The sequence below is a fragment of the Petaurus breviceps genome, unplaced genomic scaffold (assembly GCF_028583685.1).
Source record: "Petaurus breviceps papuanus isolate PSGF00001 unplaced genomic scaffold, PetGlider_PUasm1.0 90145, whole genome shotgun sequence".
Taxonomy (NCBI): domain Eukaryota; kingdom Metazoa; phylum Chordata; class Mammalia; order Diprotodontia; family Petauridae; genus Petaurus; species Petaurus breviceps.
The window spans coordinates 816,921-889,009 of record NW_027187185.1 but is presented as its reverse complement, the minus strand read 5'-3'; positions in this window follow the sequence as shown (position 1 = coordinate 889,009).

Below are 72,089 nucleotides of genomic sequence, written 5' to 3'. Positions count from 1 at the left end.
TTTCATTTATTTGACAGATTTTTAAAAAAATATATTATTTCATTGATATATATATATATATATATATGTATATGTATGTACCTTTCATCACATCCTTTTCTGAATATATTCCTTCTTTCTTGGCTTCTTAGTCTCACTCATTTCACATATCCCAAATCTCATCAGCAGAACTTCTCTTGTATATGTCCCCTTGTTTAGCTCAAATAGGCTGCTACTCTAGGTCAGACCCTTATTAATTTTCTTTTAAAAAAGATTATTTAGGGGGTGGCTAGGTGGAACAGTGAATAGAGCACCAGCCCCGGATTCAAAAGGACATGAGTTCAAATTTGGCCTCAGACGCTTAACACAAAACTAGCTGTGTGACCTTGGGCAAGTCACTTAACCTCAATTGCCCTACCTTCCCCCCTCCAAAAAGCAAAAAAAAAAAAAAAAAATTATTTAGCATTTTTTCCCCAGTTACATGTAAAAACATTTTTAACATTTGTTTTTAAAACTTTGAGATCCAAATTCTCTCCCTTCTACTCTCTCCGCCACTGAGAGGGTAAGAAATTTGATATAGGTTTTATATATATATATATATATATATATATATATATGTATATATATATACATATCTATATATGTAGTTATACAAAACATTTCTATATTAGTCATGTAGCGAAAGAAAACATAGATAAAAACCCTCAAGAAAAATAAAAGAAGAAAAAGTATGCTTTAATATGTATTCAGATATCACCAGTTATTTCTGTGGGGATAGATTCCATTTTTCATTATAAGTCCTTCAAAATTGTCTTGGATCATTGTACTGCTAAGAATAAGCAAGTTATTCACAGCTAATCATCTTACAATATTGCTATTACTTTGTAGACAGTACATTTCACTTTGCATCAGTTCATGTAAGCCTTTTCAGGTTTTTCTGAGGGCATCCTGCTCATTATTTCTTATAGCACAATAGTATGTCCCCCAGTTCCCAATTCTTTGCCACTAGAAAAGAGGGGCCAATAAATATTTTTGCACATATGGGTCCTTATAAACTTTAAAAAAAAATCTCTTTTGGGATACAGGTCTAGTAATGGCTCTGCTAGGTCAGAGGGTATGCATGGTTTAATAGCCCTTGGGTATAGTTACAAATTTCTCTACAGAATGATTGAAACAATTCAGAAATCCACCAATAGCACATTAATGTCTCATTTTTTCCTACATCCCCTCCACCATTAGTCATTTTCTTTTCTGTCCTATTAGCCAATCTAAAAGATATGAAGCAGTACCTCAGAACTGTTTTAATTTGCATCTCTACAATCAATAGTGAATTAAAACATTTTTATATGACTATACATAAGCTTTGATCACTCATCTGAAAACCGTTCATATCTTTTGATCATTTATCAATTGTGGAATGGCTTTTATTTTTATAACTTTGACTCAGTTCTCTATATGTTTGAAAAATGAGTCCTTTAGAGAAAAATTGCTTCAAAATTTTTTTCACAATTACTACTGGGAACTATTTTCCTCTATTCTATTTCCCACCTTCTCCATTTATTCTATTCTCTTTCTCCTTTTACCCTGTCCCTTCTCAAAAGTGTTTTACTTTTGTTTACCACCTCCCCCAATCTACCCTCCCTTCTATCATGCACTCCTTTCTCTTATCCCCTTCCCTCCTACTTTCTTTTTTTTTAAGCAATCGGGGTTAAGTAACTTTTTCAAGGTTACACGGCCAGTTATTTCTGGGTGCGGTGCTGAGTATCTGAGCCTAGATTTGATCCAGGTCATCCCGACACTGGAGCCAGTGCTTTTACTCGCTGAGCCACCTGGCTGCCCCTCCCTCCTACTTTCGTATAGGGTAAGATAGATTTCTATAGTCAATTGAGTGTGTATGTTTGAACCAACTCTGATGAGAGTAAGGGTCATTCAGTCCCCCTCCCCTCTCTTCCCCTTAATTCTAAAAGTTTTTTCTCGCCTCTTTTATGTGAGATAATTTAGCCCATTTTATATCTCCCTTTCCTTTCCTTTCCTCCCAGTACATTTCTCTATCATTCCTTAATTTTTTTTTAGATATCATCCCTTCATATTCAGCTCACACATGTGCCCTCTGTTTAAATATATTCTTTCTAACTGACCGAATAATGAGAAAATTCTTATTAATTACAAATATCATCTTCCCATGTAGGAATATAAACAGTTTAATCTTATCAAGTCCCTTATTATTTCCCTTATTGTTTACCTTTTATGCATCTTCTGAGTCTTGTATTTGAAAAAAAAATTCTATTCAGCTCTGGTCTTTTCATCAAGAATGCTTAAAAGTCCTTTATGTCATTGAATTTCCAATTTTTCCTCTGAAGGATTATACTCAGTTTTACTGATTCTTGATTTTAATCCTAACTCCTTTGCCCTCCAGAATATCATATTCCAAGCCCTCAGGCCCTTTAATGTAGAAACTGCTAAGTTTTATGTTATCCTGGTTGTTGCTGACTCCACAATACTTGAATTGTTTCTTTCTCACTGCTTGCAATATTCTCTCCTTGACCTGAGAGCACTGGAGTTTGCTTATAATATTCCTGAGAGTTTTCATTTTGTGATCTCTTTCAGTAGATTCTTTCAATTTCCAATTTACCCTCGGGATATAGAATATTTAAGCAGTTTTCCTTGATAATTTCTTGAAAGATGATGTATAGCCCACAGGTTGCAGCACCAACTGAAAAGGGAGAGCGCAGAATTAATGAATAATCATGGACCAGGTGGAGATTGCATTCATGCGTTTATTGCATGCTAAGCAAATCTCAAATAATCATCTGAGGGTTAGGGTTTATATACTGTTGCTGAAGCACTTGCATCATACTTTCTCATGGGTAACTTCAGGTAGTTTGTTACATGAGGCACCTAACTTGCAACTTTGCAGGAGGCTACTCCCCTGGGACACTTCCCTACATGTCACTACTTTATCTATAATCACTCAAGCAGCCAGGGTTCCAGGAACCACCAAAATGTTCCAAGCCTCCCTTCCAGGGAGGGAACATTAGCAGGGGGTGGTGAGTCAACCTTCTGAGATATTTTGGCCCAGGAGTGTGGGAACAAGGCTCAAGGGGGCCCTTGGCCTAGATTCGTGCCCATGGCAGACCCCTCAGCTAACCCTGATTGTTGTGGCTTTCAGGAAGTCCAACAATTTTAAAATTACTTCTCTTGGATCTATTTTCCAGGTCAGTCACTTTTCCAATGAGATATTTCATTTTGTCTTCTATTTTTTTCATTCTTTTGATATTGTTTTATTGTTTCTTGATTTCTCATAAAGTCATTAGTTTCCATTTACTTAGTTCTAATTTTTAAGGAATTCTTTTCTTCAGTGAGCTCTTAGACCTCATTTTGCATCTGGTTAACTCTACTTTTTAAAGACATTCTCCCCATTGCCTTTTTGTATCTCTTTGATTATTTGGCCTAGTCTGTTGTTTTTTTTTTTTTTTATATTTTAAACTTAAACACCAGAACACAAATAGAGAATAAGGAAAAAAAATCATAAACTTAAATATTGGAACTTAAATACAGAATTAGAAAGAAGTATAAGCATGTCATGTCCATAGCAGAACATAAGAGAGGATTCAAGATATGTAACAATAAATGTTCATTTCAAGAAAGGCTATATGATAAATAATACATGTGTTGATAATTGTTCATCTTTTCTTTGCTTCCTTGTGAGTTTTCTTTTGTTCTCTGTGGTGTACATTTATTACTTCCCCACCCCCAGAAGGCAACAATAAAGTTTATATATGTTTCTCTATAGCTATAAATATATGCATACACATATATACATACATAGACGTATACATTCCCAAACCTATTCTACTCCTGATCTTTGCTTTTATGTCTATGCATATATCTTGTTTCCTATGCCTCCTACCTCCTCTACTTTACTTTTACTCACTACCTTGCCCTCCTATGACTTACCTACCCCCATCCAAGGATCTCTCCCCTATCTTTCCATTCCCATTATGTATTCCCTCTTATTATGTATTCCTGATGAAAGTAGGTTACCAGAACTACCAGCCCTCCTCTCCCATCTAATTCCTATGTATTGATTCTTCCCCTTCTAACCTCATTTGTATAAAATAATTACTCTTTTAAGCTGTTCCTAAATGGCTTTGGTTTATAAATTCATATCATGCCCAGGTATAAATAAGAATCTTACACATAAATTTTACATGTACAAATAGTAAACAGTGTGTCCTTTTGGATCCCTTATAATCATCTTTGTCATGTACCTTATATTTATATTGATTCTTGTATGTTGAATTGTCTATTAAGTTCAGTTTTTTAAATAAAGCCTTGAAAATCTGAGAGTTTATCAAATGTCCATTTTTTTTTCATTCAGGATAATAGTTGACTTTGCAGGGTTTGGTATTTTGGGCTGGAGCCCCAGGACTTTTGCTCTTCATTATGTTGTATTCAAAGACCTGCAATTCTTCAATGTTTCTTCTGCTAGTTCTTGTATAATTCTAATCGTGGCACCATCATATTTAAATTGTTTTAATCTTGATGCTTTTAATATTTTTTTCCTTGAGCTGGGGATTTCTGAATTTGACTATGATATCCCTATGAGTTTTCCTCATAGGATCTCTTAAGTAGTGATTGATGGATTTTTTTCCTTGTATTATTGTATCAAGATTCTCTTTTTTAAGGGGCGGCTGGGTGGTACAGTGAATAGAGCACTGACCCTGGAGTCAGGATGACCTGAGTTCAAATCCAACCTCAGACACTTGACATACTTACTAGCCACGTGACTTTGGGCAAGTCACTCAACCCCAATTGCCCTCCAAAAAGCAAAAAAAAAAAAGGATTCTTTTTGATTATAACTTTCACTTAGTCCAATTATTTTTATATTTTCTCTCCTTGATCTCTTCTCCAAATCTGTTGTTCTTCTTATACGATGTTTCAATTTCTCTTCTATGTTTTCATTATTCATATTTTGTTTAATCATTTCTTGATTTTTTATAATTTCACTGGCTTCACTTTGCCCTATTCTAATTTTCAAGGTCATTTTCTTCCTTAAGATTTTGGATCTCCTTTTCTAGTTGGTTGACTTTCCTTTCATACCCTTCTTGTTTTTCTTGGATTATTCTTATTTTCTTTTTTAGTTTTTCCTCCATCTCTGTCATTTGATTTTTAATGTATTTTTAAAGGTCTTTAATAAATTTTTTTGGGCAGGTGACCATTTGACATTACTTTTTGGGGGTTTCTTTACTTCAATTTCCTCCTCTAAAGATGAATCACTGTCATCTCTATTCCCATAAGAGCTTTCTATAGTTGTATTCTTTCTCCTTTTCTTGTACATTTTCTCTTTTGGTTGTGATAGCATAGTTATTTGGAGTCACCTCTAGCCCTGGGTTGTGGGAAATGGTGCTTCTTGCCCCAGATCTTCAGTTCTTCCCTCTAACCTGAAACCCAAGCCAAACCTTCAGCCTCCTGTAAGTGCCCACAACCAAGGGCTTTCTGCCCCACTGCTTCTGCACTCATTGGGTGTGTGCTGGCTCCTTCTCACCCCACAGTTCCAGGGAGACTGCAGAGGCAGAGGGGAACTGCAGCACAGCTGGGTCTGGCATTCCTGGTCAGCAGAGGTTTGACCTACTCTGCCATCTTCCCAGAATCCTCTCCCCTAGTCTTTTTAAATGTGATATTTTCTTCCATTATTTTCTTCATTTTTCTTTTTGTGTCTTCTTTACCAAGCTGTTGACTTGTTTTTCATGATTTTCCAGTGTCACTCTCATTTTTCTTCCTAATTTTTCCTCTACCTCCCTTACTTGATTTTCAAATCCCTTTTTGATTTCTTCCATGACCTGAGACAAATTCACATTTTTCTTGGAGGCTTTGGATATAGGCGCTTTGACTTTGTTATTTTTTTCTAAGTGTGTGTTTGATCTTCCTTGTCACCATAGTAACTTCCTACAGGTCAGAATTTTTTCTGTTGTTTGTGCATTATCCCAGCCCATTTCTTGACTTTTAACTCTTTGTTAAAGTAGGGCTCTTCTCCCAGGGTGAAGGGTGCACTGTTCTAAGCTTCAGAGGTTTTGTGCAGCCGTTTTCAGAGATGCTTCTAGGAATCTGTAGGTTTTCAGTTCTTCTGAGGTGGTTATGATCTAAGGAGAGGTTTGTTTACTGCTCTCCTGGACTATGGCAAACACTCTTTTCTGGCCTGTAACTGTGGCAAGGGTCCCTGCTCTACTGCATCCAGGAAGCTCTAGTGTGCTAATGTACCTCCATGCCTTAGGACTGCCACCCAAAACTGTAACCTGAATTGAGTATGGACAAAGCAAAAGAGTCCTGCCTCAATGTTAGCAAGGAGATCCCTGTAATCTCCTTCTTATGGTTGCTCGATTCCCTTACCATCTGTGGGCTTAGAGCTCCAGAAGTAGCTGCTATCTGCAAATTCAGTCACTCTCAAGTCATGTTGGGGCTGGGTCTATGCTGGCCTAGCCACCACTGAACTGTTCTTCCCTCTCACTTAGGTGCTATAGACCTTTCCTGCTGACCTAAGTTGACTTTGACTGAAAAATTACTTCACTCCATCTTTTTGTGGATTCTGCTGCTCCAGGAAATGTTTTATGACATTATTTAAAGGTGTTCAAAGGGTTTGGGGGAGAGTTCAGGCAAATTGCTGCCTTTCCTCAGCCATCTTGTCCTCAGTATCCCCTCATTAACTTTCTTGGACTGTTGCAATCATTTCTTAATTATTCTCCCTTCTTCAAATCTCTTTTTACTCTAATTCATCCACCACACAGTTTTCCAAGTTATTTTCCCAAAGCATAGCTCTTATTATGTTATTCTCTTTCTCCACCTTAATCAATACATTTCAGTTACTTCTTGTTATTTCTTTTTTGTTTGTTTTTTTGCCTTTTTGGAGGGCAATTGGGGTTCAGTGACTTGCACAAGGTCACATAGCTAGTTTTTGTGTTAAGTGTCTGAGGCCAGAGTTGAACTTAGGTCCTACTGACTCCAGGGCTGGTGCTCTATTCACTGCACCACCTAGCCGCCCGGACTTCTTGTTATTTCTAACATTAAATATCCACTCCTCTGTTTGTCATTTAAAGCTTTTTTCACAACCCAGTACCTAACAACCTGTGCAATTTTCTCAAATAGTACTCTCCTTCATTCATTCAACCATCTAGTCAAAAAGGCCTCCATACTATTCTTTAGAAATAAGATCTTACCCATTCATTTTAACTAGCTGTTTCTCGTACTTGGAATACTCTTACTCTCACACCTCATTTCTGCCTCTTTAGAGTTCTTACTTTCCTTCAGGAATCAGCTCAAACATTCTCTTCCACAGGAGGCATCTCTTGGTTCTCCTCACTGCTAGTACCTCCTTTTTGAGGTTGCTTCATATCTGCTTTGTGTCTTACAGAAACCTCTGTATGTGAAATTTTTCTCTCATGCCATATTGGAAACTCCTTGAGAGTAGAGAGTATTTCACTTTTATCTTTTTTATCCTTATCACTTAGCACAATGCTTGAATACCTACTGAATGTTTCTTAATTGGCTGTCTGATTACTCTAATCCTTTGCTGCATTTTCATAGGAGCAAAGGAAAATGTGAAGAATGAATCTGTTCTCAGTGCCAAGTGACTCAAGAAATAGCTAATTTGCTTTAAAAAAGTGTAGGAGATGCGTGTGTGTTGTGTTTTGTATGTATTGCCCGTTTAGGTTATATATGTCCATATCCACGTGAATCCACCCATTGAGGCTCACGGGGAGGCATAAATAGATATCTCTAGAATTTTTTCCATCCACCTTTCACCATGGAAGACTTTGATTTGTACCAGGAGAGCAGAAGATGTAGTCCACAAGACTAGCCATTCTGCTTTCCTCATAGAGAGGGTATTGACATAGGTTTACATTTTTCTGACCCTACCCCTATATTATTAGTCTAAGAAAAATACTTTTTTTAGGGTTAAGTTGTACTTCTGATTACTATCAATAATTAAATGGGAAAGGAGTGCCCTGAGCTATATATCCAAAGCTTGACTCCCTTCCCACCAAATGCCAGCTATATAGAGACCAAACACAATGAATAGTCAATAAAAACATTTTCCCTTCTGATTTTTTAGAATTCAGAGAAGTTATACAGATGAGCATATACAAGACAATATGCAGAATGAATGAGCTCTCCAACTAGGAGTAAGATATCTTAGCTCTGCTAAGAGACTTTCAGATCTCTCTCAAGGGGACATAGCCTGAAGCCCTGAGTCCAGATGTTGTAAACATAATGGAGACATGATCATGGATTTCTTTCAAATTGTTTTTTCTCTGTAAAGTCACTGTGCCACACTATTATATTAATGCCAGGCTAAAAAAATGCTTTTTTGCCACAAATACTCTCCATATCTGATATTTTGTTTCTGGTTACATTTTTTTGGTGCAGAAAAGTTTTTATTTTGATAGTTAAGCTTTCCCATTTCTATTTTAATAGAAAAATTATTCTTTCACTATAACTGAGCTAAGTACATTGTTCCATTTTCTTCTATCCTTTCTAATTCCTTTAAGAAAATGTTTAAATGTCATATGGATGGAATTAACCAAAGTGTATTATGGAAAAGGAATATCAAAATATACTTCCTACCAAACTACTAACCAATTTTCCAAGCTATTTCTTAAACAATAAATCTCTTACTTATTTTTCTACTTTTTAAACACCACTCTGTGATACTGTTTTGATAATTTTTTAATGTTGAACCAACTTTGATATTTAGTATGAATTCTTCTTGATTACGATGGACAATTTAATAACATTTCTATATTTGGTCAGCAAATATATTATATTTTGTATTAATCTTAATCAGGGGCAGTTCTCTATACTTTTATTTTTTAATATTGTCTTTGCCAAGAGAGCTAGACTGGGAGTCAGGGAAGATCTAATTTAAATTCTTCCTTAGATACTTACTATCTGTTTTGTCCTGGGCAAATAATTTAATCTCTCAGTCCCACAATTTAGTCACTTGAAAAAATCAGAAATGGCAATAATGGACTTGTCTTGACACATTAGAAATGTAAATTTTATTTCTTTTATCAATCTCATATTATTTTTTGCTTAAAATGTTACATTTTAATAATTATGTTCCCTGATAAATTATAGTCAGGATTTCTCTGTGTAGGGGTTTTATGTATTCTGCCTATTTGCATACCACCATCTGATCTTCTTTATCTTGAAATATTTCTCTATTAAAGTCTTCAAATATAAAGTTGTGATCTTTTCTTTCCTCAGTGGATCATAGATTTGGAAGGCATCCATTACTTGGCTCTAATTTTACAAATGAGAAAATGGAGATCAAGAAAGGAGGAATTGGCAAGATGGTGGAATAGAAGCATGACCTCCAAGCAGCTCTGGCTTCCACCTTCCCCAATCAATGTAAAAAGGGGACTCTGAACAAACTTTGGAGCTACAGAACCCACAAAATTACACAGAGAAGCTAACCTCCCACTGAGGAGAGGCCAGCAGGCCGGCAGGAATTGGCCAGCACAGCACTCTGAGAGTGGAGCTCAGGGCCACGTGAGCAGGAGGTTTTAGCCCCAGGGCAGATCTGACCAGCCACTCGCTGGAGGGACTCCAGATCAGCAGCAGCTGTGGCCATTTCCAGAATTATCAACACATAGATGTGAAGGACAAAGTGAGAGGTCAGTGCAGTCTGGACTTTGGACCCAGGAAGAGGGAGTACTTTGGTTTTTGCCCCTGGGGCTAGAAGCCCCTGAGCTGCCAGCACAGCCAGCCAGCACCACGTGGCAGCTTCAACTCCTGGCCTGCAGTGTGTAGGGGGACCAAGCAGCCAGCCTGAGGGGTATTAGCTCTTGCTTTAACCTGCTTGGATCTGGATTGCAGTCTAGGGTGGAGGTCCTGGGGCATGTGTCCAGCTTGCCAGAGCATGTGGAGGCCTCAGAGAGGGCACCCATCTAATACCTCCAGCAGCTGAGAAAACCCCAGAGTTTGGGATGAAAGCTTCCCTGTCTGGTCGCAGAGTCCTATTGTGGCAAAAAGCCCAGGGGTCAAGTGACTGAGGGGCAACATGACCAGGCAAAGAAAACAAAGCAGACAGAAGATTCCAACATTAGACTCCTATTTTGGCGACAAAAAGGAACAAAACATGGAACAGGAGGAAGACAGTGAAGTTAGAACTGCTGCACCAAAAGCTTCAAAGGAAAATACGAGCTGGTTACAGGCCATAGAGGACCTTAAGAAGCAGATAAGAGAAGTGGAGGAAAAATTGGGAAGAGAAATGAGAACGATGCAAGAAAATTATGAAATGAGAGTCAACAGCCTGACTGAGGAAAATAACACCTTAAAAAACAGATGAACTCAAATGGCAAAAGAGGCTCAAAAAGGCAATGAGGAGAAGAATGTCTTAAAAAGTCGAATTTGCCAGATGGAAAAAGAATCTCAAAAGCTCAATGAGGAGAATCATTGCTTCAGAATTAGATTGGAGCAAATGGAAGCTAATGACTTTATGAGAAATCAAGATACTGGGGGCGGCCAGGTAGCACAGTGAGTAAGAGCACCGGCTCCAGTGTTGGAATGACCTGGAGATCGAATCCCAGGCTCAGACACTTAGCACCCACCCAGAAACCCCTGGCCGTGTAACCTTGAGCAAGTTACTTAAACCCAATTGCTTTAAAAAAAAAAAAAGAAATCAAAATACTGTTAAACAGATCGAAATAAATGAAAGAATAGATAGCAATGTGAAATATCTCATGGGAAAAACCACTGATCTGGAAAATAGATCCAGGAGAGATAATTTAAAAATCATTGGACTACCTGAAAGCCATGATCAAAGTAAGAACCTAGAAATCATCCTCCAGGAAGGTCTCAAAGAAAACTGCCCTGATGTTTTAGAACCAGAGGGCAAAATAGAGGTTGAAAGAATCCACTGATCACCTCCTGTAAAAGATCCCCAAAAGAAAACTCCTAGGAATATTACAGCCAGGTTCAGGCTATTCCCAGATTAAGGAGAAAATATTACAAGCAGCCAGGAAGAAACAATTTGAATATTGTGGAAACACAATCAGGATAACCCAGGATCTGGCAAGCTTCTACACTGAGGGATCGAAGGGCTTGGAATATGATGTTCCAGAGGTCAAAGGAGCTGGGATTAAAACCAAGAATCACCTACCCAGAAAAACTGAGTATCATGTTTCAGGGGAAAATATGGTTATTCAGTGGAATAGAGGACTTTCAAGCATTCTTGATGAAAAAACCAGAGTTGAATAAAAAATTTGACATTCAGATACAAGAAGCAAGAGAAGGTAAACAGGGAAAAGAAATCATAAGGAACTTATCAAAGTTGAACTATTAACATTCCTACATTGAAAAATAATAATTGTAGCTGATGAAACTTTTCTCAGTATGAAAATAGTTGAAGGGAATAGAAATATATATATATATATATAATGTCTATATATGAGGAAATATGGGCATATTAGTACATATGTGAATATATATTGTTTATGTTTATAGGTATCCATAGATGGAGGGCACAGCACCAATTTAATGGGAAGGGATAATACTTAAAAGGTGAAATTAAGAGGTAAGAGAGGAATATAATGAGAGGAGACGGGGAGAGACAGAATGGGGTAAACTATCTCATATAGAAGAGGCAAGGGAAAATGGTTACAATGGAGGGGAAGAATAGGAAGGCAAAAGGGAATAGGTCAACCTTTTCCCATTGAATTTGGCTTTGTGAGGTAATGAAATACACACTAAATAGGGTATCTCATCCTACAGGAGAGTAGGGGCAAAGGGGATGAGAGGGAAGGCAGTCTGAGGGGGGGATGGGGATTTTGAAGCACCCACTTTTGAAAAGGAACAGGATCAAAGTAGAGAATAGAACAAGTGGGAGTTGGGATAGGAGGGAGGGAAATATAGTCAGTCTTTTACAATATATCTACTATGTTATTATTTTGCATTAGCCACACATGTACAACCTATACTGAACTGCTTATCTTCCCAGTAAGGTGGGTGACAAGGGAGGAAGGAAATGAATCTGGAAATTAGTTTAAAATCAAATGTTTATGTATATATATATATATATATATATATATATTCTGTTGTTAATACTATTTTATATGTTATTGGGAAATAAGATATACAGGTGCTGGGGCATAGAGATCCACCATGTCCTACTGGAAAAGTTGAAAGGGGTATGGGAAAAAATGTGGGAGAGAGCAGATTGGAGGAGGGGACATCCAGTTGGACTGCTATTTTGGGGTGGTTGGTAGGGGAAAAATGGGGAGAAAATTTGTAACTCAAAATCTTGCAGAAATGAATGATGTAAATCAGAAGTTAATAAAGCATTTGAAAAATGAAAAAAAAAAGAATGGAGAAATTGCTCGTCACACAGTTATGAATCCACACCCTGTTTTAAATCTAGTGTTGTTCTCATTGCACTATACTTTCTCCTGATAAGCTGAATCCCATCACAGAAAATGTTCTTAAGAACAACAAAATTTGAAGCCCACATAATGATCCATATACCTCAACTATTGTTTGAGTCAAAATAATAATATGGGCCATCTTTTGGGAAGGAGTCATTATACTACAACCTCCTTGACTCTTCTTCTAGTATAACCTGTAAACTAAGAATAGTTTCATCATTTTTAAATATGTAAAATTATTCTTAGTTCACAGACCATACAAATGCAGGCTATAACTTTGATCCTTTCACCATAGCATGCCAACCCCTTTTATAGTTTGCCACATTTAGATTTGATTTAACTTAATGGTACCAGAATTAGACCAGTCATTCAGCTTGCTCTTAAAATTTATCCCTCTCTGGACTCCACTGTAATTCATGAGCAGAATATTGCTATTGTCTACAAAACTAGGCAGGTATACCATTTTGCCAACTGGTTTATTGTGAACAACTAGTAAGGGTAGACACTGAAACCCTGAAAATTCCTTTCTTTCTGTTTTTTTTTTTGGGGGGGGGCGGTTTGGTATTTTCATGGATCCCAATTAGCCTAATGTTTGTAACTTCTTACATTGTCTTCCAATTTGTTACTATGTCCTGATTGTCCATTAGACATTCTTTCAATTGGATTTGATTAAAAAATATCTATTGATCTTGGCTCCATTTAATTTATTCTGTTATTTGCTTCTTTTTTAAAGTCCTTTATGTCATTTTGCAATTTCCCTAATTATTCTTTCATTTTTTTCTTGTGTGTTTTGCTTTTTTTATATTGAATTATAGTCTTCCTTCAATTCCTTTAATATATTTTCTAATTTAATTTATTTTTGGTCCTTTTTTCTCTCCTACCATTGTTGCTTCAAATTGCATTTTTAAAGGAATTTTGTCCCAAGAGTATTTACATTACAGAAAACATATATACATATAGGTGTGTATCTTTAAAACAATACTAAGATGACATTGCTAGAAGACATGAGTGGTCCTACAGTGCCAGAGCTATGAACTGTCCTACTATATATACCTAATTCATATATTTTTTGTGCATATGTGCTCTTCCGCATGTTACTGACCATATGTATTCTACATATTTCTACCTTTTTATGTACTTTTCACAACTCACAGAATTGTGAAAATCAAGAGATGACAGATATAAAGTGCTGGTAAATTTTAAAGCACCATATAAATGCTAGCTACCCTCCTCTTCCTCATCATTCATACCAATGGAGTGCACACATTTTTGAGAGAGTGTGCCCCAATATTCTATGAAACTCAATCTGAGGAAAGGTCTCTACCCAGATGGGTGCAGAGTTCATTCATCAGCCCTTTCTTTCTATCAGTAGGTTCATAATGCCATATTACCCCACTCTAAGTTTGGCTGCTGACAATTCAAATCCTAGCCTGGGGGTGTGTTTTATGTTTTTAAGGAAAGGGACTCCAAATGGGCTCTGTTTGGGTCAGGATGAACAGTTCTTTGGATATTCTTGGAAAGAACATGATGACAGCAAGTTGGTAATTATTGTAACAATCACACTTTAATAAGGCACAGAGAGTACAGAGGGAGATGGCATAGGGTTGGAGCAGGTAGTTGGGTGGGAGAAGGAGGCAGATAGCATAGGAAATAGACATGGAGCCAGGGAGAACACAATAAGTCACTTCTAAAAATGCAGATCAAAATGCAGAGCATTCAGTATTGACCTGTAGCAGATAGAAAAACACTTGAGGTGTAGGGTTTTGAGGTCTTATTCTGAAAAGGTTCTATTGGGAATGGGGATGGATTAAGTCTTATCTGCATTATTTTAGAGTTCTCTCATTACCATAATGCTTTTCTGGTTTTATTGCATATCTGGTGCTTATCTGTAGGTTATACATTAAGGGCAGTTTTACTGTGGTCTAGATGTCTTTTATTAACTTAGTACATAGTCTTTGGGATGTGACCTTGATTAATTTATTAGGCAATTATTACTTTTTTTTTGGAAGTGATATTTATTTCATTAATTTATTTATTTTAGTTTTCAACATTCATTTCCACAAGATTTTGAGTTCCAAATTTCCTCCCCATCTTCCTCTTCCCCAACCCAAGATGGCATGCATTCTGATTACCCCTTTCCCCAGTCTGCCCTCCATCACCCCAACCCCTCTTTTCCCTTCTCCCTCACTTTCTTGTAGGGCAAAATAGATTTCTATCTCCCATTGCCTGTACATCTTATTTCCAAGTTGCATATAAATATAAACAATTTTTAACATTTGTTTTTAACACATTGAGTCCCAATATTCTCTCTTTTCTTCCCTCCCCACACACCCTCATTGAGAAGGCAATCAATTCAATATAGGTTATACATGTATAGTTATGCAAAAGACTGCCATAATAGTAAATTTGTGAAAGACTAACTATATTTCCCTCCATCCTGTCCTATCTCCCATTTATTCTATTCTCTCCTTTGACCCTGTCCCTTTTCAAAAGTGTTTGCTTCCAACTACCCCCTCCCCCAATTTCCCCTCCCTTCTATCATTCCTCAGCTTTTATCCCCTTTCCCCTGCTTTCCTGTAGCATAAGATACCCAATTGAATATGTATGTTCTTCCCTCCTTAAGCCAAATCCTATGAGAGTAAGGATCACTCATTCCCTCTCACCTCCCCCCTCTTCCTCTCCATTGTAAGAGCTGTTTTTCCTTGCCTCATTTGTGTGAGATAATTTACCTTATTCTATCTCTCCCTTTCTCCTTCTCCCAATATATTCTTCTCTCGCCCCATGATTTTATTTTTAGACTTTTTTATTTTTTAAATTTATTTTTTAGATATCATTCCTTCATATTCAACTCACCCTGTGCCATATATATATACACACACACATGTGTATTTATTGTGTGCATGTATGTATATGTGTGTGTGCACACATGTATATATTTCCTCCAACTAACTACTCTAATACTGAGAAAAGTCTCATGAGTTACAAATATAATCTTTCCATGTAGAAATGTAAACAGTTCAACTTTAATAAGTCCTTTATGATTTCTCTTTCCTGTCAGACTTTTCATGCTTCTCTTAATTCTTGTATTTGAAAGTCAAAATTTCTATTCAGCCCAGGTCTTTTCATCAAAATGTGTAAAAGTTCACTTTTATCGAATGTCCGTTTTTGTCTTTTGAAATATTATACTCAGTTTTGCTGGGTAGGTGATTCTTGGCTTTAATTCTAGCTCCTATGAGCTCTAGAATCTAGAATAAAATCTTCTTATCCCTTGATGTAGGGGCTGCTAGATCTTGTGTTATCCTTATTGTGTTTCCACAATAGGGGAATTGTTTCTTTCTGGCTGCTCACAATATTTTGTCCTTGACCTGGGAACTCTGGAATTTGGCTACAATATTCCTAGGAGTTTTCCTTTTGGGATTGCTTTCAAGAGGCAATTGGTGGATTCTTTCAATTTTATTTTATCCTCTGGTTCTAGAATATCAGGGCAGTTTTCCTTGACAATTTCTTGAAAAATGATGTCTGGGCTCTTTTTTTTTTGATCATGGCTTTCAGGTAGTCCAGTAATTTTTTTTTTAAAGCAATTGGGGTTAAGTAACTTGCTCAAGGTTACACAGCCAGTTATTTCTGGGTGTGGTGCTGAGTATCTGAGCCTGGATTTGATCCAGGTCATCCCGACACTGGAGCCGGTGCTCTTACTCACTGAGCTACCTGGCCACCCCTAAGCAATTGGGGTTAAGTAACTTGCTCAAGGTTACATGGCCAGGTGTTTCTTGGTGGGTGCTAAGTGTCTGAGCCTGGGATTTGATCTCCAGGTCCTCTCAACACTGGAGCCAGTGCTCTTACTCGCTGTGCTACCTGGCCGCCCCTAGTCCAGTAATTTTTAAATGATTTCACCTGGATCTATTTCCCAGGTCAGTGGTTTTTCCAGTGAGATATTTCATATTGTCTTCTACTTTTTCATCCTTTTGATTCTGTTTTATAATTTCTTGATTTCTCATAAAGTCATTAGCTTCCATTTACTCCATTCTAATTTTTAAGCAAATATTTTATTCAGCGAGCTTTTAAAACTCCTTTTCCATTTGGTCAATTCTGCTTTTTAAGTTATTCTCATTTTTTATCTCTTTTGCTATTTGGGTTAGTCTATTTTTAAGACGTTATTTTCTTTATCATTTTTTTTATCTCCTTTAGTAAGCTGTGGACTTGTTTTCATGATTTTCTTGCATCACTCTCATTTCCCTTCTCAATTTTTCCTCTACTTTTCTTACTTGATTTCTAAATCCTTTTTGAGCTCTTCCATGGCCTGTGACCAATTCATCTTTTTTTTTGGAGGCTTTTGATGTAGGAGCTTTGACTTTGATGTCTTCTTTTGGTTGTATGCTTTGATCTTCTTTGTCACCAAAGTAAATTTCTGTAGTCTGGGGTTTTTATGCTGTTTGCTCATTTTCACAGTCACATACTTGACCTCCTAACTCTTTGTTAAGATTGCTTCCAGTGTTTGGGTGTCCTGTCCCAAACTTCAGGGGTTTGTGCAGCTGTTTTCAGAGATGCTTCTTGGGGTCTATAAATTTTCAGTTCTTCCAAAGTGGTGTGATCAAAGGAGAGGTGTTTACTCCTTTCCTGGCCTGGTGCTCTGGATCTGTGAGTGACCACAAGCACTCTTTTCTGCCTTGGAACTGTGAGGAGGATTCCCTCTCCACAGAAGCCACAAGCTCTGCTACACCACCACTTAGTACTGTGACCCAGATCCAAGCAGAACAAAGCAAGAGAATCCTGCCTCGGTGCCAGCAAAGAGATTCTTGCAATTGCCCTCTGAACAACTGCTCTATCACCACGCTGTCTGTGGGCTGTGAGTTCCAGAAGCAGCTGCTGTGACCACCTTCATCACCCTGGGGCTGGACCATGCCCCTCCTCTCTTACCCAGGTTCATCAGAATTTTCCCACTGACCTCTGTTGTCTTTGGCATTTGTGGGCTGAAAAGTCGGGGAAACCACCACAGCTGCCAGTGATTCATAACCCTGAGGCCTACTCCAGCCCCATCTGTGGTGGCTCTGTCCATGCTGGACTTTGCTCTGCTCCCAGCCCAGGGTGATAGACCCTTCATGTTGATATTTCAGGCTCTCTTGGGCTGGAGATATGTTTCACTGTCATTTTGGGGATTTTGTAGCTCTAGATTTTGTTTACAATTTTTTTTTACAGTTATTTGGAGGGGTCCTTGCTTTTACTCTGTCACCTTGGCTCTACCCACCATTAGGCAGTTTTGGCAAGTTGCTTCTATGTTTCTCCTTATACTTGTAGGGTTTATTTCTTAATTATTGTTATCTTACTCTGGCTACTTACATACTATATTAACAAATGGAGTGGTCTTGGGGACTACAGCAAGATACAATTTCAACAGACCCTAGTTCACCATGAGGTTTTATTGCTACTTTTAATGGTTGTGACAGTTCATTAAATGACTTTGCCTTGCAATATATGCATATATATATTTCATATATATGTATGTATTTTACAATAAAGTAGGATATTGTAAACACTATATCCTAGTATACATGTATACAAACACACATATACACAATACACACATATACTAGTATGTATACTAGTATATATATAGTGAATACTATGGACATATATGTATGTGTATTTATGTATATATCTCTATGTGTGTACATATACACATATGTAGAGGATGTCAAATCTAAGCAATTAGAGCTTTTGCCTTTAGACTTTCCTCAATGCTTTCAGAAATGGTTCTGAGTGGTACTTTCAGCTCCATACCCTCCTTAGATGTCAGTTGCAGCAAAAGGAAAGGAAGGGACAGGGATGCTGAAGAAGCAGGATGCTTCTTTGAGTCCCTATGTCTGACTTTTTTTTCTTCAGTAGGGATAAGGAAGATAGAGTCAAACTGAGGAATACCTACTGCTTTGGAACCTTGCTTGGAGAGATCATTAAAGATCATAATTATTAACCCATAAAATTATACAAAGAAAAATTTTAAGAATCAAAAGAGGAGAAAAAAAGCTACATTAAAACCCTGACTAATAGCATTTTTGGATTTTCAAAAACAACAAAGGAGAATGGTGAGTAAAATATATAAAAGTTTTAAACAAAGTAGAATTGGCCCTCACAAGCACATACCTGAAAATAGGATTGCATAGTCAGAAAATAGTTATTTCCTTCAAAGACAAAACGACCTGAAAAGATTTATCAACAAAAATCCACAGCTAAAGAGGTCCATACAAATAGTAAAGAGGTAGATCTAAATTGATGGAATGATTTCTCAAGAGAAAAAATATGCCTTAATCCTGATAGTACAGTTTAGGCATACAGCTTCAGGACTCCCTAGCCTTTAGTAATGCAGCAGGGACAGAGTGGGAAAGGGATTAGGGAAAGGGTTAGGAACTTCAGAGACTCCTGGATTCTGGTCAAGAAGTGGGAAACTTATCTCATGTTTATAATGTGTGCATCACCAGGCAGGGTTATTTCTGTTGTTAATATTTTTCATGTAATGGTGGATATTTTGATATATTAGCAGGAGACAGCTTGTAGGAAGAGAACCTTTAAGACATTGCTTTTCTGGGGTGGCTAGGTGAATAGAGCACCGGCCGTGGAGTCAGGAGGACCTGAGTTCAAGTCTGGCCTCAGACACAACACAAAAACTATCCCTGTGACCTTGGTCAAGTCACTTAACCCCAATTGCCCTACCTTCCCCCCTTCAAAAAAAAGCCAAAAACAAACAAAAAAAGGGACATTGCTTTTCTTTACCAGTTTACTATAAATAACTATAGTGATTAGGGATCAATGAATGGAGTTTGAGGCAAAGTCTATTCATAGAGAAAGAGGGCATATTTCAACTTATGATCATAAAATATAAACAGAGTACTCTGCTGGATCAAGCCAAAGTACACAAGTTCCCTTATCCAAAGATGGTATCTGGAAGGAGGAGGGAAAAGCAGTCACAGTCCAAGTAAGCACACATGGAGTCAGGGACAATATCCGATGAAGGGGAATAGTTGATGTTGGCAAGATGATGGTATGCCTCAATCGACTCCTTTGAGTTAGCTGCTAGGCATCACAGGAGATAAAGTTGGACTTAGGAGTCAGGAAGACCTGAGTTCTAATGCTATCTCAGATATTCACTCGCTGTGGGACCCTGGACAAGTCATATAACCTTTCTGTTCCCCCTATAACTTAAGAGGTTGGACTGTACTTCTCAGATCCCATGTAGCTAATTTACGACCCTATGTTTGAGGCAGAACTTTTTTTTTAAATCATTGGCAGCATTCTCTTAGGCTTCACCCCCTTTCCCTCCACCCCTCCTACTTTCACCTTGTTGAATTAGCATTGTGGCTTTCCCAGATGATCTCCATTACCACTGTTCAAAAGGGTGCTCCCAAGATTCTGAAGACAATTCTGAAAGAGTTTTGAGCAAAGAGTGAAACTTTTGAGTAAATTTTCAAGGTGCCTTCTTTGAAGGATGTTTAAGTTCTAATATGTTTATTTTAAACTTACAGTCTACCAATTTCATAGGGTTATTGCAAGCCTTGAAGTGCTAAATAAAGGTGAGCTATTATTAGTACTTAGAGTCACAGCTCACATTTCTTCTGTATCCCCTATAACACCTGGCACACTAATGGATGATTAATAAATACTTGCCAACTTGACTTGATTTAACTTGACTTATCCTTCATATGAATCCAAATAGCAGCAGTATCATGTGTGAAACCAGGGAAACCACTGAGAGAGTGGGGAACAGATGTCTAGCCATTGTTGCCTTTTCCCCCTTGCTTCTTTTCCATAGACTGGTACTCTGCCTTGGGCAAGGTGGCTATTTTCTTTAATTCAGGTTTCAAGAGACCATGATGATATGATGCCTGGGGCATAGTGAACCCAGTCACACACTCCAGCCTGTCTTTTTAATAGGGTCATAAAAAATACAGCAAAGTAATTGAGCCCATCATTTGAATAGTTAATTGTGAAACCATATATAAAGACAAATAGGGAATTTATTTTCAGAGCTATGATCAATACACACACATATGTATTTGCATGGTAGTCAGGCAATCAATAAATATTTATTAAGTACTTACTACTTAAGTGGTAAGTGGTAGTGAAGTGGTCCAGTGGATAGAGTTCCAGGACTGGAGTCAGAAGACTCATCTTCATGAGTTCAAATCTGGCCTCAGACACTTACTAGCTGTGTGATCCTGGACGATCACTTAACCCTGCTTGTCTCAGTTCCTCATTTATAAAATGAGCTGGATAAGGAAATGGCAAACCATTCTAGTATCTCTGCCAAGAAAACCCTAAATGGAGTCACAAGGAATCTGAAACAACTGAATAACAACAGCAACATGTTTGGTGCTAGAGATACAGAGAAAGGCAAAAGATGGTCCCTACTTTAAAGGGACTCAGTCTAATGGGGGAGACAGTATGAAAAGCAGCCGTGTACAGACAAGATATGTGCAGATTAAATTGGAGCAAATCATTAGGTTCGAGCTTTAAGGGGGATCGAGAAAGGCTTCTTGTAAAACATGGGAGTTTAGCTTTGAAGTGAAGTAAACCAGAGAAACCAGAAGGCAGAAATGAGGAGGGAAAATATTCCAGTAATATGGGACAGGTTGTGATAATGTCAGAGATAGATCATCCAGTGTGAGGCACAGTAAGGAGGTGACTATCTCTGGATCAGAGTTAGGTAGTATAATGTAGGGAGGAATAAGGTGTAAAAGACTGGAAATGTAGAAGGAGGGAAACAGGTCATGAAGGACTTTGAAAGGCAGAGGGTTTATATTTAATGCTGAAGGCGATAGTGAGACATTGGAATTTATTGAAAGTCCAGGGTAAGCTTTTCAAAACATACTTCAAGGAAAGCAGTATGAAACTCTGCCTTCATAAAAAAAAAAATTAAAGACAAAGCCATCAAAGGGTGAACTCTTCTAGAGTGATACCTTCTATGTGGAGGCTTTCCTGATCCTTCCAGCTACTATAACTCTTCCCTTCTCAAAAACAAACAAAAATCACACATATTATCTTTATTTTGTATATATTTTATATACTTATTTGTGTATATATTGAATATATAGTAGATGTATACTATGTGTATGTGTGTGCATATGTGTGTTTATGTAAGTATGTATGCATACTTACATATGGTTTCATATGGATGAAACTATGGTTTCATTCAGGTTGACTCTTTCAATGGATTTATTCAATGTCACTTAGGATCATACAATGACAGATTTAGAGACTAGGTAGTCCAATATTCATATTTTTTGTAGATGAGGAACTGAGCCTTAGACAAATTGATTTACCTCAGGTCACATAGATAGGAAGTAGAAGAGGTGAGCTTTGAACCAAAGTTCCCTGAATTCAAATGTAGGCTTTTTATTTTCTTCAGCTGCTCCTTCAACTACTATTTCTCTTTTTAGTTACATAGAGAAAATGGATCAACCCATGTCAGCCAAAATGTAATATTGATGGATCAAATTACCTTCCCTACCCTTGATAGCTTTCTTTAGTGTTTTGTAGATTATACATTACATTAGATTGTAAACTCCTTAATGGCAAACTCCATCTTGTCTTTCTTTTTCATATTTATTTCCCCAGCATTTTGCACAGTGTCTAGCACATAACAGGTGCGTAAGAAATGTTTGACTATTGATTGACTCTCAGTCACCATTCTAATTACAGTATTAAAATGTGATATAGGGATATCCTCAGGGTCTTCTGATATGTATTTCCATTTTCACTTACATGAAATACTCTGAGTTTTCTGAGTTCCTTTGTCTATTTTTAATTTCAAAAATAATTTTTAATGCATTTAAAAAAATTTCCCCCTCTCTTCCATCTCAAGCTATTTGGTGCCATGTCTTAATACTATCTATGTACTGGTCTGTAATAGCTCTTCTATCTCATTCAGATTTATTGCTTCTGATCTGCAGTGGATTGGCAAACCAGGTTGACAAGAGTGTTACAAATAATATGAAAAATAACAATAAAAGTTTGGAGGGATGAGCATGAGGTTGTCTCCTCTGAGTGTAAGAAATTCACTTATGGATTTTGGGATGTGAATTGTAGCTACCCAGAAATTGTGTGTTTTTTTTCCTCCTTCCTAGTTTTTGGGTCCATCCCAATAGATAAAGTTATTGGATAGCTGAACTCTAGACAAGTGAATTGTCAGCTCTCAAAGAAATATAGGACACCATTCCTGCTTAGAAGTAGCTTATAAATTATCTGAAAAACAATGTTACTAAGGAGAAAAAAAAGAATGTTTCCAGCTGTGACCTGAGAATGTAAATAAACTAACACCTGAAACACAAGGAAAAAATTACAAAAAATGCAAGACAAAGAAATATCTTAAGGCAGTAATAATAAATTGACAAATGAGGGATATGTGTTCATAGCAGGAAGAGATTACTATTGATCAGAGTGGTTTAAGAATTGTACTGGTTCTTGACAGAATGGTAAGATTTAAAGAACTTTATTTCTGATGTTAGACAACAACTTGTTCAAATTCTACCTTTGATGTTTATTACGTGTGTGCTTTTGGGAAAGTCATTTAACCTCTTTGGGGCTCTATTTCTTTATCTGCAAAATGGAGGGGTTGGTTTAGATAGCTTTTTGACATCCTTTCTGATCTATTTCTGTGAGCTTAGGGGATATTTGTATAGGTGCAAATAGACCTATGTGCCTCAGTAACCTTTGGTAGTCAATGCATTCCAAATTAATGCAGTAAAAGAAGGAAGATATTTTAGCTGGGAGAATCAGGGTGAATGAAGCTACAGAAAAATTAAATAGATCGGTTTTCCTAGAACAGAATGGAATGCCAGGGAAGAATGGAAGATAGAACTAGAATGAGTTTTACTTTTACTAAAGACTTGTCTTAAAGAAAAAGGAAACAGTCTACTCTGCATCATTTATATTGTAGGATGGCTTCTCCCATTGTCTTCTAGATAGAGCTACTTTATTGTTGACTTCTGTAGGTTTCCTCCATCTTTTTCTCACCTTTTATTTCTAGCTTGACATTAATTGACTTTAATGAAACACTCAGAGCTTTTGAGCTTACAGAATTTATTTACACAGGGCATAAACCAGAAAGCTGTCAGTCTGTTGGAGTCTTCTCCCTTTACCCCTACCTGCAGGCTCATTATAACCTAAATTTTACATCAGTTTCTTTTTTGCTGGGCTAAAATTAGATCCATTTTAATTAGGTCAATGGTACTATAATGAGAGCAACCCATTTTAATTTCCAGGACTGTTTAATGATTTTGTCTTATGGAAATATTTCAATAATTGACTATTTACATCTCATTTAAACTCATTGGGTTTTTTGCCTTCTCTCAGTGGAGGATTTGGAAGATGCTATCTTTACTCACAAAGTAAATGTCACAAATTAAGCACCTATTAACTCATAAAAATGACCAGATAATTTTATGACTAAAAACAGAATTACTTATTCATAAATTCAATATTCTTTTCTCATCCTAACGTTTCCTGCTGATATGGCCAGAATGTTAAGCTTTCCTGCTCTTAACTGCAGAAGCACATGCTGACATGACCTGGTCCTTTAGTTGTTGTATCATATTCTTGGCCTCTCAGCCTTACAACACTTTTTCATCATATGCTATACAAGGTAAACAGAATTCCCTTGAGGAAACTGAAGTGTAAATTCCCTATTAGGCCTCTTTCTTTCTGTAACTTTCTGCTTTTCAAGGTAGGCTGTAGGGTAACAACTCCCATGACTACCATCACCATTCATGGAGGGCTAATCCTAAAGATCCTTTAGAATAAAGAAATCCAGGATTATAATTTTTAGGCACAAAAGCATTTTTAGAACCGTCCATATTTCTCTTAAAACTATTTTCCATCACTTTAATTCTTTTATGTCAAGACGTCAAGATCTGTCTTTGTCTATCATAGCTTGCATTATTTTTTTTTACCTTTTATGAGCTGCATGTGTATTCTTGTGTACATGGAAGGCATAGTTGGCACCCATCTAGGGAAAGGCATAACAACAAAATCTCTTAAAACTTGCTAATCCTAGCTCTATGTTCCTGTTCTGAGTGCCTTCCTATTGAAAAAAGAATGCCAGAATGGATCTGGAGTCTGACAATGTAAATTTGAATGCTTATTCTGTTACTTACCACCTATGCAACTTGGGACAAGTCACTAAATTTCTTGGGGCCTAGTTTCCTTGGTAAAATGAAAAAGTTGGACTAAGTTGGACTAAACCATTCAGAGCTGGTCCTTTCTACTTCTAAATTCTCTGATACTTATGTCCTTCGACATAATCACCAGACCCAGATTTAGTATAACCCTTTTTAGTTATTGTTTGTCAATGTATGAAGCTTCTCTGCTGATATAATGGACAAAGACAAATTTCTCTTTTTCTTTTTAGGGGACTGATTTTCTACAGATGATGAGTCTTGCATCTATCCACTTGGATCCTATCGATCTATTCCTTCCCCCCCCCCCCGGCAGGCGCCTAAAAGGGTAGGGACAGAGTAATCTTTAGAATCTCTAAAAACTTGCAAATCTTTCTTTTGTGACAGAGAATGAACTCCAGACACTAGCAATGTTAGGCAATAAAAGTCAAAGACCATGCTAGGAGGGACACTGGCAAATAGGAATCAGCTGAAGTAAAATAAGGGTTGTCAAGACATACTGTATGGATTGTATTTTATACATTGTTTCACTTGTCTATGAAAATAGTAATATTGACCCACTCTCAGTGAGTTATGCTTTGTGGGTACTTTCTACAGAAGTGCAGATGGATTTACCCTTTCATAAAAGTTTCATTGCTCTCTATTAGTCAACACTATCCTATAATTGGTCTAGGTGTGTTAAAAAGAAAGAAGTTTCAAACAGATATTGATGTAGGGCTACAGTCAATTTAAGTCAACTCAACAAACCTTGCCTAGTTAGACAAATTAACTGCTTTTTATATTTTGCTACTATTAAAGGCTCATTTTAAATATCTTTCTCTTAAAACTCTGATTCATTTAATATGTTGTTCTTCAGTCATTTCACTTATGTCTGACTGTTTGTGATTACATTTGTGGTTTTCTTGGCAAAGATAATGGAATGGTTTGTCTTTCCTTCTCCAGCTCATTTTATAGATGAGGAAATTGAGGGAAATAGGAATAAATGTCTTACCCAGGGTCACATAGCTAGTAAGTGTCTGAGGTCAAATTTGAACTCAGGAATATGAGACTTCTTGATTCCAGGCCTGGGTCTCCATCCATTGTGTCACCTAGCTGCCCCTCCTTTAATATAACAGCTAGTTAATTCTGTTGGACCTACTAAGCTAATGAGATAGAACCTTGCATTTGAATTTCATCAGGGGACAGCTAGTTTTTTTTTCTTTTCTATAGTTGTAAATTGAGTCCCTGCCTTCACTTAACTGTCTCGCAAATGTAGATACCTTTGGATGGAATGTATTATGAAATACTTTTATTACAATAACTATGTAAAGAAATACATATTTTATTCAGATCATTTCACAGATGAGTACAACAAGGCCTTGAGATGTTAAGTGACCTCCTCTAGGTCAGAACAAACTATTAGAAGCAAAGGCTTAGAGCACTGAGGAGAGGTACAGACTTCTTCATAGAAATAAGAATTAAGAATATTGCTGTAGACTATTTAAAATAACTAGATAGTATAAGTTTGGAATATTGCTCTGGTATAGGAAACAATGAGTTGGTGGACTTAGAAAAACAGGGAAAGACTTGGACTTATGAGGAAAGATGTTATCCACCCTCAGAGAAACAGAGGGCAAACAAGTATAGCAAGGTCTTACTTACATAGATGCATGCACTTATATATATATATATATATATATATATATATATATATATATATGTATGGATACACACATGTATATAGGAGAATTATCATAGATATCTAAATATATGCATGAGTATATTATGTATGTATATATGTTTGTATGCATATGTATATATGTGTGTATACACACATATACAAATATATATCCACTCTTAATTGTAGTCATCTTGGGGGACATTGGGAGGGAGGAAGGAAGGAGGAAAAAGAGAACAAGTAAAAAGTATAGAGCAGAGAACAAAAGAAGACTTACATAGAAGCAAAGAAAGATGGACAGCTCTAAACACAATGTATAGTATTTATTATATGGCTTCCTTGAGATGGAAATTTATTATTATATAAGCTGAATCCTCTCACGTCCTTTTGTACATATGGCAATGCTTTTTTTTTTCTTTTCTTCTTTTCTATTTAAGTTTTGGTATTTAAATTTACAACATGTTTCCTTTTCTTTTTTTATTGTATATTTTAGTTTTTAAGTTTAAAATAAATAAAAAAGGAACAAAGAACAGGAAACAAAAAGTTGACGAGAGCACTTAATGACAGAAGGTTGGGAAAAGAGAAAAAATAAAATAAATACAAAGAATTCTGAGAAATTGAAAGGAGAAGGAGAGGACCAACACAAGGAGCCAGAGGAGTGCTGTCCTGAGAAGTGGGGTAAACCATGAAAAGTGCAGTGTCATAGAGCCCTAGGAAGGGGAGACTACAAAAGGCCGAAGGGCGCTCAGACTCGCACAAAGCCCAAGATGAGTAAATAAAAAGTGTCATTGGTTTTGCTGATTTGGGACTTGAAGAGAGCTCTTTCAGTAAAATTCTGTGACTTGAAACTAAATTAGTTCAGATAGAAGGGCTGGGTGGGAAAGTAGATAGAGTCAGGGTAAACTCTTCTTTCTAAAAGTTTGAGAGCAAAAAGGAGAAAGACGGGCAGTAAAATCAAGGAAAGAGCTTTGTTTTTATTTTTAGACTAGGGAGACCAGAACATGTTTGTAGGATGAGGATAAGGAAAGGGAGAGATTAAAGATTCAGGAAAGAATGGAAGTGACTGATGGTACAAAGTCATAAAGATAACAAGAGGAGAAGAGATCCAGTGTACAAGTGGCGGGGTTAGCTTTTGCAAGAATGATCAGCATTTGGGGCGAATGGGTAGCATAGTGAATAGAGCACTGGGCCTGGATTCAGGAAAATCTGATTTCAAATCTGGCCACAGACACTTAACACAAAAACTAGCTGTGTGACCTTGGGCAAGTCACTTAACCCCAATTGCCCCTCCAAAAAAAGCAAAAAACAAAAAAGAATGATCACGATGGACACTGGTAGAAAGAAGTGAGGACATTAAGTTTTAGAGGAAAGAAAGTTCAAGCAAAGAAATTCAAGAACTTTGCCTCAGATACTCTCAATCTTCTCAACAAAATAGAGAGTGAAACTGAAAAAAAAAAAAAAAGCTTTGATAATTTCTCCCATGAGACCAAAAGAGTAGGAAGAGAGACTAGGTCATTATCTGAGATTTCAGAGAGCAAAAGAAGAGCTTATGTTACTCTCTAGTTCTGGGGACTACTGCTACCTATTTTGGAAAGTGAAAGAAATGGAAGTAGTAACATCTCCCAGTTTTGATTGGTTCATTACTAGCATACTGAGACCCCTCCCCAAGGAGTCCTTTCCCTGCAATTATAACAAATTGAAACCCATCCATCTGCCAATGCTCTTTGGAAATATACTACATGTTTAGACTGTATAGTGGGACTTGGGAAATGAATATATTGAATGTCAGAATCGTGTCACTAATACCCATACTTTTATCCGATAAAGAGTCTATTCATCCAGAAAAAAGCAACTTAAAGTAGGTAATTTATATTTTAACATTTTCTTTTGATCTGTCACTTGCTCTTTCTCTTTAGAGCTAAATGGTTTCAGCATACACATGGGAAGACTGGAAAGAGGAGGAAGTCTTACTTTTTAATTAGAGCAAATGTGCTAAATGGATATAAAGTAATTTGAATACAGTAGAGACCTCTTAAATCTATATCAATAAATCTATGGCTTCAACAGGTCTATCCCTATAGCAAAGATTTAGCTAAGGTTGGGCCTGAAGTGCGGCAATAAAATGAATTTGTTACTAATGCCATCATGTGTTTCAGTAATTCATTATTAAGAATTTCCTCAGTTTATAGGCATCTCTTAATGTAATGTTAATAATTTAAGATTCTTCAGATTTGAGAAGATAATTGGTGGTCATGGAGGCAGAACTATAGTTAGGAATGCATTGCCTGGGTAGTTTTCATATACAGAACATTTAATATGAACCACTTCAGTGTGTGGTTGAGGTTAATGAAAAAGAAAGGTCATCATGGGAGTTGAGAAACTTGAGGTTCCAGGGGGGAAAAGGCTTTCAAAGGGGATACTAGTTAGGTCATAGACAGAGTATTAACTAGGTCCTCAAGGCATTAGGGAATAGGGAAAGTGATTCAGAGTTCCATAGATGACAGCAACAAGTACCTGGAGAGGATGGAATGAATTTTAAAGGAGTAGAGGTGATTCCTAAGTGAGATGAGCGCTAAGCAAGGCTTTAGGTTTTGTTGAGAATCAGAATATTGGAAGGGATAGATAGCTTAAGAGATCTGACCACTTGTTTTAGCAAGCACCCTAGCACACTCAGGATGGCCTGCTAGCATAGGTTCTTTTTATCTACTTTATAAAGGAAAGACAGTTTTAAAGGGGTTAACAATCCTACTTTAATTACAGAGAAAGAAGTGAGTATAGAAAATACAAGCAGAGAAATTAGCATAAAGATCAATAGACAGGGCTCCATCTGTACAAGTAAGCAATATTGCTATATGCTTTAAATACCTCACTAGATCGAGAGAACACAGACAATATCTGAATAGTTAGGGGGCTCTAGAATGCAGAGTCACTCAGAGTCTTGACCAGGAAATCAAAAGATCCTTCTCATGAGCAAACCCTCAAAGCAAAATGCCAGCTTCCTTAAATAAAGAACAAAGACTCAACCCCTGATTGGCTCAGAGTCAGAAGGCACGAAACCTAACTGACTTAGTACAGCTGTGAATTGTTAGGGTTTAAAGGAGTTTAAGCCTTCAGATGTTTGCAATTTAGCCTGAGCCTAGGAAACTGAACTCCAAGAAGAAGAATAAGAAGAAAAATCCCTCATTGTGCTCACACCACTAGACATTGAATCAGGAAGACCTGAATTTAAATATAACCTCAGACACTTTACTAGCTCTGTGATTTGGGCAAGTCTCTCAACCCCCATTTGTTCAGTTTCCTCATCTGTAAAATGGTGCTAATAATAGAAGCAACCTCACAGGATTTTTGAGAGTGTAAAATGGGATCATATTTATAGTCTTATAATTTCTGAAACCTTGGAAGCACAATATAAGTGCTAGTCATTATCTAGCATGAATGGAATTGGTTAAGAATAGAAGAGAGCACAAGAGGACCAAAGGAAATAGGGTCTGAGAAGCCATAGGGCTGAGTTAACTACAATGCTCAGAGGTTGGTGGAATAGCCACTTTTGCTCTAGATTCCACTGTCCCTTGTCCCCTTGCAAATATTGAACCTTGAGTAGCAGGATATTAGGGCAATACTTTCTCCCATCTTAGCCCCAATGGTTACTGTGAGAAGGGGGGGAGGGAGTGATCATGAGACACAAGATGGCAGAAACTTGACTTAGCTGACAGTCTGCCCTCCTTCCCAGGTCAGTGTCACTGCAAAAGACCCTTTCTATCTCTATCACTGCTTGAAAGAAGCACAAATGTCTTTCACAGTCACAGAATAAATGAATACAATCTCTGTTACAGCCATTTTGTTCTTAAAATTATTATAATTACCTATTTATTTTGGGGGTATAAAAGCTATTCAGTTAACTGTTTTATATGGAGTTTTAACATGCTAATTATGAAAAGGTTTATTTCTAATATATTTAATGATAAAATTGCTTCCATTTAAATATCAAAACATTTGGGTGAAAAAATTCAATCAGTTGGATATCTGGACTGTGCAGTGACTAGATTTTTTGTTTTTACTTTTGGCCTTGATATTTATCAGTCTGAACACATGTCATTAACGTTGTGCTGGAGAGTTTTTTGAAGAGGTAAAAATGTTTTAAAAGATTATGACTTAATGAATAGTCATGGTGTTTTAAATGTTCATTTTGATTTACTACCCCCCCCAATTTGTTTCCTAGACACTTCTGCTAAAAGATATCTTCCTGAAAATATAGTTATCTTCCAGAAAGTCATTTTTGTCATAATGAATAGAGAGTTCCACCAGGAGTTCAGAAAATAGGAATTCTAATTGAGTCTCAGCTCTGTTTCCCAGCAAGCTAGTTGAGCTCTCAGGACCAGTTTCCTCATCAGCAAAAATGGGGTAATGAAAACACCTATCTCATAGTATTTGGGGGAGAATCAATGAACTAATATATGCAATGTAATTTGAAAATCTTAAAGCCAGATATAAATGTTACCTTTTATTTTTATTTCTTTTAACTGTACAAATGATGCAGATAATTTTACCTTCATTACAAAAATAAACTATTCAGTTGGTTTTTGTTCTACTTGGAGATTCTCCTCTGTTCATCGAATTTACAGAAATTTTAAATAGACTCATTTTACAGACCATCTCTAGGAAATTGGGTGGTATAGTGGATAGAATGCTGGAGCTGAATTCAGGAAGACAAATCTGCTCTCAAACATTTATTTGCTCAATCATGTATCCTCTTCCTCAGTTTCATCATATATAAAATAGGACGATTGATGGTACCGCCCAAGAGTATTAATCAGGTACTTAGAGATTTCAAAGTTTGTTTTTACAATGTAATTTTTACTATGTCAATTATTCTTCTGTCTCTGCTCATTTCATTCTTCCTTGTTTAATAAAAGGCCTCAAAATTGTCTTTATAATGCTGATATAATGTAAATTATTCTTCTGTTTCTGCTTATTCCACTCTGCATCACTTTGTATGAATTGTTCTATGTCTCTTTGAAATCCTTTATTTCCTTATCTCTTATAGCACAGGAGAATTTTATTACATACTAATAGCACAACTTTTTCACCCACAACTCAATTGATGAGCATCCTCTTAGATTCTGTATTTTTGCCACCACAAAATAAGAGCTACTATGAATATTTTGTACATATAAAATCTTTTGCTTTTTCTTTGATCTCTTTGGAGTATAGGAATAGGGGTGACATAGCTCAATCAGAGAGTACTAACTATTTAATAAATTTTTGTGCATAATTCCAAATTGCTTTCCAGAATGGTCATATTCACTTACAGCTCCACAAATAATGCATCAATGAGTCTGTTTCCTTGGTCTTTCCAACACTGGTAATTTTCCTTTTTTTGGTCAGCTTCACTACTTTGATGGATATGAGGCAAAATATTAGAATTACATTAATTTGCATTTCTGCATAAAAAAATAACTTGCATTTCCTTCTCCAGTGATTTGAAGCACTTTTGGTTTTCATATAGGTGTTGATAATCCAGGTTTCTTTCCTTGAGGATAACCATTTTATATCTTTGCACCATTTATCAATTGAGGAGTCATTTTTATTATTATAAATTTAAATTGGTTTTTATATATCTTTAAAATTAAAAAAAACTTTTTTTCAGGGAAAGTTGTTGCAAATAATTTTTCCCAGTTGTTTCCCTTTTAATTTTAGTTTTGACTTGTGTAAAAACTTCGACATTTTGTATAATCAAATTGATTGGTTTTGTTTTCTGTGATCCTCTCTATCCCTTGCTTAGTCATCAACTTTTAACTTCTATGATTCCTTATAGATCTGTTAGGCAATCTTTTCCCATGTTTCTCTTATGATGTGACCTAAGTCACATATATATTTGGAACTTATCCTGGTATAAAGTATAAGGAGTTTGTCTAAATCTCATTTCTTCTATACTGATGTATAATTTTCCCATTAGTTTTATTTTATTTTCAAATAGTGAGAACTTAACCCAGTAGCTAGGATTTTTTTTTCAGTCAAATACTAGGCTACTAGATAATTTATTTCTGTATATTGTATACCTAATCTGTTCCATTGATTTGTCTTCTCTGTCTTTTTTTAAGACCAGTACCAAATTGTTTTGAGAATTACTACTTTATAATATACTTTGAGATATGGCTCTGCTATACCTGTTTTGTTCCCACTTTTTTCATTTCCCTTGAGATTCTTAATTTTTTCCCCTTCTCTATGAATTTCATTATTGTTTTTCTGGTTTCACACATTAATTCTTTAGCATTTTTATTGGTATGGCATTGAATAATTAAATTAATTTGTATAGTTTTGTCATTTTTATTATTTTGACATCCTACCAAAGAACAATTAATATTTTCCCAATAATTTAGGTCTGTCTTTATTTCCTTACATAGTAGTTTGTAGTTATATTTATATAGTTCTTGCTTGTATCTTAATACATAGACTCCCAAGCATTTTATACATTCTTTAGTTATTTTAAATGGAATTTCTCTTTCTATTTCTTCCTGCTATGCTTAATTGGTATTATATGGAAAGACTGATGATTTATATGAATGTATTTTATAGCTTATAAGTTTGCTGAAGTGTTTAAATCAATTTTATGGGGTTTTTAGGGTTCTTCAAGTACACCATCATATCATTTGCAAAAAATGATATTTTTTTTCCTACGGTAATTTTCCAAATTTCTTTTTTTCATATCTTATTGCTATGAACAGCCTTTTTAGCATTGTATCAAATTAAAGTGGCAAAAATTATAGAAGAAACCTACAAAAATAAGTATTAAAAAAAGGACTTTTATAATGCTAGGAATGACTAAAACACAAACCAGAAGAAAAAAAAATACCTCGTCCACAAGAAGAATTATAATTCCTCAAAGGAGTGGTATAAATGTTAAAAAATAATGCCACATCACTTAAAAAAACATTCTGATGGGAGATTCAGAGAAAGGATCAATAGTTTAACAGATAAAAATAAAGTTTAAAGATTGAGAAAATAGAAAAAAGCATAAGATATCTCACATCAAGGTCAATTCACTTAGATTACAGATCAAGGAGAAATAATGTAAAGATCATCGATTTACTGAAATCCATTCTCAGAAAAAGGAACTTGTATATCATGTTTCAAGAAATCATTAAAGAAAATTGTCCAGGCATACTAAAACCAGAAGGGAATGTGAAAATAGAAGCAAACTAATAATAACTTCAAAAACAACAACAACAGCTCAAAATGAAAACTCCCAGGAATGTCTTAGCCAAATTCCAGTTTCCAGATTAAAAAACAAACAACAACAATGAAATACTACAAGCCAAGGAACCACCATCAGGATGGCATAAGATTTAACAAGTATCACTCTAATGAGACAGAGATCATGGAATGAGCTATCCCAAAAGGGAAAAGTTAATGGTGGTCTACAACCAAGAATAACACATTGAGCAAAGCTGAGCAAAAAGGGGACCTTTAGTGAAGCAGAGGACTTTGAAACATGCCTGACAGAGAAAGGTCTAAGAGATTCAAGAAGCAGCTGGACCACCTCTACTAGGGAGAGGGAATGTGACTAATGGAAGGCCACAGGAAAAAGAACTTTGAAGCTTACAAAGTGTTTTATATAAGTTCAAACAATCATCAAGTATTTATTAAATACCTACTGTCCCTGGATCCATCTGAATGGAGAGCTGATCTCTAAACCTTAATTTTAGAAGGTTCCGCCAGGCCAGCTATCTCCTTATTTCCTGCCAAACTACTTTGTTCTTCACCGTTCATTATTCCTATCCTTTCCTCCCTGTCTGTTGTCTTCTCCAATTAGATCATAAGCTCCTTGAAAGCAGGGCCTGTCATTCTTTTACCATGCTTGTATTCTGTACTCCCAGCACTTAGCACAATGCCTGCCATATATTGAGTGCTTAATAAATGTTTTTTTGATTGACTGCTCTGTGCCAGGCACTCGATACCAAAAAACAAACAAGACAGAAACCAGGGGAAAAATTTAAATATGATATCAACCATTTAAACTGTGGATTCAAGTAGAAAACATGAAACAATTTCTGTTCATAATGGGATTACTTTTTAATGTGGAAGATAAAAATACATATAAAAATAAATACAGCATAAAGTTAATAAGTAAAACCATATCTAGAATAAATATAAGGTAGTTGAGGGGGAGGACACTAGAAGTTGGGGGGGACCAAGAAAAGCTTCACAAAATGGTGGTTATCTGAGCTGCATTTTAGAGGAAGAGAAAGACTCTCTGAGGCAGAGGTAAGAAAGGAGTTCATTCTATACATGGATGACAATCATCTCAAAGGCAAAAAAGAGAGGGGTAGAATGTCCTGTGTGAGGAACAGAAAGAAGGATATTCCAAGGGCAGGACGGGGAACTATATCCAAAGAGGGTGGAAAGATAGGTTAGGGCCAGGCTATATAGGACTTTAAAAACTAGACCAAATAATTTATATTTTATTGGAGAGAGAATGGGAAACCACTGAGGTTAGGTGAATAGCAAGGGCACATAATAGATTTAATCCTCTTCTGAGGAAGGATACTTGAAGTGTTATTAAAGCAAGGTCTTACACAAATAAAGGAGGCCAATAATTAGAAATGGAGAGATGAAAAGAAGAGCAAAAATTCCTACTAGGCCCTATAAAGTTCCTACTAGGAAGGCCGAAGAGGCAGAATGGAATGAGAGAAGTGCAAAGAGTATCGTGTTTGTTGGCCTTCTAATTTCCTTGGAAAAGAAAAAAAAGTAACTCATTTTAGCTCCAATAGTCTTCCAAACCCCCCAAAACTCATTTTCCCAATGTGATATAAAAAAGAATATAATATATGCTCACAAAAGAATTGACAATTTTATCCTTTAAAAAAAATTCTTTTGACGTTGTAGGTTTTTCCTATTGCTGTGACTAAAGCTGACTTTTGTGTTCCCAAAGGGCTGAATGATTTAAACTCTCCGAGTCCAGAAAAGGCAGACCTGAGGGGCCTTTGGCTCATGATCTTCACATTCATGCTCAGTGGAGGGGAACTTCATAAGGATAGACAGAAAGTTGTTAGAACTGCAAACGGGACCTCTTGTGCTGGTCTTTGTCACCTATGCTCTCATCCCATGGGGGAATAGATCTAACCCATGTGAAAACAGGCTCATTTTCACTGTCAGCTCCTCCATGTTCAGACTTTTGTCTTTCATACTTTTTGCTATCAGAGGATTTTTATCTATCTATCTATCTATCTATCTATCTATCTATCTATCTATCTATCTATCATCTATCTATCTATCATCTCAATGTGTAGTTTTATGGGATTTTTGAAGGGAGGGGTTTGGGGAAAGAGGAAAAATAAAAGGTAATAGATATCATTTCGTTTGGCATTGTGAAACAAATTTTAAAGCAAGTTTTATTTCTTTTAAATCAGGGTTAAAGGAAATATTTGTTTATTTCTTTGTTTTATACTTCTAAGACACATTATATCTATTGTGTTTAATCTTAGAAAACTGTGAAGGAGGTAAACCTAGGATAAACTCATAGAAATCTAAAATTTTGGTGAAATAAAAACAAATGTGATCTTTCATAGATTGAAATTCAAAGTCTCAGGGATTTTCCTTGTGGTAGACAAAGAGCCTCACCAAGTTTGACAGGAAATGTTTGGAGAATGTGTCAAGTGGAATCCTTTGAAATCATTGTGATATACTAAATCAATGATTAATCTACTGCAGAAAATACCCCTCCCCAAATAGCTTAAAAATAAATTATAAAAAACAGAACAGGCAAAAGTCACTTGGCAATGAGGTTCAGAAGGACAAATTATGGCAGGAAAGGAAAGGTTTAGATCCTGCAGGTTCCCCATCCCTGGTTTAGGTTATTGATCAACTCATTTGAAAAAAAAATGTAAATGCTCAGAGCCTGTAGTCTGTTTTAGGTGGAACAAGAATTCTACTCACCTTTTCATGTGGGTTGCATCAGCGAAGCAGAAGCCAAATCTCCCCTCTAGCTGTCCTTCTTTCTCTTAGACTTTTCTAATGGTTGGCCCGGTGATAAGAGTTTCCATTAAAATAAATTCTTTTCTTTTTTTTTTAAGATAAATTCTTTACAGAGAAGTAAGGACATACTTCATTATACAGATCCTGTTTATTAGTTCCTTTGGTTTTATGCTCTGGGACAAGTTTCACAATTTAAAAGTAGGGATGGTGACAGCACAACAACAAGAGAAGCAACAAGAAAAACAACATCATATTAATTGCATATTATGTGCCAGGCACTGTGCTAAGCACTGGAATATAAAGAAAGACAAAAGACCATCCTTGCCCTAAAGAACACCGCGATCTAAAGGGGGGACAATATGCGAAAAATATGTGTCCAGAATAAATTGTAAATAATCGGCAGAAGGAAGGCACTAGAATTAAGGGAAAACAGGGAAAGGATTCATGTAAAAGGTTGAATTTTGGCTGGCACATAAATGAACCAGGAGGTCAAGTTGAGGAGGAAGAAAATTCCAGGCAGACAAAATGCACATTTAGGAGACAGTGTGTCTTGTTCAAGGAAGAGCAAATGGGGTGAGTAATGAGAAAGAAGAATGGAAAAGTTAGAGGAGGTTGGGTTATGAAGAGCTTTTGCACACTGAATAAAAAATTTTATATTTGGTCCCGGCAGTGAGAAGGAACTCTGATTGAATAAGAGCTATACAAAAGTGGATTAAGCTGCCTCAGGAGGTAGTGAATAAGTCCCAGCCAACATGCTTCCCTTTGAGCTATTCTGGCCTCCACATCTCTCTGAACTGCCTTGCCACCCTGGAGAAACTTCCATATTGGGAATCCCATTATATTAAATAGTGATTATTTAATCTTCCAGATTCCATACAGGACATACAGGACAGTCCCCACTACCATGTGTAGCTACACTTTCTACTCTAGGTCCTTTTCTTCCTTGGTCTTGTGACTGTGGTAAGAACATAGGATCCTGTTATTGTTTGTCCTTCATTTTTGAAGAGGATCATGACATCACAAGGTGACAGCTTGACCTGTGGTCAATTGATTTAAGTGAGGCAGAGTTGCAGAAAGTCATCATCCTTACTCTCTCTTACAGAGTCATCTCAGTCCCGTGGCAAGACAAAAGTCAGGACAAGTAGCCATGGCCCAGGATGCAGAGGATGGTCTGTCTTCCATGTTTGACCAAGTCGCCTTCATGGCTTTTGGAATAATTGTTCTCATCCATCAATTCCACCTGGGGAAGTCTTCACATGCTTGGAGTAAACACCCACTTTAATTTATCAACAGGTTTGAGACCTGTCAGTTACCCTCAACCTGGTTTAGGCCATTTATTGAGACAGTTTTGCTGGGCTAGGGCCATGGCTCATATTACTGCGTCTGGGAGCCACAGGTCAGAGTTGAATGCCACTTAGACACCAAAGGTAGAAGAGCAGCCTTGAACTTGGCCAGTTGTCACACCAGAGGTGCTAGTCCTCCTTGAATGAATACCCATACACCACAAATGCTAGGGATACAAATACAAAGGGAAAGAGAGTTCCTGCACTTTCCCCTAGGTTCTAAAACTCTCGTCCATGATCAGATCAACACTGCTGTTATTCGTGGATGTGGTAGATAGTAGTCAGTCTTGGAATATCAATCTACTCTCCTACTTACCATCCCAATTTCCCCCCCTCAAGAATCATTCCCCTTGGTATGCTGGCCCTTTCATTTGAATTACAAACTACTTGAGAACAGGAACTGTCTTTCCTTTTTGTATTTGTATCCCTAATCCTTACTATAGTGCTTGACTCATAGTAAGCACTTAATAAATATTTTTTTCTTCACTCACACACTAGGGTTGGAACAAGGACATTTCAGAGTATGATGTTCACTTTTCCTTCTGATGCTCAGTTTCCAACCTACATTAGCATTTCACATGACCTAAAAAACTCAGTAAACTATTAAAAATTCTGCTGAATTTTCTATACACTTGGGCAATGTGGATTTAAATTTATCAGAATTGCTTTTCTTAGACAGGGTGGTGAGAAGCAAAAACCAAGCCCTTCTTTAATATTTCTACCAGTCAAGGAGTTATTGAAATGGAATTCCCACTGTACTTACAAAAGTCACCACTACATTTACATACATACTGCTGTTGGTAGCATAAATTATGGATTAAAGGAAGTTGAAAATGAAATCAGGGAGACTTTGTAGGAGGCTATTGCAACACTATAGGTGGATTGAAGGTGGGAAGAAAGGCTAGCCCTCCAAGAGTGGTGATAATGGAAATAGAATAAGGAATTGATGCCACAATATTCCAAAAATAGAATCAAAAGAATTTGAAGTTATTAAATACTAGAAATAAAAGGAAGAATCAAAGATAACATTAAGACATTGAGCATGAGAGACAAAACTGATGCTGATGCCATCATCAGAAATATCAAAGTTAGGTAGAGAAAAGGTATGCAGTTAAATTTTTAGCCATATTGAGTTTAAGTTGCCCATAAAACTTAACTATCCAGGTAGAGAGTACTGACAGGTAGAAATCTATATCTTATCTGGAGTTCAGATTAGAAGTTAAGACTACAAATACAGAGTCGAGATTCTTCTGTGGTTTGATGATAGATAAAGCCATAGCAATCTATAACATACCGCTTGTCATTTGTATTATATATAGTGAGGAGTGGGTTCGACTAGATGGCCTTTAAAAACTCCCGAATTCTGTGATAGAATTAATGAAATTGCCAAAATAGAGAGTAAAGCATAAATATAGAAAGGAATCAAGCATAGGACCTGTGGAATAGCTACTTTAAAATTTTGGGAATGGGACTAAGAGTCAGAGAGGAGAAAAGAGGAGTTCTTCTAAAGAAGAACAGTGAAAAAGTTATCAAGAAAGAGAAAATATTCCAGAAACAAAGGCTGGTTAAGTACCAATTCTTAAAAAAGGCCAAAAAGAGTAGAAAACAATGCTATTATCACAGGGCTTATCCCAAATAGCAAAAATATATAGTGACACTAGCATGATTTGAAGTAAAAATGGGTAGTCCTGAGTAAAATGATGAGGCCATCTCATGTTCAGACATCTAGTAAACTCTTCTTCTTTTTTTGCTTTTTGGAGGGGTAATTGGGGTTAAGTGACTTGCCCAAGGTCTCACGACTGGTGTTGTGTCTAAGGCCATATTTGAACTCAGGTCCTCCTGACTGCAGGGCCAGTGCTCTTCTCATTGCACCACCTAGCCACCCAACCTCTAATTCTTTAAATGTTTCTCATCATCCATGACAATTTACAATGTTATTTATATTTGCAGGTTGGTTTGATTCTGATTCTACTTTAATGTGAAAAAGGTTCATTCGGTATGCTGCCTACTCATTTATAACATAATCCTTTTTTCTAATCATCCAAAAATATTATTATTTCAGGTGAAATAACTCCAGCCTGCTCCAAAGGTCAGATGGATAATGTTCCACTGGTTTTCCAAAAATAGACTCTGCCCACAAACTATACTCTGGACCTTTTCCTTCCATTTTAGTTCATTCCAAATCAACTCCATGCAATCTGATCCAATTCAAGTTAACAAGGATTGTGAGTTTCTATTTGTCAGCTATTGTACCACTTGTAAGGACACACAAAGACAAAGACAAAACAGTCCCTTTGAAGAGTTTTTATTTTTTGGAGGGAAAGGATATAAATATGGAAAATTAAATACAAAAAATATACACAAAATTAATTGAGGAGAGGGAATAGCTCCAGCAAGAGATGACCCTTGATCTGAGCTTTAAAGGAAGTGTGAAGGATTCTATGAAGAGGAAATAGGCAAGGAATACATTAAGGCATGGAGTATAGATTGTACAAAGACACAGAAGCAACATCATGTAGCTGAAACATCAAGCAAGCCAATTTGGCTGAAATGTATGTTGAATTTCTGAAAAAGAGTGCAAACCTTGAAAGACAGGCTGGATCCAGACTGTGAAGGGATTTAGAAGTCAGACAAGGAAGTCAGTACTTTATCCTGGAGGCAAGAGGGAGACACTGGAACTCTTGAGCAGGGAAGTGATATAATTAGTCCTGCCCTCTCAGAATATCAGATTTGGCAGCCTTGTGAAAGATAGATTTGAAAGAGGAGACACTTCATGCAGGGAGATCCACTAGGAGGATATTTCAATAGTTCAGGGGACAGGTTCTTTTCTCTCTTCCCTCATATCCTTCTGCTATCAAACTCTCAGATGTATGAGGCTCGGAGTCCATTTTCATTCAACTCTCTATGTTGAATTTATCATTTCATCTGACCTGTGTTTTCCTCCTGTCTTGTCTTTTTTCCTTCTTTCTCCCAGCACACACTCCATACTGGGGTAATCTCCAAATAGTAAACCCCGCAATCAGACTCTTCTGTCTCCCACCGCACTCTAATAGGATATTTGAAATGGGGATAAAGGAACAGTGGAGTTTACAGCTCAAACTGGAGGAAGAACAAAAAGAGCACACGGAACTCCAACCATGGATTCTCTATCTTAGATGCCTGGAAATTATTATTTAATATGTACAAGCGACTCAGTATGTAAATGTGAGGTTATTGCTTTGGTCAGACTGTGGCTGAGATTATTAAACTATATGTAGCTTATCAGGGGAAATCACAAACGTTTATAGCAAGCGTAAATATTGGAAGACAAACAAAGAGAGGAGAAAAGGGGGAATAGAATTTGGATGTGTAGAAGTAATACCAGTTATTAATCTATGTGAATTGCTTAGCATTGATGTTTAATTGCTACAACAATGAATATTCACGTCATTAAATATGTATGTTAACTGATATGGGTTTTACTTGATGGTGACACTAAGTGCTTCATGTTAGCTTAGTTTTTATAGTTTGCTGCTCATATAGTCTGATCATCCAATCATACCTTAAAACAATTATGAACAAAGACAACAATGAACTATATGTCTAGTCTGTACCTGGAGTTGAAGAAGTTAAATTCTTTAATAGCTGGGGTTACTTGTAGTAGCATATGTAATTGTGAGAATAAGCCATCACAATTTTCTTTGTTCAAAAAGCAATTATGCAGCTATGTGAATGTTGGTTCTTTGAATATTCTTTGTTTAATAACTTAAGTTGGTGCAGGTTTGACTGATTTTTCTTGAAAGCAAGTTAGCCCATTTTTATGATGACAAATCACTAGGCAAAGTTTTGTAAAGCAATAAGTTATTGTTATCCCACACTCCCTTCCATGAACTCCCACCCCCAATAATTCTAGGGAAGTCTTGCAAAGATCATCAAAGAGTGTTCATTTGATTGTTGGGACAATATGATTTGGAAAGATGGATATATAATTATCCCATAGTACCTTACATGGTCCAAAAGACCTAGGAAGTGTTTAATAAATAATTATTGCTTGATTTATTGATAGGGGCTACTCTCATAGACCCTAGAAAATGATTTTGTAGCTGTTAACCTAAGAAAACTAGAGAAGGAGAGTCATTTCTAACTATACCCCATCCTCTCTTTTTGCCAAGAAAAATTACATTAAACTGATGCAGTCAGCTGCAAATCACATTCTGTGGCCTTGACCTGAGTTTGCAATAGGCTGTTTTGCAGGTGGGGAGCAGGTGCTGCTGTCCTTTGTAGAAAAGTGTCTGCATGCTGTTTGCCTTTACATTCTTTACTGTGGTTGGTGCCAAAAGATTGTTGTTCAATTCTGGTACACACTCAGGGTTTCTTCTTGTAAATTAAACTTGACAAAGTAGGGGTTATTTGAAAGCCAACTGTGAGAGTCTTCAAAACCTCTTTTATCTGGCGTATAATATGTAGGAAATTGGTCCCTGTGTGATCGTCAGTACAGTTCACTGACTAAAGGAATTTGTTGTATTAGGGGGCTCTATTTTGTAATAAGTGGGGGTTTGAGGTCTAGATTCTTATTCTCTTGATGAGGCAAATAATTAAAAATCTGAAGGAGATAAAATTGTTAGCCTACTGTGAAGAGGCAGAATAGTCTTACCATGGCTAGAGCAGATTTGCAGCAAGTCTATAAAGGTCACTCATTAATTCAGTCCCTAAATATTTATCAAGTGTGGTATGCAAAGGCATCCTGCTGGGTATATGGCAGTAGAACTGAATTTGGTAGAAACTGGGGCCATTATAGACAGAAGTTAGCAAAGGTCATAGTAGCACAGCAAGGGTAGGCAGAATTCAATGTTAGATAAACCAGGGTTAATGGGTTTTCAAGACAGGTAGGGAAGAATTCAGAACCAAAGAGTGCTTCAAGTGAAATTTTGCTCTGATAAGCTTTTCCTATTGATTCAAGTTCTTTTTCATGGGTAGACCAGGTATATTCCCTTAGCAACTAGGATCTGATTAGTTAAAGAAAAAAAGCTTCTTAGAGTTAAAGGGTCCTTCTTGTCCAAACAGGAGGCTCTAGTATTTATGTTTGAAGTTCTTGTCTCTGTTCTCCAGGCTGATTTGAAGTTCCCTGTGAGCTCCATTAGGTTGGATCCCAGGATGGATAATCCAGTCTAAGAAAAGAAACTCCAACCTTTTCCTCATCAAAACCTTCATCCTCTGTGACTCCGTCATCCTGTAGGGCTGGTGCCAAGGCTGAGGCTCTGGTAGTGAGAACCTTAACAATGTTGATGTACTGTCAAAGAAAGGAAAACTGGTGAAACTGTTATAATGTGTTACTAAAAACCAGCATGATGTCATGAAACTCCCGTACCACATCACAATAACATCACTTTCTCCTTTTGACAAGGTAATTGAACTGGTAAATCAGTAGAATGCTACAGACATAATATATTCATGATTTTAAAAATTGATAAATCCCTCATAGCATCCTCAGGGATAAGATGGAAAGATGTAGGTTACAGGATAATATAGTTAATACAGTAATTCCCTGTGGCTGAGAGACATTTGACAAAGACTATAAGAAGAAAATGGAAGGAACCTGCCTAACTTTTCACATGGAAATATGGTAACAGTGTGGATGATGATGGTAATATTAGATTTTTCTATAGTTGAATAATTGGATTAAAAGGCACTCAACGAATTAAGGTCAACTTACAGAAATTTCACTAGTGTCATGTTGAAAGGATATGTTTATATGTGTTCAGCATTTTTATCAATGGTTTACTTAAAGTCATATATAAAATGCTTTTCAAATTTATATACGATACGAAACCTAGATAATTAGCTAATATGTTGAATGACAAAGTCTGTAACGTTCAAAGAGCCTTGGGCATGCCTTAGTAGACCAAATTATGTAAGACTGAACATATCAATGTAAAATTCTCCATGGATTCTAAAGCTCATGAATTTAGTTTGGGTAGATGTGGCTACACAATAGCTCTTGGGAACAAGATCTAGAACTTTTAATGCACCACAAATGTAATATGAGTTAATAGAATGACAAGGAAGCTGAATCAGCTAATCTTAAATTAGGATGTCTTAAGAGAGAGCAGAGTATAAAGAAAAAAGAGAGGCTTCAACTGACTCTGATCAGATCATATCTGAAGCACTGTGTTCAGTTCTAGGAATCAGAAAGACTTTGATAAAGTAGAGAGAATTCAGAAAAGAATGTCTAGGGTGATAAAGGTCCTGAAGAACATGCCACATGAAGATTGGTTCGAGAAACTGGGGATATGAGCTAGCCTGAAAAAATGAAGACTGATCATGAGTGCTCTTATGTGGCAAAGGGATTTATTTAGTCCTGCTTGACACCGGGAACAACAGATAGAAGGTGCAAGGTGCAAATTTGAGATTGATACAAAGCAAATTTTCTTAATGCTTAGAATTGATCCAAAATGTAATAGGCTTCCTGGGAAGATATTAGAGTTCTTCAGAGAAAGGTTTATGGTTTCTTACTGGGTAAGATGGAAAAAGAGTTCTTACTCCTATTTTCTTTGGAATACATGGTTTCTGAAGTCCTAGCTCCTAGCTTCTATGATCTTTTTATCTTGAGTCCCACTTTCAATTTTTATTAGCTGTGTGGCCTTTATAAAGTAATTTAATCTCACTGTAAAACCTCATGTATAAAATAGGATATTAATAATTGTACTACCTATCTTACAGGTTTAATGTGAAGAAATCAATTCGTACACATTACAAAATTCCTTATACACTTTAATTAGATGCATGATAGATAGAGCACTTAATAACCTCTTACTATGTGTCATACACTATTCTAAATGCTAAAATTACAAATATAAGCAAAAGAAGGACAGCACATAAAAGTGAATTGGAGTGGGGGTGGAGAAGGGAAGATAGTTCAGTTATGACTTGACTTGGGTTTGAAGTAAACATGGCTGGTGTGGGTGCATCCTTAAATGGAGGTTCTGAAGAGGAACTCACCATTTGTCAAAGGATGTAGGGTTGGAAGCATTGCTAGGGAGGAGGGTAGAGAGGTACTCTTGGAAGTCATATAAATTATAGCAGGTTCTCTACATGAATTTGATCATGCAATATAGGTATGCTTTAAATTCATCTGTGCCCTGTGTTGATGTGGGTGATCTGCCACTGTAGGGGGAAGAACTGTTGCTGACAGTTGTAGACATGGCTTTCTCTTCAGAAGCCCAAAGCCATAGCATAACTTCAAGTAATTAAAATGCCAGAAGTAAGAACTCTCTGAATAGATGTTTAATTGAATTTTTTGGTTAACTGAGGGACATGAAGGAAAACTTTTGTTTTTCAAGTCTTACTTTTGAGAATATTTTCCTAAGACAGTTCACTATCCTGCTTTATGGCAGGGTACAATATGAAAATGTTTTCTTTTCTAATTGAGAATCTTATAATGCCTCTGGGTTATCATACTGAATGAGATTTCTCATTGTAAGCACTGAAAATGTAGGTATAGAAAATGTATGAGGACAGCCTGAATATGTAGAGTCTAGGGCATACCCAGAAAATGGCATTGAGTACTCCATCCCCAATATAAGTTTGTTTCCTTTTCATTTTCCTCCTCTTGAAGAGACACATCACAAATTTCTGGTTAGTTAAAGGTTCATTAGTGAAGTTGTATCTAATCAGAACTTTTCTGTAATTAAATATTGCTAAAGATTTTCCACCAGTCAGGATTGTCTTTATGTGCCTCAGCTGATTCACATTTGATTACCAGTATTGACTAGTCAATGAAGGCACTGTGCTAAGTTTTAGGGATTTAAAGAGAAAGAAAAACCAGTCCTTACCCTCAAGGAACATATATCCTCATGGATGTAATGCATCTTAGCTGCTCTTTGGGACTTTAGGATTTCTAGAAACTAATCATCAATAGAGATGATGTCAATCCTCGATAAAGGATTCCAAGACACAGAGCTGAGTAGCAGGAACCTTCCAGTCAAGGTGAATGCCCAAACGTAAATGCATGGGGAAAAGAAGACAAAGGGAATAAGTGCCGACTTATTGTGAAATCAGAATTTATGGCCTACAGAGAAAAAAATGGCAGAATAGAAAACCTTGAATCCAGGATTGCAAACCTCACCAAAGAAATAAAAGAGAGAATAACTAATTGGTAATGTAAAAATATAGATATGAAAGACAATCTGGAAGAAAAGAAGCAAAAAGAAATAACATTAAAAGAAAACACAACCTCCACGCAAGAAAAAACAAACTGATTTTGAAGACAGGACATGTAGAGACACCTTCAGGATGACAGGACTCTTAGAACATCATGGCAAATAAAAACCTGTATATACCACACCTCACAAAATAATACTAGAAAACTTCCCAGAACTTCCAAACACAGAAAGCGACAAAGTGTCAAATGAAAGAATATATAGCTTGCCTCCAGAAAAAAGTCCATGTAGCAAACTCCAAGATAAATAGTAATTACATGTAATAATTCAGGTGACAAACAACAAATTTGTTGTTTGAGAAGGATCTTCAAATATAAAGACAGAAAATTAGAATAACACAAGAAAACTCTCCATCCATCAGAAACCTCAGGAGAAAATGGAATAGTATGTTCTGAAGAGCAAAATTACTCATAATACAATACAAAGTGACATATTTAGCAGACCTGAGCCTAAACCTTAGTAAAAAGAATGGATGTTCAATAGAGTCACATAAAATATTCCCACAAAGTAAATCAGATGTAAAAAAAATTGCTTTGCAAACACCTCAGACAACAGAAATATAAGAAATATAAATCAATATTGTTAGTAAGAAAATACACATTAGAAATTACTCTATTTAATGAATTCAGTAAGCCTTTATTACTCTCCTATTATGTGTTAGGCACTGTGGTAAGCTGAGTATACAAAGAAAGATAAAACAATAAAATTGTTCCTACTTTCTAGAAGTTCACAGCATAATGGTAGAGGCAACATATAAAGAATCATGTTCAAACAAGATACACACACAAATGCAGACCATAAATTGGAGCTAATGGCGGAGCTATGAATTTGTCTGGCCATTCTGGAAAGGAATTTTGAACTATGGTCTCAGTGTTACTACACTATGCATACTCTTTTTCTTAACTATGCCATTGCCAATACTGTATCCCATAAATATCAAAGAGCAGAAGAATCTATATCTCTAAAAATGTATATAACAGCTGTTTTTATAGTAGTTACAATTAGAAACAAATGAGTTATCCTCCTGTCGGAGAATGGCTAAACAAATTGTGGCACGTGAATGTAATGAAATATTGTTGTGCCATAAGAAATAACCAAATAGTTTCAGAAGAAACTGGGAAGAATTTCTATGACTGCAGAAAAGAAGAAAACAATCACGAAAGGTCTTGATTTGACTCCCTTCTACAGTCTCCTTAAGGGAAAGGTCTGTTTTCCCTTTTCTCTTTGTATCCCAGCAGAAAGCACAGTGCATCTGGCACACAGCAGACTATATATGTATGCACATATATATGTGTAGAGTACATGTACCTATGTAAACACACTTATATGTATATAAACATACATATAAGTATGTGTATATATTATAAATAGATACTATACACACTATATATACACACATACATATATACATATATGTATGCATACCATACACACACATTTAGGATCCTGTCTATTAATTCCCTTCACTTAACAGATAGTGATTTACTGACAGCTTTTCTTCTTGAAGTTGAAAATTGTGCCCCTGTGGGAGTTGATTCCAAGAAGACATTCAATTTTAGTTGATCTTATAGACAGCATGTAAAGAACTTTGAACAGTCATAGTAGACTTGAGTACCTTCTAGCTCTGCCAAGAGCTAGATGTGTGACCTTATGTAAGTCATTTAACTTCTCTGCTTTCTAATGTTCTTTACAACTATAGCTTTTTGTTTTTGCTTTTTGAAACTGTCTTCCCATCTTATGCAGTCACTCACATACCTGACCCAGAATTTTGACCTGCTCCATTTCTAAGAGCTGGTTCGCCACTTCATAAGGATCCTATTCCTCCAGATCCCACTCCATGTTGGTATTAGACTTAGTGTGGACATCTGATTGGTTTTAGCCCTACCACAACTCCTAAACTCAAAAGTTTTATCAGCCTCAGCCTTTCTTCATGGTAGGGATCAGAGTTCTGTACCACCATGCCCAGCCATTCTGTGATTATTAATAGGCACTTCTCCCCATTTAGTTGGTTAATCTATTTTTATGTTGGATTATTCTCATCTATAAGGTAAAAATAAAATATATGTCTGACAGAGGGTTGGGGGGATCTTTTCTAAAGCTCTCTGCTTTAAGCAAAGATTGTCTATAGCTATTGAGTAGAGTTAACTCTGACAGCTTTTTTTTTTTTACTAGAAGAGGAAAACCTAGGAAGAAAAAAGAAGAAATCTTTCAAAAGTGAATGCCTTAAGGCAGGACATAGAAAAGAGGGAGGCAGAGGGCACCAGGGAATGCTTTACCAATGTGAATTATGTCCCCTTGGCTCCCTAGATCCTTTTAGGTTCCATCCTCTCAGTGTTCTCTTATTATCTTTCTTCTCTCTGACTTCCTACAATCCCCTTGCTCTTCTCACCCAAGGGTGTTCCCATGTCTAATTTAAAATCTATTGATCTAGAGATGGCTGTGTCTTGGGCATCTCTGCTAAAGGACATCAAATCACCTATGTGATAACCTTCTCCCTCCTTTTCCATTTCAGCCTTGGAGAAAAAGAAAAATCAAATGGCTGGGGACTAGAAGCTGGTGGTTATAGGGGATTGCTGGTAGGAGAAGGTGTTCCAATTCATATAATTCTGTTCTTTCAGATCCTCATAGGTCTTGTGCACCTACATTTGAAGTATTTAGTCTTTAAAAAATATGAGATCCCTTAAGGGGAATTTCTGGGCCAGAATTCTTCTCTTTCTGTCTTTTGGGATTAATAGCACAGTTGGGAAAAGGGTGAGGTAGTGAATAACAATTTAACTTTTAATCTAGGACTCTCCTTAAAGCTGGAGTAAACTCATCAGTACCAGCCTTACACATATGTGAAATAGTCTGGCATCTACATAAAGGTTACTGTAACATACTCACCCTTGCTACTTGACCTGAAATTCCCATTATTAGAGCCACTCCCTTTCAGTTAAATAAAGTAGAATCTTTCCCCTCTTTCTACAAGCTATACTTTAGAATTTACATGTTACCTGAGAAAAAAAGGATAACCCTGGGGCCATCTTCTAGTCTTTTCCCATTAGCTTATAAGATTCAAATTTACATTCATATTCATATCTGCCCTGGCTCATTAGGATGAGAGCTCTCATCCACCTTGGACTAGAATCTGGCTCTTATCATTTCCATCTCTGAGCAAATACCTGGATTGTCAAATCAGCAATGCCCCAAATTATGGCTGTGCCATTTAATATTAGGGGAAGGTGGAGTTTGGACAGAATCCTAATTTTCAAAGATTTATTAGCTAGCAAGAATCTAAAAATCTCTATAATCATAGCTCACATTTATAAAGACTTTAAAATATGCAAAGTTCTCCACGTGAATTATCTCTATGTGGTCTTGCAGATAGAACATTGTACTTGGAGATGGGAGATCTGAGTTCAAATATTTTCTCAGACATTTCTAGGCTGTGTGACCCCAGAGATATCACTTACCTTCTTTGACCTTCAGTTTTCTCATCTGGAAAGTGAAAGGGTCATGGCCTCTAAGGCCTTTCCTATCTCTAAATCTCTGATAGTGGTTCATCAATTCTCACCTAGAGATAGATGCAGGCATTCATTTGTGTCTGTGACTATATACGGATGCACATTCCTGCAGGTACTCACACAGACTATAATTATTATCAGTGAGTTTGCTTAGAAAAGACTAGCTCCCTAACATATGGAAAAGGGGGGATGATATTGAGATGAACAGAGTCTTCAAAAGCACTCAAGGGGGTGTGTTGGTGGAATACTCCTCCCCTAGGAATCTTATTTCACTAGATCTTTTTTACAGAGAAAAATTTCATCAAATTGACCAAAAAGCCAACAAGCATTTATTAAGTACTCACAGTGTATCAAGTATGCTAAGTACTGAGGTTAAAAAAATAGGGAAAAATAGTCCAAGGAGCTCGCAGTCTAATGGGGAGATAACATATAAACAACAATGTACAAGCAAGCTATTTGCTGAATAAACTGGGGTTAGTATCAGAAGGAAGACATCAAGATTAAGGAAGCCTGGGAAAGGCTTCTTGCAGAAGGTGGGACTGGCTTAGACTAGAAGGTACCTGGAGAAGCAAGGAGTCAATTGAGGAGGAAGATAGTTCCATGCATGAGGGACAGCCAGTGGAAATCCTAGAGTTGGGAGATAGAGTGTCTGGACAAGGAATAGCAAGGAGGTCATGGTGACTGATCTGAAGAGTAAGGGGAGGTATGAGAAGACTGGAAAGGTAAAAAAGAGATCAAGTCATGAAGCACTTAAAAGATCAAACAGAAAATATTATATTTTGTTCACTAGGTAATAGGGATCCATTGCAATGTATTGAAAAAGGAAGTGATATAGTCAGAGCTGCATTTTAGGAAACTGAATGGAGGATGGTGTAGTGTTAATGGTATATAAGATCTTCAAGGCCCATTGATAGGCTTCATGTGGAGCCCATTTAAGGGAAGCTTGCTTAGGGGAGGCTATCTCCTAGGAAGGCTTTCACACCTTTTGCTATTTTCTAATTAGGCCCAAGTCATGAGGGTTGTGATGCCTTCTGGCTCTAAGAAGTATTATATATGCTGAATTGGCATTTTGCTTTGGGGGCTCACTTATGAGAAGGGTCTTGTGATTCCCTGGTTGAGATTCTGAGTGGCTGTATGTTCAGAGCTCCCCAACTGTTCAGATGTAAAGGCTCTCTCCTTCCAGATATGTATGTAAGGTGTATAGCTGATTCAGGCAGTCAAAGCCCTGTCTGTTGGTATTTATTTCTCTGCTTGCATTTTCTTTGTATTTTCTCTGAAGTTCAGGGTGCTGACTTTTCCCCTGAACTAGTGAATGTAATTTAAAAAAAGATTGTTGACCCCTTAAACAGCTATCTTTCCTAGTAAAGTGATCTAAGAACCTGTGCTAGCAGCCATCCTGGGTATGTCAGTGTGATTGCTGTTACAGATGGATTGGAGTGGGAAGAGATTTGAGGCAGGAAGATAAACCAACAAGCTATTGCAATAATCTAGGTGTGAGGTGACGAAGGCCCAAACCGGGGTAGTTGCACCATCATGGAAGAGATGGGAGTAGAAGAGAGATGTTATCAAAGTAGAAATGATAGGATTTGAAGGGAAGGGAAACAAAGAGAATAAGCATTTACTATGTGCCAGCCTTGGAGAAAAGGTTACACTAAGCACTTTAGAAATATTATCTCATTTGATCTTTACAATAACACTACCAGGTAGGTAGTGTTATTATTCTTATTTTATAATTGAGAAACAGAGGTTTAGTGACTTACCTAGGGTAACGCAATTAGTAATTATCTGAAGCCAGATTTGAACTTGGGTTTTCCTGACTCCAGACCTAGCACACTATCCACTGTACTAACTACAAGCAATTGGGTATATGTTGGTGATGAGAGTGTGAGGAGTCAAGAATGATGTCTAGGTTGTGAGTTTGGTTGAATAGGAGGGAGGTGATATTTTTAATAGTAATAGGGAAGTTACAAAGAAAGAAGGATTTGGTTTTAGACATGTTGAGTTTAAGTAAAGTTTGAGATATATAATAGTTAGAAACGTTATCTGGGAGAGAGGTTAGGACTGGACAAGTAGATCTGAGAAAAACATGCAGAGAAATGGTAATTGAAATGAAAGAAGCTGATGAGCTCCAATAAGTGAAATAATATAGAGGGAGAAGAGAAGAAAGCCCAGGATAAAGCACTGGGAAACCCCCACAGTTAGAAGATGTGATAAGTATGAAGAATCATCAAAAGAGACAGAGAAGGAATAGTTAAACAAGTAGAGAGAAAATCAGGAAATAGCGGCATCACAAAACAGAGAAGATATCATGAAGGAAAAGAGCATGATAGTGCCAAAAGCTGCAGAGAAGTCAAGTGTAAGGATTGAATAAAGACCAACAGATTTGGTAATTAAGATATTGCTGGTAACTTTGGAGAGAACAATTTTGGCTGAACAATGAGGTTGAAAGCCAGACTACAAAGTGTTAAGACACTGAGAGGAAGGGAAGTAGAGCCATCTATTGTAGACAACCTTCTCAAGGAATTTAACCAAAAAGACTGAAAAGATAGAGAATGAGAGCTAGTAGGGGTGGACAGATTGAGTGAGAGTTTTTTGAGGACAGAGGAGATGGGTATTTGGTAGGCAGGAGGGAAACAGTAAGTAGACAGGGAGAAATTGGAGATAAGTGACTGAGTAGGGATGATAGGCAATCTGCTTGAGACAGGATTGGATAGGGTCATTTCTGCATGTAGAGGGATTTACTTTGGCAAGAAGGAGGCCATTTCATGTGAGTCAGGAGAAAGAGGAGGTAGTAAGAGAAGGCATCTAGGTGATACAAGATGAAGAAGAAGGGGGAGCTCTCAATGAATGACCTCATTTTTTTTTTCATTAAAATACAAGTCAAGTTTCTCAGCTGAGAAAATGGTAAACTATAGGAGGGAGGAAAACATTTGGAAAAACTGCTATGGTGAGTGAAACAGTTAAATGATTGGGAGAGAGGCATAAAAGGATTGCCTTCCTGTAGTGAGAGCCCAGTTGAGATTATGTAACATCATTGTGTAGTGCAGACAGGCAACATGGTTTTGTGATTTTCTCTAGCTTTGTTTAGTAGCAAATGAGTAGGAGTGAAGGCAGCAGATGTTGGTAGTAGTACAAGACTGGGGTTTGGCAGGGTAAGAACCACAGTAAGATAAAGGAACAAGGAACTTTAAAGAAGAGCATAGTACAGAGTTGACCCAATTTACTAAGAGGTCAAGACAGGAAAGGAGAGTGTAGCCCATGCAAGGCTGATGTCTTGGGAAAGAACTGAGGGGTAGAAGAATTAGAGATCACAATCAGGACAAAGAATAGAGTCAAAGAGAGGCAGAATGACAGCAGATTATGATTTGATAAAGGACTGATATCAAGGAAAACTGTGGAAAAGTTAGCATTTGAATTGTGTCTTGAATGTATGGAAGTACATCAATTGGAAAAAATGGGGGATGGGAAACTGTAGGAGGGAGTAGTTCATTCTAGGTATAGTAAGTAATATGAGAAAAGGCATAGAGTTAGGAAAGGGCAAGACAGAGCATAAGAAAGATGGGTAATGGAGAGTATTTCAATTTTGCTAGAATACAGGTAGAGTATGGGAAGAAGAATGATATGAAAGGTTGGTTGGAACTAAATCAGGAATATACACTTTACTTTGCTGGAGGGAGAAAAGATCATTTCAAACTAGCATGTCTGAAGAAAAGGTTTTGTGGAAGAGATAATGTTTGACCTGGGACTTGAAGTTTCCAACTTTACCTTTCAAGGACAGCTGGCAGAGGTAGGAAATGAATTTAAGGTTTCTGTTGCGAAGTACAATGTTCTTCCTATTAGACCATTCTTAGGTTGCTTTTAATCAACTTAGAATACAAAGATAATGCTTAGCAACCAAGAGAATATTCTACATCTAAATGGCAAAGATTACAATGGTACTTTTTGACCTTGGGTCAGTGACTTATCCTTCCCAGGGCTGTTTCCTGATCTATAAAATGAGCCAGTTGTATAAGATGACCTCTAAGATCTCTTTTAGCTCTAGCCCTATGTTCCTATAATCCTATGAATAAACAGCCAAATTCTATTCATACTAGATATCAAAATCTACCTTTAGAATATAGATCAGATGGTGAGGTCAAGAAAAACTCCTAAGCTATAAAATTACAAAGGAAATGCTTGATCTGGGGAAAAAATGGTGAAACCATCTCTTCAGAGTTCTATAAAAAGACAACTTTTGGCTACTCATTATTTTCATTTCAATTAGTAAAAGTTTCCAGGAATAAAGATATTTGTGAACTGTCCATTGCATAACTGATCCTAACAATATTTGAGGAAACACCTTAACAAGGGACTTTGGTGATTTCGTACCGTTACCAAAGGCCCTCCAACTCACTAATAATTCCTGATATTTTAATGCTATCACAAAATACCATTTTTTATACTTGAAATACTGGCTGTACATTAATTTCCTTATCTGAACATATTTCACTTCTCTAATGTGTTATTTTCTCATTTTCAAGTTTTTAGGCCTGAGGTGGAGGGGGGGGGAGATGCTGATAAAATATGATCAAATATTTCCCCCTAATGTGCTAGACTCCTTTGCACCTTGTGGTTACACATCCAAAAGCTTCAACAAAAACAACCACCCATTAGGGAAATTCAAAGAGCATTCTATCCATTTTCAATATTCATTTCTGTTCAGCAACATTTGAAAGCTATTACACCTCTTTTCAGAGGAAAGTAAAACATGAATACTACTAAATATTCCAGAAATTTGTACTGTAATTAAATAAAATTGAAGTACATTTCTCTTTTAACCAACAAACGTTAACGAGACAGACTTAAAATACTGCTCAGGCATTGTTTGGAAGGAAAGTAAAGCCGGGTACTTTAAGCTATAGAGCATTAATACTGACTAAAATTTTTCAATGGAAATAAATAGTTCTAACTCTTGTAACTTTTATATCCCTTTAACACCATAACATATTTTGTGATATTGTGTTTTTAAGAATCAACTACCTGACTTGGTTTTTAGCTACTTTCCACTGTACTTGTTATTCATTATAATTGCCTGAAGATTCAATACTTCCCTGAAAAACAACTCCCTAATAAAGTCACAAGGAGTCGAAGGTAATTGTAGTTAATGGTTGAACAAAGATCTGAATTATATCTGTAGGGCAGCTTAGCTCTTTGATGCCTGCTTTTAATGACACATCTATGACTTCTAACAGCAGCCGTTTTTTAAGAGCTTGCATTTTTCCCTCCAGATCTAATGACCTCCAAGTCCACTTGTGGTCACAAAGAACATTTCCAACTTTTATTTAACTACTTAGAGCAATCTGAAAATTGGTTCTGCATTGCTTGAGAAAAGAAATACACAAAAGAATGTAATGTCCTGGTGGGCCCTGGGTTGCTTAATTTGTGTTGGCAATGGCAAGGTAATATTTGCAGTGTTTTAAAAATTAGAACAACAAATTAAAAGCTTCATTTAAAATGTCTGAGGGGAAATATTCCCTCTTATTATTTACCCCTTGTGAATCTTTTTGCCACCTGGTTTGATATTGTGTGTGAATCAGCACTGTTGAAGCCTTGAAATTCCTTTAGGCCTGGCACCTATTTTGAAAATGGACAAGTGTCAAGTGCTTATCAACCAACCTGAGCTGAGTAAAAGAGATTGGCCATTACCATACATCCTTCAGCATCATTATCATTATTATTATTTTATTGGAAAGATAATTTCATAGAGGATATAATATGGAAGAAACTGTCAGAGACACTAAAGACTAGAATGGATCAATGTTCTCATTCACATCAGCACCTGAATTCTTATTTTCATAATAATGGTAATAATAAGTAGCATTTATATGGCACTTTATAGTTTATATAATGCTTTGTAAGCATTTCTCATTTTATCCTTTCAAAAATTCCATTTTAAGGATGAGCAAACTGAGACAGGCTTAAGTGAGTTTCCAAGGATCACACACGTAGTAGCTGAACCCATACTGCAACTTGGGTCTTCCTGGTTCCAGATACAGGGCTCTATCCACTGTTCCTCCTAGATGATGCTTATTTGAAATGGTGAGCCACATTCTCTCATTTGTTGAGGTGCAAGATTATGGGAATAGACTAGTGAATATATATATATATATAATGTATATATATGTAAAATATTTTTTTATATCTTGATTAGTTTTCCTGAACTTTTTTCTTCCTTTTTATTCTTTGGTATAAAAGATGATTTGCTGGGAGGTGAAGGGAGGAAGGATACATTGAAAATGTAGGAAGCATAAAACAAAAGACATCAATAATTTTTTTAAATGGTAAATCAACCAAGTTATCACCTTATTCATTCCCTTGGCCCAAACTACCTTGAGCAAAGAGAAATTTGGTGTAGTTTCAGTTACTCAAAGGTCTGTCATATAGAAAAGTAAACATACTTGTTCTTCTTGGTCATAGAGAAAAGAAATAACTGTCTAGGGCCTGATTTGAACCATGCCTGGGAAGAAGTTGCTGAAAAGTAGACTTTCCCTTGGATAGAATAAACTTTTCCTGTAAGAAGAATGGACTGCCTTGGCAAATGAGTTTCCAATTTTTTCAGGTTGCCAGAGGAGGAATATAAATAAAGTGATTCATGCTCAAGTATGTTATACTAGATAAACGCTAAGCCTTACCTCCAATATTATGTGATTCTGCAGAGGAAGAAAGGAGGAAAGAAATTTTATAGTGCCTACTATGTGGCAGGTACCAGACTATGTGCTTTACAAAAGTTATCTCATTTGATCCTTACAACACTGCTGAGAGGTAAGTTCTATTCATGTTGTCAGGATGCCATGTTCTGATAGAAAGACTGTTGGATATGGAATCAGAAGACCTGAGTTCAAATCCCAGTTCTGGCACTTCCAACCTAGTATGACTTTGGGCAAGTCACAAGCCCTCTGGGCATTGTTTTCCACATCTATAAAATAAGAGGTTTGTATTTGGTGATCTCAAAATTCTCTTTTAGACCTAAATCTATGATCAACAACTTGATTTGATGAGTCCCACGATTACACAGAAAGATTGTCTAATTTCAGCTTTAAATCTATGAGTCTTTGAACTATATATATACAAAATCTCAACTGTTGTTCCCTGTGTATGCAAAACCATGATCTCTCACGGTACATAAAGTGCTTTTTCATGTTTCCTGAGACATTGGATTTGTTTGCCTTTGTATTTGTTAGTATTTTAGAAGAAATCTAAGAAACTTAGTTCTGTGTTATGTCTTCTCACTCAGCTTTTCACGAAAATGAATGAAAACTCTGTGTCGTTCAGGTCAGCCTTTGCAACACCTGTTTCTTCAGGATAACCCTGTGCCAGACCTGAGAGGCCCCAAGTTGCCAGCCCTCTTGATCTCAGTGGTGCTATCATCCCTCCCTTCCTTTGACTGTTGCTAATGGAACCACACACCAGGCCCTACATGATAAAAAAAAAAGTAGCAACACTATAAGAAGTGTAGCCTCTGCTGTTATCTGGACAATGATCAATTACCATGGAAAAAATTGCAAACCCATTTAAAAATGTGTGATTAAATGAAACAGAACTAAGTGATAGCTCTGCCCCCCATGATGTTTCATGGATGACAAAACCTGCCAATCAGATTCTTTATTTCTGATTTATCTTTGCATACAAAAAAAAAAAAACCCAAAACCCACCACTACCACCACCATCTGCAGCAACAAAAACAGAGATCACTTCATTGAGCATATCATGTGAACTGTCCTATTTTAGATTTTGTAGAAAATGTTAGAAAAACAGAAAGACCTAAGCCCCTTCCAGAGACCATTTACTATCATGAGAGTTAGATGGGATATACATATGATCTAATTAGAGGATAAGACAGTATATAGTCATATTCTGGAGTGTGTGGTACGGAATATAACTGAGATACAAATTCAGATGTCTCATTGGTATAGTATAAAGGAATCTAGATTTGGAAATTTCAAAACATTGATAGCTATTTCACTGTAATTAATTTCTTTTGTATTGTTGTATTTTATGTTATGGATTTAAAAATAATTTGACAAAGAGTCCATAGGCTTTATCAGACTGGCAAAGGGATCCTTGACACAAATGAGGGGAAGAACTCCTGAACTGGATCATCTCTCTCTGTCTGTCTCTGTATTTGGGGTTAAGTGACTTACCCAGGGTTACACAGAGTTTCTCAGGCCAGATCTGAACTCAGGTCCTCCTGACTCCAGGGTCACTGCTCTATCCACTGCACCAACTTGCTAGCCCTCCATCATCTCTAAATTACCTTTTAGGCAGAAAAAGCTGTGATTCTATCATCTGGTGATGGCAGCTAGACTTTAGGCAACCTCTATTATCAGGAGTGTTCTAAATGTGACATCTGAACCTGGATGTTAAAAAAATAAATTAATAAAATGCTGACAGTGGAGACAACCTTTGAACAATAGGAAAAAATGATTTATGTATATATTACATATATACATATATTTATATAAGCACATGGTATTACTCTCAGTAGAATGTAAGCCCTCTGAAGGCAAGAACCATTTCATTTTTGTCTTTTTAGTCTCAGTTTTTAGCATGGTGCCTATCAGAGAATAGGTTCTTAAATTCTTGCTAATCGATTGATAAATTAAATGACTGATAATAGTAGTGGAGATTAGAAATGGTGGTTAGTTCAGTGAAATCTAGGTTTTCTGATAGAAGAAAACTTTGTTTTCTGATAGTCTTCTGTCACTGGCAACATAGCGATAGAATATCCTGGCAGTTTCCACTGTTATTTGTTGCTCACAGATCAGTACTTTGCTGCCAGAGATGCTTTGGGGAAAAGAAACCAGATGGCAAAAATTTGAATTAGCCATTCTTTTTCTTGATGGTTTTGCAGAAAGACATCCATGTTACTTAGCTCTGACACAGGTCTCATACCTGTACCTTTTTCACTTTACTTTTATGGAAATGATACAAATAGGAAATGGGAATGAGTTGGAATCATAGACTTTTTTCAAAAGAAAGTGTAGTATCATGAAAATAATGCCAGATTTGCAGAGAGAGGCCCTGAGTTCAAATCTACTGTTTATCATCTGTGTGACCCTGGGCAAAGCACAAAGCTCTTGCCCGTTGACCTCCGTTTTATCTTCAAAGTAAGAGGAATGAACTAAAGAATCTCTCATATCCCTTCCATCATTAAAGTCTAGTGTCTACAAGTAAATTCCAGAGTATATCTTGGGAAGGGTACCACTCACCTCTATCATCTATTTTTTATGACTGGAGTCATTGCTGCAACCTGGTACAATAACTGAAGTTAATAGAGATGTACCTTAATCATCAAGAAACTAGTTGCTTTAGTATTGGAAGAAATCTCATATATCATACATATCAACCCATAACAATGCAAGTGGGATTAGCCTTATTCTTCCAGACATGAGAATGCAGAAATAGGATCAATGGTTACAAGTTGCAGAGAGATGTATGTAAGCTTGTTATAACAAAAACAAAGAAACAAACAAACAAAACCCTACCAAACAACTAGAGCTATTCAAAAAGTAGAATGGGAAGACTCAGGAGACAGAGTTCTCCTTTATCAGAGGTCTTTACAAAAAGTAAACAATTACTCATTGGGAAGTTGGTGCATGGATTAACTCATTGTCCTCTGAGCTATCATCCAACTCTGAGATTTTTTCAATGAATTTAAAACTTATTACCATGTCCTGAACAACTGGTCATGCAGCCTTTGTAGACTTCTAATGATCTTTTAATTATTAGCTCTAAAGGCAACCCAATACCACTGGATGGATAGTTGATTCTTAGGCATCCTGGAATCCCAAACTGCGGCAATAACTATGATGTAGTAGAAAGTGAACATATATTCAACATAGACTATTTAAATACTTACAGACTTTTGGTTATTTATTAAGAATTCAGAATATAGCTGTGTGAATATTTCAGGGTTAAATTTCAGTTCTTAGGAAAATATATCTATCCAAAATACCTCATTTTCCATTAAGTAACCAAGCAATGGTTGAAACCAAAGAGGCTAGATAAGGCTTCATGAAAGAGCCCCAAAGAATAGGTAGGATTTGGGTAGGTATAGCTGATGATTTCTCCAAATGCACCAGTTTACTGAGCTATCTGAAAGATGCTCCCAAAGTAACTAATTTGAGGACATATATCCTGTCTCATCCTCATTCTAGGTACACAGTGGCTTGAGTACCCCTTCCACCCCAGCTGACATGCATTGTTTCAGGAGATGATTGGTCAAATCCTCTTAGTGTTCATTGATTTTTGAATATTTACCTAAGAAGCTGTCATTTAACAGAATGTGGAAATACTTCTTTAAGCATGGCACCATTATTATCTGAGAGGATGGCAAAGCCATGACTGACAAAAAAGGATAAAGATTGGTGGAGAGCTGTTCTCTAGGAGCTCTTGGAATTTGATTAGAAGCCAATAGGCTCATATCTAATAAACATACCTTTTGAATTCTACCTTGTAATTCCTAGATAGCATCATGAAAATAGGTATCAAAGTAGCCCTGCATAGTCTATGGAGACTGCAAGACACCTTGGGATGTATTTCACTATTTCCTTGACTAATGTCTCTAAGAGGACTTGTTAATATCAGCAATGATCAAAAGGCTATTAAAGATAAAACTGTGCTAACCTTTTCAAAAATTAGGAGAGCGTGACTACAACTGAAACGACAATGGCTTCCTGGAGAGTCACTTATACAGGGGAAAGATCGTTCTATCCAGACAGGAGTAATGGATGCATTATTTATATAGAATGTCTGGGGTCTGCATGAAAGATGAAATTCCTGTCTGGGAAGTGCCTTTCTCAGCAGGATTATATTAGTTAATGTGCACAATAGAATGAGGGAAGCCTTTGCATTTCCATAAACTATGAATAGAAACAGGAGGGATGAATACATCATCATTTCCCTTTACCTCGTCAGTGTATGCTGGGTGTCTGGCACTATATTGTCAACAAATTTAAATAGGAATAAAAATAATGGTTGATCCACAGGCTCCACTGGTTGAAAGGTTACTATTAGAGAATCACTAAATAGCTACTTAATTTTCTAATCTCATTCCTTATAATGAGAATTATTTTAAATTTCTATTCAGTACAAGAATTGGACAAATCATCTCTGATTTCCGAGTTTTCTCATCTATAAAATTGGGGTAATAATATCTGTATTACCTACCTTACAGACATCTCTTTTGGAGTCATACTATTGCTATCAGGAAATGTGGATGGAGATGGAGTCTCAGTTTCAGGAAGCTTTCAGTTCAAGTCACACCTCTGACCTATGTTCCTGTTTGACCCCAGAGAAGACATTTAACCTTTAGTGGTTATCAGGCAACTCTCTGAAACTATACATGGCAGGGAAGGTAAGAATGATTTGTACTGGTAGAGGGAATTCTTCACCTGAATCTTCTTACTCTGATAATTCTTACTCTGGAATAGATTGCATAACATGGGAGTATGGCATGCCAGCATGAAAGAAGGTGCAGTGCTCTATGAGTAAAGCAGTATGCCGGGACTCAAAAGAAATGCAAGATGCACAAATTTAGAGGCATTTGCACTCCAAACATTCATGTGGACTATTTGTGCCCAAATAGAGCCTTCTTTTTTTTTTTTTTTTAAAGCAATCGGGGTTAAGTAACTTGCTCAAGGTTACACGGCCAGGTGTTTCTGGGTGGGTGCTAAGTGTCTGAGCCTGGGATTCGAGCTCCAGGTCTTCTCAACCCTGGAGCCGGTGCTCTTACTCGCTGTGCTACCTGGCCGCCCCTCAAATAGAGCCTTCTGATCAGCCACAGTTCGGCATACTGTACCTTAACTCTTACATAGTGATGTCATTTTGGTCCTCTTCCAAAACAAAGGACGACAACCAACCCTACAGTCAACCAACTCTGATGATGAAATCACAGATCCAGTTTAAAAAAAGACTCTACCTTATAATCAAATGCATAGAAAGAGCTTTGAATACCCTTAAGTGCTATGCAAATAGAAATTATTGTTATTGTCTCTATCTTTTTTTTTTCCTTTTGGAGGGCAATTGGGGTTAAGTAACTTGCCCAAACTTACATGGCTAGTTTTTTTGTGTGGGTGTTGTATCTGAGGCCAGAACCAAACTTGGGTCAGCTTTACTCACTGTGCCACTTAGCCACCCCATATTATTGTCTCTTGAAAATCTGCATATAGTGACTTTTTTAAGTACTAGGAGATCTTGTTATTTAAAAGAATTCTATAATGATCTTTGTGAAGAAATGCAAGATGATTTATGGTCACATAAATCTAGAACCTTGAATTAAAATGTATATTGATCATGTAAATGATATATTATTAAATAGCTGCTTACTAATTTATAAATTTTTATGGCCTTAACTTTTACATATTTTTTGTTTTCTAAAATAGAACAAACTTTGCTTTTATATCTCTATAATGCCAATATTTTGATATCCTATGGATCTGTTTAATGTAAGATATAACATATTTTTCTCCTTTGATGATAACAAAAGGTAACTAATGGATATTACTCTGAGATTAAGATTTGGTTTGACATGTATTAGTCAGAGAAAAACAGTCAAAACATTATAGGACTTCTGAGAAAATATATGTAGGTTTAAAAAATAAACCAACAAACAAAAAGAACATAGCTTATGTAATGGCAGGACTGGCTGATGAGGATCCAGTTCAGGAAGAACAATTCTCAGCATGCTCTGAGGTTTTGACCCATACTGGGTAAGAAAGCAAAGAGCAAACAATAATTAAGCTACCCACATATGCACACACACATATACACACATGTGTATTTATGCCCACTCACCCATACATATGTATATATTTGCACACTTCATGTTATACCCTTTGAATTATAGATGGATACACAATATGGGTGGAAAGATTTAGACCCAGAGCCAAGAGATTCCTGGATTAAAATTTTGCCTCTACTGCCACCAGACTTGTATGGGTTGACTCATTTCTAAATCAGGAATAATAATGCTTGTCACACTGACATCAGAGACATTTTTCTTGGTGCCATTCTGTTCCTTGATGTTCAGAGCAACCTCTGGGGTTTTTTGAGTGTCTCTTCTTCCCATCTAGTAACAACATGCTTAAATGTCTAATTGGTTTTGCTTATATTTTTAAAGCATAAACTAGAGGAATTTTGACATATCAATTCTTCCATTGTCATGAAGGACAACCTATAACATTAATAAGTGAATTTATTTCAATGATTATGTGGTTTCTGTTAAGCATGATCCCAGAATGAACTTCTCAGACATTACTCAACTATGTCATATAAATACCCACAATGGGATCTTTCTTAACAACCATGGCTCACATTTACATTTCATTTTTAAGTTTGCCAAGTGCTTTATATATTTTATGTCATTTAATCCTCACAACAACCCTGAGAGATAGGTGCTATTAATATCCTTTTGGAGGGAATCTAAGGTCAAAATATGTTATGTGATTTGCCAAGACTCACCAAGCAAGTAAATGTCTGAGGCAGAATTCAAACTCAGGTCATCTTGACTTCAAATCTCATACTTCATTCACTGCACATTAACATGGAAGGTGTCATGACTACATAACAGCAACTATTTTTATAGAATGCATTAAGACTACAAAGTACTTCACTGAGGTGATCTAGTCCAGGGCCTCCCAAGTGATTTTGAAGCTTTGCCCGCATAACTGGACAACCAGCTACCACTGGTACTCTCTTCTCAATAACTCTCATCCTGTGAGGTTGTTGAATAAAGTTTCATTTTGTTTTTTCTTTTACACAATCAATTAAACAAGCATTTTTAATGACTCCTATGTTCCAGCACTGTATTAGGAGCTAGGGATATATTAACAAAATTAAAACCATTCCTGCTTTCAAGAAGCTTGAAATTTGAACTATACTATCACAGTCAAGGGTACCAGCATCCTCCAAATCACTTAGTCCCAGGTTTCATCTTTTGTGTCATCTTTGACAACTCACTTTCACCCCACACATCCAATCCAAAGCCAAATCTTGTGCTTTCTACCTTTGTGGCGGCCACCATGGTGAAGCAGGACCTTGTCACCTCCTACCATGGAACCTTTGCCACAGCCTGATGGTTGGTATCTCTACCCTAAGTGTCTCCTTGATCCAGTTCATGCTCCTCTCAGCTGCCAAACAGATGATAAAAAGCACATAGCACTCCGTATTCTGTCTACTCCAGTCTCTTCCTATTACTCCCAGGACTGGATATGAAGTCTTCTGTTTGACTCTCAAAGCCCTTCACAACCTGGACCCTCCTCATCTTTCCTATTTTCTTACTTTTTCTCTCTTCCATCTATTCTATCATCCAGACAACCCAGAGATCGGCTTTCCTGCTACCCTGAATACACGGCACTTGGCTTCCTTTCTCTGTGCCTCTCTTCTGGCTGTCTCCCAAACCCAGAATTCTCTCTTTCCCCTGCTCTCCTACCTTCCCTGGCTTCCTTCAAGACTCAGTTCTACTTTTATTTTCTGTAGGAATCTTTTTTCTGTCTCCCTCCACTCGTAGTGCCTTCCCTCTGATATCAGCTTCCATTTACGCCGTATTCGTCTTGTAGCTACAATTCTTTTTGCAGGCTATTGCCGTTAGAATATGAGCGTGGCGGGGGCAGATACCATGATTTTGTCTTTTCTTTGTATCCCCAGTGCTTAGTGTAGAACTTTCCATTTAATAAGCAATTGTTGACTGACTAAAGGAAGATAGCTCCATATATAGGTATAAGCATAACATGCCCGAAATAAACAGCAGACAATTTGGGTAGAGAAGGCACTAGCAGTTAAGGCTGTCAGGAAAGATGTCACATAGAACTTGGTGCTTCACCTAAGTCTTGTTGGAAGTGAGGGCTTCTTCCAGCTGCAGCTGAGAAGGAACGAGTGCATTCTTGGTATGGTTGATGGAACACCATCTGCAGGAGCCACAAGGCGGCCAGTTTGGCTGGATTGTAAAGTGTGGGGAGGATGGAAAAATAGAGGCCAGATGGTTCAAGGCTTTAAAAGCCCAAAAGAAAAGTTTATATTTGATCCTAGAAGCCAAAGGCAATTACTGGAGCTTATTTAATGAGTGAATGACAAGGTTAGACCTGCCTTTAAGGAAAAGCACTTTGACAGATGAGTGGATAATGTATTGGAATGGGGAGAAGCAGGGAGACCAGTTAGGAGATGATTTCACTAATCTAGGAAAAAGCTGTTAAGATTCTATACTGAGATGTAGTTGTGTGAGTAGACAGAAGGGGTGAGATTTGAGGGAAGTTGAAAGGGCAGAAATTTAAAAAATATATTATCTTATGTAGAATGAAGGAGGGTGAGATTACAAATGAGAAAACTGTAGCTCAGAGGTCTTGTGACTTTCCCAAAGTCACATGGTTTTTAAGTTATAGAGTTGGGACAAAGTTACAAAATTTCCTTGACTATCTTCCCTTTATTAGAATCAAGCAAAAATAAGAATCTTGCAGTGGCTAATTCTGCTGAATCAAGCAAACTAGGGCCCAGTTTTCATAAATCAGGAATTTCAGCCTAAATACTAGTAATAGTAGTGGAATTTAAAGATCCCTCTGTATTGGCTTGGTTTTCAGGTTGAGTGTTAAATCTCAGAGCTTGTGAATGCCACCTGTGGGATGGACTTGTTGCAGTGAAAAGAGAGGGCTGAACTGGGAGGAGCTGGTGCTGTGGATTTAGAGAGGCACAAACAGAGGAAGAGAGGCAGAAGAATTTTTAGAAGCAGCATCGAGGAGGCAGAGAGACAGGATTGCTGAGGGCCAGTTCAAGCTACCTAGGACTTTTGAGAGTTGCCACCCGGAGCTGCCAAGGACTGAGAAGACATGGCTGTGATGCTGGTACTTAGTCTGTTTTGATGTTGTTTTGCCAGATTCGTCCACTGGTGAAGGACAGTGGAGGCTGCATTTAAATGCACACAGCATTTAATACCCAAAGAGAAGTCTCTTCTTCATCTTGACCTGAGGCAAGTTCTCAGCAAACAAGATACATTGCCAGTTTTCTCATTAATTCATTCTCTGTCTGCAGAACAGTCCTAGAACCCCTGAAAACATTAGCAAAACCTTCTTCCAGGATTTCTGTAAACATACAACAAGAAAATCCTTCTTCAGGGCTTCTGAACCAGCAGCAAATTTCCAGAACCTCTGCAACAACAGGACTGTCCTTCACCAGTGGACGAATCTGGCAAAACAACATCAAAAGAGACTAAGTACCAGCATCATAGCCTTGTCTCCTCAGTCATTAGCAGCTCTGGGTGGCAGCTCTCAAAAGTCCTGGGCAGCTCAAACTGGCCCTCAGCAATCCTCTCTCTCTCTCTCTGCCTCCATGATGCTGCTTCCAAAAATTCTTCTGCCTCTCTTCCTCTGCTTGTGCCTCTCTAAATCCAAAGCACCAGCTCCTTCCAGTTCAGCCCTCTCTTTTCATGGCAACAAATCCATCCCACATGTGGGATTCACAAGCCAGAGTTGTGAAAGGGTTGTGAAACCCTTGTGAAGGGTTTTAACACTCAACCTGAAAACCAATCCAATACAAGGGGATCTTTAAATTCCATTACTACTACAATACTATATTAACCTGGGCAGGATTTTTGGTTCATTTATTCATAATTAAGAGATTTTTGATCAATTGATAGGTTTTTAGGTGGCCTATGGAGGTGGGAGGGTGGTCAGTATAGAAGACTGAGGTAGACTACCCTGAAGCCAGCACTTGGGCTAGGGAGTATGATTAAGAGCTATTAAAAAGATAGGAGAAAACTTAAAAATACATATCAGAAAACTGAGTTACTGAGAAAAGGAAGATAATTAGTTTAATTCAATTATCATACTCTGTAGTCCTAACATCAGTTTTAATTGACCTCTATGGTGCATATTTTTTTTAAGTTAAATTAAGTATTGGACCTGATTTGCTTTTGCTTCTTGCTGGTTTTGTTTCAAGTATTCATAGTTTTAGAGCTGGAAGGAAAGATCTTAGAGGCCATCTAGTCTAATCCCCCCATTAAAGAAAATAAAGAAACTGAGGCCCAGCGGGGTGAAGTGCATAATTTTGCTTTGAATTTTTGATCAAAAGTATCTAAGGTCCTTTGAAAACGTTAAAGTATTATGTCAACACAAACAATTGTTATTATTATTCAATGTCTTTATTCTAGGAGGCTTTTCACAAAATCCTCATAGTAGATGTTTCACCCTTTCTACCTTCAATTTTGTTTTATAACTGTAGATGAATGTATACAAAAGATGGATTTCTGAATAAACTACCCCATAATTCATTAATTTTGAAAGCTTGTATTTTCATGTATTATGTTTTCCTAAAATAGGGTATACATTGCCCTACTATATTAAAAAGGAAAAGAACAGTGTTTCATCCTCTTATTTTCTTTTCCTTTAAGTTCAAGTAGTAAATCTAATCTTTTTTCCTCCAGAATGTTAACATAAATCATAAATTTTTAAGAGGTTCAGAGACCTTGGAGATTATCTATCTAGTCAAGGGCTCTTTAGATGATCTTCAAAGCTGACCTAGCCAGCAGTCCTTGGCATATTCTGTTTTCTGTGGCTCGTAGTCAGCCAAAACATCTTTTTGCAGCATCCATTTATGCCCCCAGTAATTTTGTCATTATAGAATCAGCAACCTCCCTACTTCCATCTCATCCTCTCTGCTCAGTGATTTACATTGTTAGCATTCCATTCAAACCTCCTTGATAATCTAAAGACCAAAGGAAATTAAAAGTAGTACCTCTATCAGAAAACTTTGCTGCCCCTTATTCATTTATATTGCTTTGTTTTAGAGATGAGAAAAGTGAAACCAGGCAATGTTTAGTGCCTTGCCCAGATCACATAGTCTCCTCCTCTCTCTCCTTCCCTTCTCACCTTGTCATTCTCTAAGGATTCCAGAAAAAGAGGAATATGGATAACTATCCGGCATTTCTTCACCCTTAATGAAACTGCACACTATGCTTCAAAGAAATGAACATAAATCAATATTTTAGGACAGTCTTTTTAATTATTTTTTTGGAGGGAGTTGGAGAATAGGGTCTATAATCTCATTGGCATTTCAAATTTCCAATAAATAATTTCCCTCTAACACTTAAAGCTGTTACCTGCCCTGCAGTTTATTTAGGCTAAGATACTTGATTCTGGAATTGAGAATTTAAGTGATTTACTCTAGGTGACATAACCAGTATGTGTCAGAGATAAGACTTGAACCCAGAATGCTTTCTGATTCTGAGATTTTCTCTCCATTATACGACACTACTTCTTTTGCTATACATTATTAGTAGATAAATTGCTATTCATAAAGAATCAAAAGATTACTTCATACCTTCCCGATAGAAGGAAACTGTTTAATATTTTAATAAGCACTTATTAAGTATCTATTATATGTCAGGTTCTATGCTAAGCCCTTTATAATTATTATTTCATTTGATCCTCACAACAATCCTGGGAGGTAGGTGCTATTTTATCCTTAATTTGTACAAGGAAACAGAGGAAAAGAGGTTGAATGACTTGCCTGGAGTCACATAGTTATAAGTGTGTGAGACCAAATTCGAACTCATGTATTCCTGACTCCAAGTTTAGGGCTTTATTTATCATTATACCCAGCTGCTTCTTTTTTTTTAGCTTCTAAAACACATGGACTCTAAAATCAGGGATCCTTTGTTGGGGCTCCTTGGGCCTCCAAGCGACATATGGATAGATTTCAGGGGGTCTCTGAACTTGGATGGAGAAAAAGTACACCTTTATTTTCGCTAACTTTTGCTTTCCTTTGTAATCTTATATATCTTATATATTTTACTTTACACATTTAAAAACATTTTTCTGAAAATGCATCCATCATTTTGCTCTGATTGCCAAATGTCTCTCTCTCTCTCTCTCTCTCTCTCTCTCTCTCTCTCTCTCTCTCTCTCTCTCTCTCTCTCTCTCTCTGTTTCTCTCTCTCTCTCTCTCATACACACATATACAAACATACTCCAGGTTACAGACTTCCTGCTTAGAGAGTTTAGCTGTCGAAACTTATGTGTGCTTGACTCCAACTTAAAGGTTTGGATAAAGGAATGTATAGCACTTGCAGGAATTCTCAGCTCCTTCCAAAGAACATAATACATCAACTAAATTCAGAGACTTTTATATTTTCAAGTTCTCCTGCACCTGCATCGACCAAATATTATTGCAGGACTTGCCTAGGTGACAGATGGTTAGGTCACTCTGCTACAAGAGGGCTATAAATATCTCAGAACTGATTAGATACAGATCTTCAAATTAGAGAGGAACAGCAAAATATTTTGCGTAACTTCTTTATTTGCACTGAGAGCATTCTTTGCCATAGATCAGCTAATTTGTTTGGAACACCTAGGACTATTCATCTTGTACCTGGATAGCAAGCAAAGATGAAAAGGGAATCTCTTAATGAAAAAGAACAAAATAATGAATCTTAATGGCTCACATTTTAGAGTTTTCTCAGAGGTAAAGCATCCAATAATTGCATCATTTAAGGTCTACAGAATTTAAGGAGTCTTTCTATAGATCCTAGAAACTTGAAAGACTTCAGGTGGAAAAAATTTAAATTGTATTTAACTTGGTGTATTATTTTTGGACCAGAGTAGTAAAGTCTGTTTTTGTTGGTTAATACGGAGGGATGTGAGTTCATGGTAAGTAAAAGCATTGGAATTATCTTTGGCTCTCTAGGATGTCTTATGTCTCCAAATATGGAACTTTAATAATAAGACCATGTATATAAAAAGATAGGTGACTCAGTTTCTAACAAGATGTATTTAAGTTCATTTGAACAATTATTTAAACACTTCCTTAACATTGTACTGTGCTAGGGTGTGGGGTTACAAAGATTTGAAGAAAAAAAATGACATGACATTTTCCCTCCAGGAACTTGTCTTTTCATGGGGTGTTGGTGTGTGATGCAATGTGGATGAGGTGTGTATATAAATGGCTATAATGCCTAAATGTCAATGTAATAGGAAATATATCTTCCATGTAAGATAACTTACTTGAGAAACACAAAGACTAGAATATTCCATTGAGTAAAGTCATAGTAAGAGACTGATAAACATGGTGTGGGAGTTAATCTAGGGATGCTCCCTTGTGCAAGTGACTTTTAAGTCTTGTTTTGGATGAAATGGAAGTGTAGCCTGTGATTCCAAGATTAGCTAGTCTTCTACAGAAGATGACTAGAAGAATGTCATGGTATTTTTGTTGTTCAGTCGCTTCCATTGTGTCCAGGTAAACTTGAGCCCATTTGGGGTGATCTTGGCAAAGATACTGGAGTGGTTTGCTATTTCCTTCCCTAGCTCATTTTTACAGATGAGGAATCTGAAGCAAGCAGGTTAAGCAATTTGCTCAGGGTCACACAGATAGTAAGTGTTCAAAGCCAGATTTGAATTCAGGAAGAGGGACCTTCCTGACTCTAGGCCCAGCACTTTATCCACTGTGTCACGTAGCTACCCATCATATTTGCTCATGTGAATACAGTTATAGAAGAAAGTATTTTGGTAAACTGTTTTTACCATAGGTAGAAGACTACTAACTCCTGTCAAGATAGATTATGTTAGTCCATCTTTGATATAGGTTCTTAAGATGAAAGTATGGGATATCTCACTTATTTAGTAGTGACTTATTCTAACAAACCAAACTATCTAGAACACAGCTGAAAACCTTAAAAAAGGCCAAAAGAGCATTTGGGTGACGAGAATAGATATCATGAAGTCATTGAATCATGGATTTCGACCCTGAAAGGGACCTTGGACATAGTCTAATCTTACTGCTTCACTTTACAAATGTGGAAAGTGAGGCCCAGAGAGGCAATGTGATTTTTTCCAAGGTCAAAAAAATAGCAGACATGGAATCTGAACCCAGATACTTTGGCTACACATTTACTTCTCTCTGCTTTATACCAGCTAATGCCTTCATTCAGAACTTATGTACTTTTTTGTTGCAAATAAATCTAACTAGCTAAAAAGTTTGATTTCTCTAACCCCAAAGAAGATTAGAAGTGTTAAGTTAGAAGTGGTTGGGCAGGACAGCTTCATATGAGCACACTGGTATCAGCGTGAAATGAGAGCTGACACTGAGGGAGAAAATATAAAACAAAAACTAGAGAAAGTAAATGCAAGAATTAAAACAAAACAAAACAATTTTCTTCTAGAAATAGGTAGTGCAGAGGCAAACCAATCAATAAATTGCAGTAGCCGCTGATGTCCTCACAGTACAGTGATTAATATTGGTATTGATGAGCTTGAGTCAATAAAAGGTTGAAATATATTCAAGACACTACCTTTCCAGTCTTCTTACACCTTATATCTTTTCATGAAGTCTTCAGTTGGTGATATTGGTCTCCTTGCTGCTCCTTGAACAAATACTCTATCTCCCAACTTTGAATATTTTCACTAGTTGGCCCCCATGGTTGGAATGTTCTCTCTCCTCTTCCTTGGCTTCCTAGTCCCAGCTGAAATCTCACCTTCTACAGAAAGTTTTTTCCTGATCCTTTCAATTGTAAAGCCTCCCACCTGTTGATTATTTCCATTTTATTATGTTTATACTTTATTTGTACATATTGTTACATGTTTTTTTTCCCTACCCTCCACCAAATTGTGAGCTTCTCAAGAGCAAAGATGCTCATTTATCTTTCTTTGATTCCCCAGCACCCCAAATAGCTCCAGGCTGTAATGGATACTTAATAAATGTTTATTGACTTTCTGCCTGACTAAAGAAAACAAAAAAGTATGTCATATTTAAATTAACTTTCTATCAAAATGGATAAATCAAACAAAATTGACTTTTTATTTGAAAGTATAAGTATTACACCCAAAGGGCTATAAAACCACGCACACCCTTTGACCAAGATCTTTATCTCAAAGAGATAAAACACAAAAAGAAAAAGGACCTATAGGCAAAAAATATTTATAGCAGCTCTTTTTAGAGATGGCAAAGAATTAGAAATCAAGGGGATGTCCATCAATTGGGAAATGGCTGAACAAATTGGAATAAGATTGTGATAGAATACTATTATGCTATAAGAAATGAAAAGCAGGTTACTCTAAGAAAAACCTGTAAAGATTTGCATGAAACATTGCAGCGTCAGATGAGCAGAACCAGGAGGATATTGTGTTCAGTAACAGCAGTATTATGTGTTGATCTGTTGTGAATGATTTAGCTATTCTCAGCAATACAATGATGCAAGACAATTCTGAAGGACTTATGGTGAAAGGTGCTATCTATCTCCTGAGAAAGAATTGGTGTAGCCTGAGTACAGATCTAAGATACTTTTTCTTTACTTTGTTTAGTTCTCTTTGTTTTTATCTGTTTTCTTTCACAGCATGATGCATAGAAATTTGTTTCACATAACTAAACATGTAAAACATATCAAATTCCTTGCCTTTTTAATGAGAGGGAAGGAGAGAATTTGGAACTCAAAATTTGAAAAGAAGGAATGTTACAATTGTTTTTGTATATAATTGTGAAAAAGAAAGTATCAAATTAAAAAAAGTATAGCATTCAATTACTTTGGAAATTTCATTCATGTGAATTATCTGAAGATGGTCTGAGGATGTCACATAAGAGTGGTCTCTGAATCTCAATTCTTCTAGGCAGAAGAGGAGACAGCAGGGAAGAAAGTAAATAAAGAAAAATGAAAGAAATGAAGGAACAGAGGGAAAACAAACAAACATTGTTATGTTGAGAGTAGCTAAAGAATAAATTTTAGAAGAATCAGGAAAACTGATACTACCAACAGGTCAGCTGGAAGAAGACTTATTTAGGAGTTATATGTTAAGTCAGTTGCAATACTGGAGGAAGCTGGTGAGTTAGAGTATAG